The following is a 65,000-nucleotide window of genomic DNA, read 5'->3' on the forward strand; positions in this document are numbered from 1 at the left end:
AAAAAAGAGAGGAGGATAGATCCTACTTCCAGAATCAGAGCTCAACCCGCAGTAAACTCAGTTTCACACTAAAGCGTTAACGGCTGCCTTTCCTATTACCCGCTATATCAGAGGAGCCTGCATGTTGTATGTTGTTTACCTGTATGTTAAACCGGCTCTAGAACACCTACGTGTTGGCATGTTAAGGTTATACCAGTTGCTGTGTTACACTCAACATAGTCTGCGCATTACGTCGCCCGTTTTGAATATCCTACGTAAGCAACCTGGACACCAAGAGTTGTCTCGGTGCTGTCTCTCCAGCAATGATAACGTGGATCTAGATGCCGATTTATCGCGATACGTCCCGTATCACTGCGGGCGCCGTTATTTTTGTATTTTCTCTTAGTATTTCTTTACATATTATGTTTGTTTTTCGAAAGTAACCTTGAGGTCCTGAGTTCGCCTTCCTAAAATGTTTCCACTAAGATAAGAGTTGGTTTTCGTCTCAGTTGTGGGAAAAATCCGCGCTATCTCGTATGAAACTTCACGGACTAGACTCCCAAATCCACACAGCTCCACACATGGCACGGCCTATACACAATATCTACCACACAACATACACCAAGGAATTGATTCAATATCTCACACCAATTGACCGATAACACAAACCACTTTCCAACGATGTACAGCGACCCGTACACAACAACAGTTCCCAAAACACAAGCCTCACGCTCTAAGGGCTTATCCAAGCCTATCGCAACCCGTACTCGTAACAAACCCCCAACCTGCATCAGGCCGTAAGGAAAAGACATCACAAAACTATTAAGCAGTCCTCACATATTCACACACGGTCCTAGACACCCAAGCATGAAGCATGACACGGAAAACCTCACACGGAAATCCATCGCCAATCGCCGTAAGATCACCACTAACTAACCCAACATACACCTCATTTGGCTAATTTAGACCCCTTAACAATACCAATCCTGTCATCCTGCCAGAAACACATTCCTATTATGTGCGGGGGGGACAGTTATATGCTTGTACCGTCACCATACGCAGGCATTAGCCATTTTTATTTGGCGCTTATTTAAAAGTTTATTTTGTTGGACCTATTGGGCTAGTTTCTTACCCCTAATCGTGCGATAGGCAATTATCTGCGCTGAGACCTGCATAAGACCCACTCGGGGACACTCTATCCCCCACCATCGCACCATAGGGCCATCTTGGCACATTCAACATCTCCAAAAACACTGTATATCTTCGCCACATGGGAGTCGCGTACACTCATCTCTTTTCGCCAACAACCTACATCAAATCAGAAAGACTTCTCTACGGCTTCCAATACCCAACGTCGCTCCTACCCTATAGGTTTGATCTATGTGAGCCCCCGTACATAAGGAACCTACAAAACAGATATTCATACATCTGTGGTTAGCTCACTCACAGAGACATTCAGGCTCAATCCGCATGAGATTCGCGCAAGACATCTGAGTAACAATAGTTACGTGCGGTTCAGCAGTGGACGTGAGCAATTCGCAACGAGTCCGCAGAAGCTCTTGAACTATCGCAAGTAGCAGGAGCAGCCAAGCGTTTCAGAGGGGCATGGTTATAAATATACCTATCAAAATCTGTCCTTACTTCTTCTATTATCGTTGCTTTTGGTGCGAGTCCCTCCGGCGACGCGCCCCGACGATCGCCCCATGAGAACAGGTCGCTCCCCACGCTGACTCCACGCTTCAGCCATTGAACAGGTCCTCCCTGCCCGGCTCCCGAACGCTCCCCTATGAAACGCCAAGCTCGGCAGAGAATCAGAAGACAGATAAAACCAGGTGCGCCTTTGTTCCCGTCGGCTATGCACAGCGCTGCATCGCCGGAGTATTCGCTCGGCCTGGAGTCGGCACTATCTCTTTGTACTCCTGCGAACCGCGCCGAGGTTTCTCCCGTTGGGATCCTGTCAACGGATGCTGTGGAGGCCGGAGCGACGATCGGCAGAGAAGGTGAGGATGGCAGGAGGAGGGCGGCGGCGGCGGGTGGAGAGGTGGGGGAGGGAGGAGGGAGAGCAGAGGGATTGCAGGGTTAGAGAGAGAGAGAATGGGTATTATAGTCTTTCCCTGTGTGAAATTCATTGGGCTTTGTGTTTGGGGGCTCAGAGAACAAAAAATTTACTTTTGGGAGCAAAACACCCGTTGAAAAAGTCTTGGGGGTGGGAAGCTTGTTTTCATTCGTTTTGGGGGCTGGAAGCATTTTTCCCATGATTATATCATGTCAGATACAAATATTTAGTAATTATACCCTTATAACTGTAATGGATATATATGCGGCTATGAATATTCTTTTGCACAGCTGGAGGTATACATGTGAGAAGTTAGTTGCGATTTTACCCTTGTATAGAAAACTGACCGACGATTCTTTTAAAAAACATTGCCCCCAGAATCTTCCTCATCCCCGAAAAAATCATTTCCCAATACGCCTCATCAACAACGACCCTTGCTCTCTCCTCCTCCGCACGTGCGATCTAGCTTCCATCGAAGCGAATCCAACTCCGCCGCTTTCGTCTATCAAGTCATCGGACCAGTCTCCGGTTCGTGCGAACTAACAAACCATCACGTGCAGAGCAAACCAAATGTCAGGAGCAATGGCGGCGGCGGCGGAGACGGCGGCGAGTGATGGGCTGAAGAAGGGAATCGCCGAGTTCTACGACGAGTCATCGGGGCTCTGGGAGAATATCTGGGGTGACCACATGCACCATGGATACTACGATAAGGGCGTGTCTGCCGATATATCGGATCACCGATCGGCTCAGATTCGGATGGTTGAGGAGGCGCTCAGATTCGCCGGCGTGAATTCAGGTGGATTTTACGATTCTGCCCCTTGTTATCGTACCGTTGTCATTTTAGGAAAAGACAGGACTGCAGTAAATTCGCTTTTAGTATGCCCCCATCACTCGACAAGTTGAACTGTATTTTCTTTGTTTTTTCCCCTTTTAAGAGTTTTGACAGCGACGCTGGGTCCGGGGTTACTGCTATTTTTAAGAAATGATAGAGACATATTCTAAGGCACATCACCAACCACACTCCCTCTCTCTCTACAGTGCAGGGGCCTCACATGTGATTTTTTTAAAAAAATCACATGTGGGGCCCCCTGCACTGTAGAGAGAGAGAGGGAGTGTGGTTGGTGGTGTGCCTTAGAGTGTGCCTGTAGCGCCTCTCGCTATTTTTATGGGGTTTTTTGTCTAACGCGGTCCAGTCACATGTCACTATGTCAGGTCTTGATAATGATGGCAGTGAGCTAAATTACCCTATTGTTATTTTTAATAGGATAAATTTTTAAAATAGGTCTTTTTAAAAACTTATTTTTTAAAAGTGATTTTTTTAAAATATTTGTTATTTTCCATTTAGTTTTAGCCACCTGGTTGAAACTGGGTCGAAAATGGCATGAAAACATCAAAAACTTTATAAAATTTTAAATCACGTGAGGTTTAAGATCTCATTAGCGTTTGGGTTAGCGCTGATGAGGTCTTAGAATTCACGGGATTTAAATCCCGTGAAGCTTTTGATGTTTTTTCGCCACTTTCGATCCAGTTTCAGTCAGCGATTGAAACTGAGTCGAAAATGATAAATATTTTTAAAAGGGGGTCGTTTTTTTAAAAAAAGTTTTCAAAATGGTCTGTTTTAAAACTTATCCTTTTTAATATAATATGATGATATTTACAATATGAATTTTCCCCTGTTTCACTTACAATATGATGGTGCTAATGTCGACATTTGACGACAACCAGATTTGTACGCATTTCAATATTAATGCCATAATGCCACTAGTGAAAGGGGAAAAAAAAAGAGAAAAAAACCACATTATAAACAGTTAAAACAGGGTCCTACTAAAAATAACAAATATGATAATTTGGCTTTTTTATTTATATATAACTCAACTTGGTATTAAACTCAGGATTGTCGAAGCCATAATAGAACCAACTATCTTAATAATAGAGGGTATATGATTTTGAAAAAGGGTATAGTTATAATTATTGGAACGTAAATTCTCTGCTCTGATATTTCATCTACAATATGTTATAATTTATATTTTAATAGATATTTATTATAAAATAGAAATAAAATTATGTTAATTGAGTTAGACATAGTTGTGAGTACGTTGCATTTAATTCCTTTCATTCCCTTTTTAATATGGCCTAAGGCCCTTTTTGCCCCTTTTTTTTGAATCATTCTCCATTTGAGTGGAGAAAAAAACAATTTCCTTGCTTTTCTTTCAGCACTCATAGTAAATAAGAATCATGCTTAATTTAAAGTTCACGGTTAGGAAATTGTAGAAAATATATGAAACCCTAATTCCATAGATGAGATAATATGGGCTTATATAGGCCTTATAAGCATATCTTACAGGCCTCTTAACTATACTAATATGTCAATACTCCTCCTCATGATGGGCGAAAGATATCCACTAAGCCCATCTTGTCACATCATCTAATCATATCTACTGAGCTAAGTCCCTTAGTCAGACAATCTACTGTCTGGTCTTTAGTTGAAACATGACTTAACTCCAGTAGTTCACTGTCCAACTTCTCTTTGATGAAGAACCTATCGATCTCGATGTGTCTTCTCTTTGATGAAGAACCTATCGATCTCGATGTGTTTGGTTCTATCATGCTGCACTGGGTTATTGGCGATACTGATGGCTGACTTGTTATCACACCACAGTTTCATCTTTGCTCCTTAATCTAGCTTCAGCTCCATCAGCATACTCTTCAACCACAACAACTCCACAACTCCCAAGGCCATAGCTCTATACTCTGCTTCAGTTGTTGATCTCGCCACCACTGACTGCTTCTTGCTCTTCCACAAGACCAAGTTGTCTTCTACAAAGATACAGTATCCTGAGGTGGACCTCCTGTCATCAGCACAGCTAGCCCAATCCGAGTCACAGTAACCTTCAATGCTCATATGTTTATTTTTTCTGAATATCAGCCATTTTTCGGTGGCACTCTTCAAATACCTCAGAATCTGGTACACTGCGTCCATATGACTCTTCCTCGGATCATGCATATAGCGACTCACCACGCTCACTGCAAAAGAGATAACGGGACATGTGTGACTCAAATAGATCAACCTGCCCACCAGTCTCTGGTATCTGTCACGATCAACTGGTTCTCCAGCCTCAGCATCCAGCTTGAATTTCTGGTCGATCGGTGTAGTTGCAGGTTTATACCCTAACATCCTTGTCTCTTTGAGAAGATCCATTGCATACTTTCTCTGTGATAGGATAATCCCCTCCGCTCCTCGAGCTATCTCTATTCCAAGAAAGTATCGAAGTAAGCCAAGATCTTTCACCTCGAATTCCTTACCCAGTTTTACTTTGAGTTGGGCAATATCCTTCTCATCATCCCCTGTAATAATCATATCATTCACATATACTGCAAGCATAGTGATGTAGCCTTCAATTCGTTGAAAGAACACGGTATGATCGGCGTTAATCTGCTGGTACCCCATACCTAGCATAGCCCTCCTGAATCTATCGAACTAAGCACGGGGAGACTGTTTCAGCCCATAGAGAGACTTCTTTAATCTGCGGACATTGCCCACTGTCTGATCTGTGTCGAATCCTGGCGGAATTTCCATGTATAGCTCTTCCACCAGATCTCCATGAAGAAATACATTCTTCACATCTAATTGGTGTAGCTTCCATCCATCATTTACTGTCAGGGAGATCAAGGTCCGAACAGTGCTCATCTTCGTCACCGGTGCAAAAGTCTCATCATAGTCGATGCCATATGTCTGACTATATCCTTTTGTCACCAGACGAGCTTTGTAGCGCTCAACCTGTCTGTCTGGATTCTGCTTCACAGTGAAGACCCACTTGCATCTAACTGCTCTCTTTTCTTTTGGTAGTTTTACTAACTCCCAAGTGCGGTTCTTCTTAAGGGCCTCTAGCTCTTCGTGCATAGCATCTTTTCATTTTGGGTCCTTCTTTGCAACCTGCCAATTGTTAGGTATAGTAACAGAGTCCAGTGATGCAATGAATGCTCCACGTGCAGGATGGATGTTAGAATATGATACAAAGTGGGCAAGATCCTAACCATATCTATCGGGAAGATTTCCCGTATTACTGCGAGTAGTCCTCCGTACAGACATTGGTGTGGGAGGAGTAAGGAGAGAAATGATATCACCTTGAGAGGAATCTGGTGGTGGTGTAGGTATCTCAGGAGTCGGGGCAGGCGTTGGTAAGGAACTTGGCACCAGTGGCAGCGTAGGTACTGTTCCCGCAATTTGTTTCCCCTTCCTACTATAGGTAAGTAGCTCCCCCTGAGCCGTGAGCCTAACACCTCTTGTCTCATTCTCCTCTTCTTCTCTATTCTCCTGCTCCTTCTCAACCAATTCTCCTTCCCAAGGAATCGTTACAGAAATTGATTTCTCCACATTCAACGATCTCTCAACATTCTCCTCCTCTCGCCTCATACTTCCAGTATTAGGTGAGTTACCAACGGATGAAGTTACCTTCCGGGTGTAATATGGTTCTAGTTCTCGAAAGTGCATATCCATGCTCACAAACAACCTTTTCTCCACCGGGCTCCAGCAAACATATCCCTTCTGAGTAGCAGAATATTCCACAAAGATACATTTCACCGCTCTAGGGGCAAGCTTCCCGACGGATGGTCTGTTGTCCTTCACAAAGCACACACAACCAAACACCTTGAGTGGAAGAAGCCCACCATTATCTCCCTTCAACGTCTCACACGAAGACTTCCAATCTAGCACTCTCGAGGGCATTCTGTTGATTAGTGTTGTTGCAGTCAACACTGTTTGTCCCCATAATATTTCTGGAACATTCATGGAGATCATCATACTTCTAATAACCTCTAAAAGATGTCTGTTCTTCCTTTCCGCTACCCCCATTTTGAGCTGGTGTGTATGGACATGTAGTCTGGTGTTGTATTCCCCAAACGCTTTGTTAGTATATTTTGTCTCATTATCAGATCTCAATACCTTCACCACAGCCCCGTATTGAGTCTGAGCATACCTATGAAAGTTTTGAAAGCAACCAAATACTTCACTCTTATTTTTCATCAAGTATAACCAAGTAACTATGAGCGGACGTGGGCCCCCACCCACATGACATCTCCGCGTACGAAGCAGAGAACAAAACCGAGTCGGTTTTGTTTAACGCGTGAAGTACACCAGCCTATAAAAGGTACCTAGTTCTCTCCTAGGGTTTTGAGCAAAGGCAGGAGGTTGATTTGTTTGATTTGCGGCTTTGAGAGAAAATTGCAGCAGGAGAAAAACTTTGATTTTGCGGCTGCAGAATAAAAACGCAGGCAGCGGCTAGGGGATTTTGAGCAGTCCCTTTTAGGGTTTTGTGCATCCCTGTGAGAGAGTTTTGTGAGAGGTTTGAAAGATTGTGTGAGAGTTTAGATTGAGTGATTGTAAACCCTAGTTGTATTCTTTCCCTCTAATAGTAGATCTCCCCCCTCCTTGCCCCGTGAACGTAGACAATTTGCCGAACCACGTAAAAATTAATTGTACTGCTATTTATGTGATTTGTAATAGTTTTTAGGATCCCTCAACAGGTCAGTCCTAGAACTGATGAAAGGAAGAGCCGATATCTCACTTTGTTGAGATATTCGCTTCAGATTCTTGTTTCCTTGGTGAGACAGGAATTCTTATTGCGATCTGACTCTCTTGTTATGCTGTCGAAATACTGTCGAAATTTTTGATGCACGCAACAAGTGGTATTAGAACCCAGATTTTAGATCTATGGTGTTTTGGATTTGGTGGAGGAAGATTTTGTGTGAAGCTTGGTTCTTGGAGTTCTAGGCTTCGGTGGAGATAGCATTAGGAGTTGTCGTTGAAGATTTCGCTTTACTCGTGTGGATAGGAGATCTATTTAGAATCCGATCTAGGGTTCAGTTAGGTGGTTCCTAATTTCTATCAAATTTATTCTTTTTCTATAATTTGGAGTTAGTTTGCAATGGGAGAAGAAGGTGAAAGTAGCAAGACGATGGCGAGTACAATACAAGTTGGTTTTCAGAACACTAAGATTAGTGTGGTGAAGTATGACGGTAAAATCAACTTTGGTTTGTGGATGAGCGACGTACAGGATGCGCTTAATGCTCAGAATTTGGAAGAGACCATCATGGTCCATGAGAGACCACCTAAATATGATGAGATGGTATGAGAGAAGATGAATAGGAATGCTTGTGGGGTGATCAGGTCCTGTTTGAAACAGGAACTAAAATATGATATGATTGAGATGACGTCTGCAATGAAAATGTGAGAAATTCTCAATAACAAGTATCTCACAAAGAGTGTTGAGAACAAGTTACACTTGCTGCGAAGACTCTTCAGATTTCAGATGTCCAGAGGCACCTCGCTAGCGGCTCATGTGAACAACTATACTAAGTTGTTATCGGACTTGGCGAATGTTGATGAGAAGATATCGGATGAGTACAAGACGATTATTTTGTTGGGTTCCTTACCGGATGAGGAGTATGATACATTCGTGCTCACTTTGTTGAACGGGAGATCTTCTATCAGCTATAATGAAGTGACTAACGCATTGACCAATTATGATTTGAGGAGGAAGGACAAGGAGACTACCCGTGCTAGCACTTCAGGCGAGGCCTTGTCGACGAGAGGTAGAAGCCCATATCCGAAAGGTGGTAATAGAGGGAGGTCAAAGTCAAGAAGCCGTCATCAATTAGCAAAGAACCAATGTGCATTCTGCAAGGAGAAAGAGAATGGCAAGAAAAAGGGCCCAAAGGCCAATGAGGTGAATATTGCGAAAGGCGATGATTCCGATGATTCGTGCTTTTCTCTACTGATTACTCCGGAGGTGAACTATGTGGATGCATTAGATTGGATGCTTTTCCGACGCTACTTATCATGTGACCCCTAGACGAGACTGGTTTGCATCTTTTGAGAAAGTCGACGGGGGTGTTGTTATCATGGGAAATGATCAATCCTGTGGTGTTTGTGGGATAGGTACCGTGCGGATTAGGATGCACGATGGCGTAGTCCGTGAGTTAAAGGAGGTGAGATTTGTTCCTCAACTGAAGAAAAATCTTATCTCAGTTGGAGATTTGGAGGCGAAGGGATTCAAGGTTACTTTCGAAAACACTATAGTAAAGGTTACTAAGGGATCATTGGTGGTGATGAAGGGAGTCCGTAATCGGAATTTGTATTATCTGAAGGAAAGCACCGAGATTGGTCAGGTTGCTTCGGCTATTTCAAAAGCGGACATGAGCAGACTTTGGTACTATAGGTTGGGGCATACAGGTAAAAAATCACTGCAGGCATTGTGCAAGCAGGGGTTATTGAAAGGAGCCAAGAGTGGGAAGACTGAGTTCTGTGAGCACTGTGTTCTTGGCAAGAAGACAAAGGTGAAGTTCAGGACTATCATTCATCAGACGAGGGGCATCCCGGACTACGTGCACACAAACGTTTGGAGTCCCACCAAGACTGCATCACTTGGTGGTCGACATTGGTTTGCCACTTTTGTAGATGACTATTCTAGGTGATGTTGGGTGTACACTATGACGAAGAAGAGTAAAGTCCTAGATTTATTTGTGGAGTGGAAGAAGTGATTGGAACTGCAGACTGGGAGAAAGATCAAGACGTTACGATCCTACAACGGTGGTGAGTATACTTCTGATTCCTTTCAGCAGCTATGTCGAGACGAGGGCATAGAGAGACACTTCACAGTTAATCATATACCGCAGCAAATTGGGGTGGTAGAGAGGTTGAATCGGTCTTTACTGAAGAAGATCCGATGCTTATTATCGCAGAGTGGTTTGGAAAAGATCTTTTGGGCTGAGGCACTTACATATACGAGCCATCTCATTAATAGGATGTCTTCATCTACGATTGAGGGGAAGACCCCAATAGAGAAGTGGTCGGGAGAGCCAGCACACGACTATGACCAGCTCAAGGTATTCGGGTGTCCTGTATTTTATCATGTGAGAACAGATAAATTGGAACCTCGAGCTAGAAAGACCATATTTGTAGGATTCAAACGTGGTGTTAAGGGATACAAGCTTTGGGATCCAGTTGATAAGAAGATTATGCTGAGTAGGGACGTCACGTTTGATGAGCCTTCTATCTTGAAGCTTCCCAGCTCTCATCAGGTGGAGAGCGACCCGACGAAAGAGATATCGCAGGTGGTGGAGATCGATGCAGTTCTACATTATCCAGATGGTACAATATCCATTAGAGTGCCGACTGAGGTGACGCAAGGCGAGCACGATGGTGACACGGAGGATACGAGTACTAATGTGCAGGATCAGGAACCGACGGCTCAGGTTCAGGATTCGATTGCGGTTCGGAGACAGGAGAAACATACAGATGCCAGCACGGTATGCCGACACAGTTGCGTATGCACTTTCGGTGGAGAGTATCGATGAGTTGGTGCCTACTACATTCAAAGAGACCGAGCAGAGTTCAGAGGCTGATTCGTGGCAGGTGGCTATACAGGAGGAGATGAAATCTCTTCATAAGAACGATACATGGGAGCTTGTTGAGCTTCCAAATGGACAGAAGGTAATTGGTTGTAAGTGGGTATATACGAAGAAGGAGGGCATTGAGGGCATTCCATTAAGGTTCAAAGCTAGGTTGGTTGCGAAGGGCTATGCACAGGAGGAAGGTATTGACTATAATGAGGTTTTTTTCTCCGGTGGTGAAGCATTCTTTGATTCGGATTTTGCTAGCTTTGGTGGCACAGTATGGTTTGGAGTTAGATCAATTGGATGTGAATACGGCATTTCTTCATGGTGATTTTGATGAAGAAATATATATGACTCAGCCATTGGGATTCCGAGCTGCAGAGAAAGATAAATTTGTTTGCAGATTAAAGAAATCGCTATACGGTTTGAAGCAGTCTCCTCGACAGTGGTATAGACGATTCGATGGTTTTATGATTGGTCATTCGTACACTCGGAGCCAGTTTGATCCTTGCGTATATTTTCGTAAGTTAAAATGAGGTGCGTACATCTATTTGTTACTTTATATCGATGACATGTTGGTTGCCTCTACTTCCAGGTCGGCTATAAATAAGTTAAAAGTTCAGCTTTCAAATGAGTTTGAAATGAAGGACTTAGGTGAGGCCAAACGCATTTTGGGAATGGAGATCGACAGAGACAAGAAGAATGGCAGAATTTGTTTGACACAGGTGGCTTATTTGAAGAAAGTTCTACAACGATTCTATGTTAGCATGGATACGAAGCCAGTCGGTGTACCTTTGGGAGCGCATTTGAAGCTTTCAGCTGGTCTTTTACCAAAGTCAGTTAAAGATCGAGAGTTGATGTCGAAGACTCCATATACGAGTGCGGTTGGGAGTTTGATGTACGTGATGGTATGTACGAGACCAGATTTATCACAGGCGGTAAGCATGGTATCGAGATACATGCACGATCCATGAGTGGGTCATTGGGACGCCGTGAGATGGATTTTGAGGTACATTCGAGGTACACTCAATGTTGGTTTAGTTTATGAGCTAGACACTACAGGTGAGCAACTATGCATTGGTTATGTTGATTCGGATTATGTCGGGGATTTGGATAAGCGTCGGTCTACTACGGGGTATGTATTTACTTTGACCCGTGCGCCGGTGTGTTGGAGAAGCATCTTATAGTCGACGGTGGCTTTGTCTACGACGGAGGCAGAGTATATGGTGTTTACGGAGGCTGTGAAGGAGGCTATTTGGCTTCGAGGACTTTTGGAGGAACTTGGTATATCGCAGAGGTCCGTCACTATTCATTGTGATAGCATGAGTGCTATCTATTTGGTAAAGAATCAGGTTTTTCATGTGCGGACGAAGCACATTGACGTTCGTTATCACTTCGTTCGAGATGTTCTTGAAGATGGCGATGTGGAGATTGTGAAAGTCCACACGAAGGATAATCCGATGGATATGCTCACTAAGGTGGTTCCGAGCATCAAGTTTGATCATTGTCGAAACTTGTTACACATTCGTGATTGTTGAGGTCGTTGGCGACCATTTGGGTGAACTACGTTCGGCTTGATTCCTTGGGCAAGAGGATACGTAGGCAGTCTTTCAGATGCAGGCGGTTTTGGATTATTTGATGGGAGGTGAGATTGTTTTGACCCTCGTTCGGGTTCTCGACTTGTTATGGATTGAGTTCGTACTGGACACAACAAGTGGGACATTTGGTTGCTTTGGTGTCAGCTCAGTTTTGGGAAAACTTCACCGAAGTGGAGAATTATGAGCGGACGTGGGCCCCCACCCACGTGACATCTTCGCGTACGAAGCAGAGAACAAAACTGAGTCGGTTTTGTTTAACGCGTGAAGTACACCAGCCTATAAAAGGTACCTAGTTCTCTCCTAGGGTTTTGAGTCGGTTTTGTTTAACGCGTGAAGTACACCAGCCTATAAAAGGTACCTAGTTCTCTCCTAGGGTTTTGAGCAAAGGCAGGAGGTTGATTTGTTTGATTTGCGGCTTTGAGAGAAAATTGCAGCAGGAGAAAAACTTTGATTTTGCGGTTGCAGAAGAAAAGCGCAGGCAGCGGCTAGGGGATTTTGAGCAATCCATTTTAGGGTTTTGTGCATCCCTGTGAGAGAGTTTTGTGAGAGCTTTGAGAGATTGTGTGAGAGTTTAGATTGAGTGATTGTAAACCCTAGTTGTATTCTCTCCTTCTAATAGTAGATCTCCCCCCTCCTTGCCCCGTGGACGTAGGCAATTTGTCGAACCACGTAAAAATTGGTTGTACTTTTATTTGTGTGATTTGTAATAGCTTTTAGGATCCCTCGACATGTCAGTCCTAGAACTGATGAGAGGAAGAGCCGATATCTCACTTTGTTGAGATATTCGCTTCAGATTCTTGTTTCCTTGATAAGATGGGAATTCTTATTGCGATCTGACTCTCTTGTTGTGCTGTCGAAGTGCTGCCGAAATTTCCGCTGCGCGCTTCTTATTGCGATCTGACTCTCTTGTTGTGCTGTCGAAGTGCTGCCGAAATTTCCGCTGCGCGCAACAGTAATGTGAGAGAAACAATCAATAAAGGTAACAAAATACTTGTATCCATTCATAGAACTTGTGGAACAAGGCCCACAAACATCTGAATGTATCAGGTCAAATGCACGAGAACTCCTATGATCAGAACTTACATAAGAACTTCTAGTAAGCTTTCTAAACTCACATGCATCACACACAAGGTTCTGCTTATTTGCTTTCTCAAATAGAGATGGATACAACCTACTTAAAACACTAAAGGATGAGTGTCCCAAACGCTGGTGATGAAGCATCAACATATTCTCAACACTCATCTCAGATCCTACTCCTGCTCTCTCTACCATAGATACCAATGCTGAGTCCAGCCCTTCACGATCTAGGTACCACAGTTCACTACGTCATGTGCCAGTCCCAAGTCTCCACCCCGTCCCCTTCTCCTGGAAGATCACCTTAGGAATGTCAAAAGAAACAATGTATTTTAGTTGAAGTATGATAGCACTAATGGACAAAAGATTGACTAGAAAGGAAGGAGTATGCAAAACATTGGACAAAGTTACAGAACCTGTACAATTGACTATACCCTTACCAACCACTGGCTGAAAAGTACCATCAGCTGTTTGGATACTATCAGCTGATGCTAAGTGAGTATATGATGAGAACTCACTAGCATTATCTATTATATGTCGAGACACATCGGAGTCGACTATCCATTCTGATGATCTATCGGTAGACATAGAAGCAAGAGCATGTATGTCATCAGTACCTTTGATCGGATGAGCATAAGTAGCAGTGTTGTCTCTGGCGAAGAATGAAGTGGATGTCTCCTCAATCCCACTCCTCCTGTCTCCATCTCCTGCTACTCTCTGTTTCCTCCTGAGTATCTTCAGGAGAGCATGATCCTCATCAGTAAAGACCACCTCAGCTGCTTCCTCTCCCTCTGCGATCATCAGATTCGCCCGGTTGCCTGCTCCTCTTCCACCTCGTCGACCCCTACGGTCACGACCACGACCTCCGAACTGTCTACGTCCACCCGAATCTCCTTTCTTGGGTGGCTTGGTACAAGCATGCCTTAGATGACCCACTTCACCGCAGTTGTAGCATTGTCGAGTCACCCCCTTGAGTCCAGTGTTACCAGAGTTGGAGGCCGCCAGTGTTGACTTCACCACAGGAAGTCCACCTGTCCTCGCATGCAGTTTAATGCGAGTCTCCTCCTGGATCATGGCTGAGACTGCCTCCTCAAGTGTGGGAATTTTTGTCTGAGCTAGCAGTAACGCAATTCGCTGAGCAAATTCCGATGTCAGCCCCTTGAGAAACACCATAGTCCTCTCCTGTAAAAAAACCTCTCGCTCTTTACACTCTGGGTCCTTACAGCTCGCCCGATGTGAGAAGTGATCATAATCTAGTCATAGGCGCTTCAACTTTGTAGCATACTCCTGTACAGTTTTTTCTCCCTGGACTGTGGCGTCGATCTCTCCCTTGATCTGAAACACCCTCAGGTTATTCCCTACTCCATCATAGGTCCTCCTCAACTTCTCCCAGACATCCTTCACCTTCTCAATGCCATCCACTGTGGCGGCGACCGACTGGACCAATGAGTTGAGGAGCCAGATGTACACCAACATATGAGTGGATTTCTACTCATCTCTCCCTGCCGAGCCCTCAGCCGGCTCTGTCTTCTCTCCTATTAAATATCCCTCCAGGTTCCTCCCCGTAAGGGTGTATCTTACTCGCTGTGACCAGCTCAGGTAAGTAGTCCATCGAGCTTCAGATTGATGGGTGGAAGTTCTAACTTCGTCGGTGGTCTTGTCGCGCGCTCACCAGCTGACAACTTTATCAACTGCATCAAAGTTGAGACCTTCGCGGGGTTCAACTTCTTGATGATCTCCTCCATCGATCAGGCTCTAGATCAAGCACCTGTCCTCCTTCTCTTCTAACTCTTGTTGTGTGCAGTGAAAAATTTCGGCAGCACTTCTGCTGCACAACAAGAGTAAGATTTCAACTAAATTCTTGTTTCTCAAAGGAAACAAGAATCGACAATGATATATCTCAACATCGTGAGATATACACTCTTCCTCTCATCAGTTCTAGTACTGAAATATCGAGGGAATCGAACAAGCTCCTCTCATCAGTTCTATGACTGAGATGTTGAGGGTATCCAAGCTACAAATCATAGGGTTAGGGTTTGGCGGGTTGGGGGGCCGTGCGAGACATGGGGGCTGAAGGGCGGCTGTGAGGGGGGTGCGGAGCCGGGGGCGTCGTGGGGGGCGGGCAGCGAGGGGGCGTGCTTAGAGGGGGGGGGTTCTCGCGGGGTTTCGGGAGTCACCCGTTGGGCGACAGCCGAAAGGGGGGGCGCAGCCAGGGGAGGGGGGGCGGCGACTAGGGTTTGGGTGGAGGCTCTGATACCATGTAGAAAATATATGAAACCCTAATTCCATAGATGAGATAATATGGGCTTATATAGGCCCTACAAATACATCTTACAAATAAGTCCCTTAACTATACCAATATGTTAACAGAAATAAAGACTTGTTCATGTAGAAATGCAAGCATCTGTTTAGTAGACGGTAACAAAAATAAGGATAGTGAATATTATAAGGATATACTTTGCATGCAGTTGAGCATCCAAATCGAGGTATGCAAGAGAACTTTACGTCCAATTGCGATAATTTGGTTTGTTGGAGTACTGGACTTGAAACATTAGGCTCATGGATTCATCTATTTGGTGTAGGTAATTAAAAGATTACCTCCTTTACGTATAATCAAGTTTTCCTTTCAACATGGATGTCACATTTTTGTTATTGGAAACTAAGTTGGTCGTGGGGAGAAGCGAGGGGAAAGCGGATGCATTGGAATGCATAATTGAAACAAAGTTAAGTGTTACGAATTCTTTTTCAAAGGTCTGATCAAGGATTCAAGATACTTCAGACCAAACTCGAATTTCTCTGTGTATGTGCATTACGCGAGAGTTAAATAAATGCATTAAAATTGCCCTCTTGGATTCTCCATTGGATACTCCATCTTATATTAACTGTCATCGGTAATCTTTCAATAGCTATCTTCATTATTGTAAAAGTCAAATTATTTAATATATTTGGATTGTATACGAGTCATGCTTAATTTATTCATAACAATTAGAAAATCAAGATCCATTCGTGTAGACAGAAGAGCAAAGGAGTAGGCAATCTGAAGTGTACCTCTCCACCTTTTTTTCCTCTTTGTTATTGGTAAACAATTCATCTTGTAATTGTTGTTGTCCTACATTTTGTTCGATGATTTTGGATAGCGTGAACTTATATGAATTTAGTATTCCACTAATTGAAGGGAGTTTTTTATTTATTTTAATCTCGTTATCTTCCCCCTTTTCCCACAGGGGGCCAGCATTATAATTTTCAGAGGGACTGAGAGTCTAGAAGGTGTGAACATGATATATCTAACTGAATTCATATCTGATGTAACAAGTACGTAGATTAGAAATTGTAGGAGAATTAAAGAATTCATGTAGAAGAATTAATGTTTAAGTTGTGAATTTTCTCAGTAAGATCATTGTTCTTCAAGGATAGTGTCCGGGTTCGACGTGTGAACTTTCTCCACCTATAGTTACAGTTGCGCTATTAGTTAACTTAGATCAACTAATATAATATTTGTTTCGTTCTCCTGGCTAAAATTTCTGAGAATCAACGAATTGCGCTAATATTTAATGCCATCAAGCTTATTGCTTTCTCGATGCAGATGATTCCTCGGAGAAACCGAAGAAGATTGTTGATGTTGGATGCGGGATAGGTGGAAGCTCTAGGTATCTAGCAAAGAAATATGGCGCCGATTGCTGTGGCATCACTTTGAGCCCTGTCCAAGCTCAAAGAGCACAAGCACTTGCCGTTGCTGAGGGGCTAGCTGACAAAGTATCTAAAAATGAACTCCCTTTCTTCAGGCTAACACCTTATAGCTTCACTGACTTTGCACTTATATACCTTCACTTGTCTTTAGCAGCATATACCCTAAGATCATGTTTGTTTGTTGTTATAGTGAGCATACTATTTTAAAATAGTCTGGACCTACCTTCAGGAAAACTTAATACGGAAAATGTGGACTAAACTAAACCCACTGCGCCCCCACATTTATAATTCAGTTACTAATTATCTAGAGGGATCAAGATTTTTTAAGACAAATAGCCCGCGCATACCCCTTTTAACTTCCTCCTATTTTGTTTTCCGCTATTCTTTTTTTTGGCGAGACTTTTTTCTGCTGCAATAATAATTATTTTCTACGGCTTCTAATTCGGCAGCTTTTATTTCTTCAGTAGCTATTTGTTTTTGCGATATTCTTTCCGCAAGATAGCATTCATCATTGACAATGTCAGGAAATCATATTTGAGTTTGAATTATATTTCCTACCTAGATAGCCCAATCCAACCATTAGAAAACATTCCATTCATACTCATTGATATTTTGGTATGCAGCTCTCAACTATAATCAGATAAGCACATATGCATTGAAATTTAGAATATTTCAGCAGGTAGTTCATTCTTTCAAATTTTATGTTCATTATTGTGAAAGCTAAATATTTGGCAGTGCACGGTTCTTGTCTTCGAACTCCCATCTATAGATTACTACTATTACAGTGACATCTAGTCTATATTTTCAAATTTAAGTGACTACGTATAGTATACTTTCTACTACCTGAGCCTGCTAGTCTAGCTAGCATGTCTATTTTTGCTCAAGACCATGCCCACATTTTTTTTTTGGCAAATAGATGCATCGGAACAATATTAGTAGAATTAAGGCAAAAAGGCCATTTGAATTATAATATTAGTCTGTGTGGCATAATCTTCCTATAAACAAACACCAGTAATACTATTTTAAGTTAGTCTAAATGTTAGTCCATATGAAAATAAATATTGGATTGGACTAAAATTGTCCTAGGATTATACAGTCGCAACACTATAGTCCAGGGAATACAATATCTGCTAGCGCAGAAATAAAAAACAAATATGGCCTAAGTTGTTTAAAATTAGCACTTTAGAACCTTCTATTATGCAAACGTGAAAATTTTCACCCGAATGTTCTCAAATGACACTTAGAACCAATCGGCATTTGAGCGTCATATTAGAATATTCATGTGAAAATTTTCGCTTTTGCATAATTGAGGGTACGAAAATGCTAATTTTAAACAACTTAGGGTATACATATGCTGTGAAAAACAAGTGAAGGTATGTAAGTGCAAAGTCAGTGAAGCTATAAGGTATTTAAGTGCTATTTAGCCCCTTGATTTATTTGTTCAGTTCCTTTTGGGGATAGCATATCTGTTCTTTACAACATCAAGTCAGGACTTTGAGCCCTCCCCACTGTCACTTGTTGCAGTGAGAGAATTACTTCCTCAATGATCATTTCTCATTCGAGACAAATCATAACATATGCATTAGGCCGTCTAAACGAAATCTTCTATAAAAGGAAACCTATTCCTATAGGAAGTCAACAAAAGGAAAACTGACTGCGCATACAGAATATGCATATTATCATATTTAACAAAGACCATTTTCAGGTGTCCTTCCAAGTTGCAGATGCATTAAACCAACCCTTCGCAGATGGGGAATTTGATCTGATATGGTCCATGGAAAGCGGCGAGCATATGCCCGATAAGACGAAGGTAATTTGATAGTTGATATATGCATGAGCAAAGATATTAAAAGTTACTCATAAGATACTAGGTTATGCTCAATCATTTTCAATTTAAAGCATCTGTTGTTTAAAGTTTAAACTTAATTGTCGGCCATATACTGTCAAGAGTTCCCCCCTTTAATGCGTAAAAGTAGGTAATAATACATCAGGTGATTCTTAAACGACCAATATTTATCTGCAATTATACCAAACTGTTCCATGATATATACAAGACAAATTTCTGTATTCTAAACCAATACAGATTTCGATGGGCAATCATTTGACTAATGCGATTGTTGTTGGTTTCTTCAGTTTGTTAGCGAATTGGCACGCGTTGCCGCTCCTGGGGCTACGATAATAATAGTAACATGGTGCCACAGAGATCTCTCCCCTGACGAAGTCTCTCTGAAGCCGGAGGAGAAGAACCTCCTAAATAAAATATGTAGCGCATACTACCTCCCAGATTGGTGTTCAGCTGCTGATTATGTAAAAATTGCTCAATCCTTAAATCTCCAGGTAAATTTTAGTGGGTAGCACTGTCTTTTTATTTATATATTTCTAGAAACAAAACTAATGAGTAGAAACTTGTTTCGGTTATTCGTAGGATGTTATGACAGCTGACTGGTCAGAGAATGTAGCGCCTTTCTGGCCTGCGGTCATCAAATCTGCTTTAACCTGGCGAGGATTCACTTCTTTGATGCAATGTGGTGAGATGTTTTTTAAGTATAATAGCTGATAATATAGCTTTTGGTTATCACAAGGATGTCATAGTTAAATATTTGTTCTTTTTTTAGGATGGAAAACCATAAGAGGAGCATTTGCGATGCCTCGGATGATTGAGGGCTACAACAAGAACCTAATCAAGTTTGCAATCATTACATGTCGCAAACCAGAGTAGTAGCTTCATTATTCATCATTTGAAGTTGTCTGTGACTAGTTGGAACCATGAAAATGCTGTAATTCATCAGGGATTTTTTGGTACGCTTCAGCGAGCATTAGATGGTGAAGTTGTTTCGACTCTTTAGAAAGTTGCAGAGGAAGATTTTATATGTAGCGGGGAATCTGTAACCTGGCTTATGAATAATTTGACAGCAGCTTATGCGTGCTTTTCAATGAAGTGAACTAAAGAGCTTGACAAGTTAATATTAGCAAGAAACTAGTCACTATTTGCAGACGAGTAATCTGCGGTATCAAATCTAGTTGATAATACTTCTCGCGTATGGTAGATGATGTCATACCGTCACTGAATCCTCCGTATGCTTGAATACTCAGAATATTTGGATATTTTCCCTGCAGGATTCGAAGCTTGCAACTAAAAGCCATCTGAGCCTCTTACCTCGGACCTCGGTTGAACCATTTCTGAATTCTTAATTTGCGACTATGCTTACAGCAGAATTTCATACAGATTCATGGGTGAACTTAAACGTATTGTTGTCAATCGATTGTTGAGCTCCCAAGATCACCTATGATATGAGCTTGGTGTCATACAACCGAAACAGTAATCACTTTCTTACAGCACGTCCATACCACCATGCATTTATGTCACTTATCTTCGCTAACAGCATCTCAACCCAAGATCACCTACGAGCTTCGTGTCATACAACCAAAACAGTAATCATTTTCTCACAGTATGTCCATACCACTATCAGGTTTTGGACAGATGAACATGATAAAACATAACGCGCAAAAAAAATTGTGCATCGCCCGCCAGAAAAATACATCAAAGCCGCATAAAAACTTTATTAAACGAGCCAATTTCCCTAACTACTTCTTTGATTCGAACCACATGGTTGATGCGGCAACTACACAATTCTCGGTTACCAACCATAAACATACATCAAACCATGAAGTACCATCAAACAACTTCATATGAGTCCTGCATTCAAAACCCCAGGCACTATCCATATCAGTTCTACATTTTTTTAACAAGCCTTCACTAGATTCTGACATGTTGACATGGAGGTGCCAAAACCATACTCCAGAAACTATACAACAAATAGAAAATCACAGCAACACGAAAAAAAACAGCTCTCATTGTGGAATGACAACTAAACAAGAATAACTACTCTGAGAATTTCTGCTACAAAATATTTGGTACCTGTAGAGCAAGTTTTTGTTGCAGCTCCTTCACCTTTGAACTCAGTTCTACCTTTTGTTCCTTGTAGCTCTGAAGCAAGAACTCCTTTCCTTCTATCACCTCTTTCAGTTCCCCGACTTCTCTTTTCAACATATCAACCTTCTCTGCATCTCCTCTTCCCTTCTCAAGACCAACACAGTGCAGCTCAACATCTCCATTGTTGAGATATCCATTCACTCCCCCATTAACTGATTCAGGCTGCCAATTTCTGTTGTTGGTTCCAGTTCTTTCAGGGGAGGCAGCTTCTGCTACACAATGATCAGCAATGACCTTTCTTAGCCGTTGGATCTCTCTCTCCGAATCGAACAATTCACGGTTGGAACAATCAACCTGAGTTTGAAGATGTGCTGAATGGGTCATTTGGGCACTTAGAGAAGTCTGTAGGTCCAAGATCTGGGTTTGCATCTCCAGTATCATTTCATCCCGTCTCTTAAGCTGCTGCCGGAGCTTTTGTATTACCTCTCGCTTGCTGTAGATATCTGACCCCGACTCCGAGAAAGAAGGCGAGTCTGAACTGTTTGAACGGTGAAATGGCTTCCGAGGAAGTTCGAGACGGTCTGGTGATGATGCCCACATAACACCATTGCCATCTTTATGTGATTCTGCTGTCGGGATTTTTACGAGTGGAAGGGAATGATCTCCATCTTTAGACATTGGGCTTGAGGGTGAATGCTTGATGTTCGTTTCACCATTTAAGTTCCCTGTAATGAGATTAGCTTATAAGTAACATAAGAATTTCTCATATAGTGAGGAAAAGCAGACTCAAAATATTCTCACATTCTTTTTTTCTTGCACATTTATTTTTATTTTTATTGTTATTTATCGATTTATTTTATTTTCATTATTGCTTTTTCCTTTTTTTTTGTGTCGAGCATTAAAATGCCTACACCGCAATATTTTGCATAATTATAATAAAGAGTCTATGCCAGAATACATTCACAGAAGTGAAATATTAAGGCAATCAGCATGGTAAACCTAGAATCTGCTTGAACTAATGACTTGAGGACGTAATATTTCAGCTTAAGTATAACAAGAAATGTCACCCATTTTGCCAGAGAATTTGTAGACTGTGTTCTCAACAATTGAGATTTTGACTACTATGTGTGAGTTAGTAGCGCACTAGTGCTTATAAAAACATCAACTGAACAACTGATCCAAAGATTCTTATTTCTTCATTGTAGGGTTGAAAAAGAAATATACGATTGATTCTTATTTTAAGAATGGATTCTCTCACTTGGTAAGAATCCCTTACAATCGCTCTCTCTCGAGTATAGAGGAAGAGAAGATTAATTTGACCTCTCTTTTGTTTAACACGGGTTTTAGGTGACGAAAGGATGTCTCACTCGATACTCAAGTCGAGTTTGCTTCCCGTTGACAATCAGATCAAGATCGCTTCAACTCGAAAGAGGAATCAACCTCTGTTGATGGCTTCAATGGCTAGAACCGAGGTTCGGGTCTTCAAAGAACGTGAGTGCTAACCTTGGTTTCTTGCGCCTATGCTCACGATGGCTTTTTCGTAGTTGCTTGGGGCTATTTATAAGCCATTAGCACGTAACTAACGTGCTGAAATAGTGGGTAGATGGACGTAACGGCCTCCTGCAATTTAACCCACGTGGGCTGACTTGGTCCTCGTGACCGTTACAACCGAACTTTGTGTGGATGACGAGCCTCGCTGTGTGGCGAGGTTGTCAGATTAGACGAACCTCGATACGCAGCGAGGTTCGTCTAATAAGGCAAGCTTCACAATATGGCAATTTTCTCTTGACGAACTTTGTCTTCACTGATTTCGTCTGACAAGCTTCGTCTTCACTGGTGAACTTCGTCTTCAATAGCTGAGTCCAATTGCCTAGCAAGTCTTGTGAACTTCCTTTGACAAGCTTCGTCTTCACTAACAAACTTCGATGTTTGACGACCTTCAATCCTCGTTTCCAACGACGAGTTTCGAACTTCGTCCTTGACAATGAGCTTCAATGCTTCCAGTTGAGCTTCTGAATAACATTCATCTTCATTGACGAGACGAGGTGCCCTGATAATGACCCTCACCTATTTGCAATGAGGTGCGACCCTCGTTTCCCTTTTGGCATTTTTGAGTGCCCACATTCATCTACAATACTAAAAAGAGATGAATGCTTAAGCTAACTAAAGCTTGATTACAAGCTGTATTTTTCCTTTCCTAAAACCATTTTGACGAGATTCATAACCCATACAAACTGTAGTTTTGCCATCATCCATTAGATATAAGAAATCTAAGAATTTTCCCTTATAAGGTTTATTGCTTAAAAGTTCCCTTTTGACATGACTTGTTCTATCAGCAAATAATTGAGAATGATAAAGCACACAAATCCAAAGGCTACAAATTGGAGTAAGCAAATAAGAGTTGCCCATGAGGTTAGCAAAACATCAATTTCCTAGTTATGAAACTAAGCTTCATGAACATCAAAATGGCAATTATTGGAAAAAGTACAATGGAAAACAAACAATAGAACATAAATGTATAAATGGCTAAAGTGAATATTTACAGGTAAGTAGGAAAAAAGTCATGGAAAGTAAATTGAGTAAGGTTACCCACTGCCCAGACTCTAGACGTGGGTGCCAAAGTGTTGAGTGTCCTAAGCTGTCGACATGACAAATTTTAGAATGTAAAAATGTAGAATAGAAGGATCGTGCGATATATCCCTTTGTATGTGTGCATAATACTGGGTAAATACTTAGGGGAGCAACGGGCTTTCTGCAAAGCCTTCTTGTATCTAAAAAATGGGCACAAGCTTACTAAGACGCGCGCAAAAGGAACTGAACAACACATACGCCAAGCAAAGAAGAGAAACAAAAGGATCTTGACTTGAAATGTTTCGGTCAAATGGCCTAAAGGCAAAATATTTCAGCATATTTTACCAAACAATTTTAGTTGCAATGTTTTGATTGTAATAAATTACCAAAAAATCCCTCAAAATAGTTACACCTTAACTTTAGCTCTATCTGAGTCAGTTTTCATCAATCTCTGATTGAGCAAGAAAATGCAAACACATGGATCGTTACATCATTGGTTGGACACCATGAGGCATAAAGGATTGTGGATATTTAAGTTATGCATCAAAGTAAACAAATAATTCACGTAGCAAAACATAAGAAGTCAAAAGTCAGATAGTGGATTCGACATACAGTATCCCGGGGTTCCTCCTCCTCATTTCAACAATCAACGGTGAATTTTTTCTATTTGATTCACTTATCAACTCTTATGACATTATTTTAAGGAAAATAATATCTCAATATCCTACTGATCAGATCCGATCTGGCATAGATGAAGGTATTCAACATGATTCAATCTTGAGAACCATGCTTACTTAGTACTTACCAATGAGAAGTCTTTCGATTTTGTTATTCAATATTTGAAACTCGAGAGATCAAGCTTCAATCAGCAGAAACCATCTTGCACAATAGAAATGGTTGCATTAGCATGTGACACTTGTATTCTCACACATGTTTATGTTCCAATAATATTCTATCAACAACAGATAAAGACAATCAAATGTGATAAAGACAATCAAATGTTAGCTTAGGTTACTCGGACATGGGCGGCGCCCATGTCCGACACTCCACGGACACGCCATGGACACGTGTAGTTCAAAGCAAAATCTGTTTTCCCCATTACTTATACTCTAAACTAGTTGCTTTCATAATATCGAGTACAAACTCAATCTGTTTCTTAAACCGAAAACTGACACTCATTATTTAAATATTTAAAAAATACTCATTGTATTATCCTATGCGATCAAAACTAAACTTTATCCTTAGTTTTATTTAACTTGATTCTTAATTGGTATAGATAATAGAAAGAAACATACAAATGGTATACATATTTTAATTCAATATTTGATCTAATGTAAAATTTATACACACATATATATAGCCGTGTCCCCATATCCTACATTTTACAAATTTGTTGTGTCCCGTGTCCATATCCGAGTCCGTGTACATGTCCACACCCATGTCTGTGCTACCTAGATGTTAGCTAATAAAGCAGACTTCAAGAACTCCCAGGCCTTGTTGAATTCTTATGGGTGTAGGATTGCCTATGGCTTAATGCCTCATATCCGATCACCACAGGAAGCCAGCCTCTTGGCAGCGAACTACGTTATGGGATGCAATCATGCAAGTAACATACAATGAATAAGCTAGAGTTGGATGCAAATCTGCAATTGATGGAGTTAGAAACTTAATTGATTAAACATACTGGATTGGGTTCATCTTCCGAAAATTGAGTGGGGAGAGGAAATGTGAGGGAGATATAGGAGAGTGGATCATTAAGAGAGAGAAAAGCAGATAACTTCCATAAGTGAGATAAGAGAGACTCTGATTTAGCAGGCAAAAAGTAGAGATAAGAAAGACTTGTGAGCATCCACGCTTAAAGGGTCACATATGAACAGCTAAACAGTAGAGAGTCAAATGCGAGAGAATGGAGGCAGAGAGCTAATGTCTTTAAGTATCAGCAGACAAGGTGCTGATATTGAATAGATGGGAACAAAAATGAAAGGACTACCAATTTTACCCTTCTGAGAACTTAAAGAAACAAATGAAGATGGGCTTATTTCAATAGTAAATGAAAAAAATGAATACATTTTCATCTGGTAATTAGATACTTATCATAATATGTGATAAACTGATCACGTCAGGATTGAAGGAATCTTAGGACTTTCAGAAGACGCTCTGCAAGAATAATATATAATAATATACATAGCTTAATTTACATATTATGTGCAATAAGTTTAATGACATTTTGGACTCATAAGATAGCCTAACATCATTTAGACATTGCTAAACAGACAGGTAGGTTAACTCCTAAGAGATGGAGTGGTCTGATTATGTTCACCATTCATTACTATGGCTACAATTATGTGATAATAATATGCATTACATAATCTTCTGTAGGTATCCCATGATACCATCCTCCAAGTCCTCCTGCAAGAAACTTGTACATGCATATACCTTCAATTCTAACTTCTATGAGTTCCAACTTCCATGTTTGACCTGGCACCTTTACTGCAGTCATAAACGTCATGATAACATCTGAATTATACAAATGACACTTAGATATCTCCAATCATATTGAATACTATTTTCGTATCTATGGAAAATGTCCACCTCAACAATATAGGCCACCTGACTTTCATAGTATGATGCAAGTATGTAACGTCTTGCATCTTTTATCTACACTCCATCAAGTGCTTCTGGCAATCACACGGTGACCACAAAGATTCCTTTAATTTACTTATATCTAAATTTCTCTTTAAAAGTACAGCTTCCTATAGTATGCTAAATCAAATATTATTGATAAGCTTCATTAGATTATTTTATTCTTTATAAGACGATTTGAGTTAGCCACAGATATGAGTTTTGAACATGAAAACAGAAACCATCCTTAAATTGTTAACTGGCCTTTCACTTGAGAATTCAAATTTAAGGAAAATTTTCAAGTTTGAACATGAAAACAGAAACCATCCTTCACATTTCATCCTTAAAGGATGAAAAAGACTATATTTGTCAATTACACAAGAGTCCCAAATGACGTTGTTGGTTGTAATTGGTTTGTCTAATATAATATAAAAGACATCACATACCAACCAAGTAAATTCTCAAATATAATATGAAATAGATTAATACCTACCAATCACCTTGAAAATGTATTGAGTATGTTTCGCTTGAATATCAAAACCATAAAGACTAAGTAATTAAATATTCCAAGTCTTTAAACTGCAGAGAAAAGAAAATTCAGAGAATAATTTCATGTCAATCCCAAGGAGAGAATGACAGCGAGAGCAGGACCAAACAAATAACTAAATTCTGTAGAAGCAATTTCTGAAGCAAGAACCAAGACATGGATCCAAAACACTCTACCTGAGAGACAGTGGTAACACCCATCATCCTCTTCCTGAGTATAGCAATATGAATTTGAATGCAACTTGCAAGTTGCAGGTCTCCTCTGAGCTACACAGTTTCCATTTTCTGCATTGTGATAGCTGATAAGTTAGAAGATGCAGTTAAAAGAAGAACAGAATGGCTTAATAAACAGCAAATACTGAGACCTTTCAATGTATTATGGGCATTATTTGATCTTTTTGCATCAAAAGCCTGCTTCAGTCTGCACCCAATCCTAAATGACAAAGTACTTAACAATGCACCACCTGCAATAAGAACCCAATTTGGCCCTTCTCCTTGAACATGCTTCACTCTTTGAGCTCTCTGTATACTCCCATTTGCTTTTGGTTTCATCTTAAGATTAAGAAACGCGTTGCAGAAATTCTAGAGGTAAAATGAAACCTGGGAAACAGTCATGCAACATGCATGAGTAAGAAACCAACTATGCTAATAACGGAATTGATAAGCAATGAAATTTGTAGGACACTGCATGATCGATTATCCAGGTCAAGGATAATGAAAGCAGGAAAGCAGGATGATCATTTCTACTCTAAGAAACTGAAGTGTTTCTGTAAATTAAAATCAACAGGCATATTCAACATGTAGCTAATAGTTGCCAAGAGGAGACCTCAGCATAGAGTTGTTGATAAATTCAAGAAGAAGACCATGCAACTTAGGGAGGGACGGGCTACTAACTTCACTGGTAGTATATCACAGACATATTCAAAGTGTAGCTAACATTAGAATAACATAAATATGATCTATCCAATAGCCCCTGATAATGTATTAATGAGAAGCTCCGAGGAGCTGAAATTGCAAATAAATAAATATAAATAAAATATCAAGTGTTAACATAGTACCACAGCTAACAACATTTCACTCTTGCAGCGACATCGAACAAGAAGAAAAGACCTCACAGTGACAAGCAAACCATCGTTGAGAAAAGGGGGTGAGAACTATTCATTACAGAAGATTATTCATTGCAAAAGGTTATTGCATCAAAAAAATTCTCAATAGAGTCGTTGACGTATAATATTTAGTAACATGAAATTTCAGACAGGATATTGCCAACCGCTAGTTTTCTTGTTTACACATCAAGTTGCAGAGCAATCCTTTCAATTCAACCCAAATACCCAGTGCAAGATGCACTGAAGTAATCCATATGTAAGTAACAACTAAGATTATCTCAAAAAATTATTGCCAAGATCAACATATCTCAGTATTTCTCCATGAAAATTAGCATCTAAATCGAACAATTTCATCTAAAACCCTAGCAGCACTGATAAAATATATTAATCACGAAACCCTAGCATTCAATCAATCCCAATAAAAAAATCAATCGGATCCCTTACCTCTCAAAATGTTTGACAGATCGGGGCAAGTCTGCAGCCACGCTCCACATAAACCCTAGAAACACCAAAATCAAACGAAAAACAAAATCTAATGCATCAAACAATTATCCCAATTAAAAACCTAGAAATAAGAAACAAACTATAGAAACATGGAAAAACTCACGAAATATCGCCCTCATTCAACCGAAATCGGAGCTCGGACTCGGATCTCTCGCTATCAAAGAGATCATTCTCGAGAAAAAATCGCGATAAAATCTCTAGCTTCTCTTATAATCTTCACCCTTATTCTTCTTTATTTCTTCTCTCTTTTTTCTTTCACCGCCCTTTTCCTTTTTTTTTTTTTTTTTTTTTTTCCCTTTTTTTCCCCCCTTTTTTTCCTTTTTTTTTTTTTTTTCTGTTTTCCCTTTTTTTCCCCTCTTTTACTTTTTCTTTTTATTTTTGGTTTCGATGAGGAACCGGTGAATGGAGTAAGCGTTGGATTTGGCGGCTCCGAAGACGGGGATTTCGAACTCCAGAGGTTACTAAACGACCGACACGTGTCGGTGTCAGCCGCGCCCTTATATCTGTGGACCGTCTCCGGTGCCGTTCCGTTGTCCTTTCTTCAGGGTTTATTTGCTGGACCGACTGAGCAAGTAAAGGTCGGTGTTCTGGCGGAAGTGATTAGGTGAGGGTGAACTGTCAGCGTGCTGCTTAAGATGAGAACTGGTGGAATTAATAAGGGCTTTAAAGAGGCCGGGTACGGGTCTATATCGAGATCCTGATCCGATAAGAATTTGTTTTGTCCTTTCTCAAATAAACCACCACCTTTGTTTAAAGATGTTTCTCATTTGCGATATAATTTTAAAAAAAAATCTTTATTTGCAAATGATTCCCGTGCACGCCCACTTGGTCAACACAAATCACGCCCACTTGGTCAACACAAATCATTTAAACCTCTTCATTGCACCTATTGCAATCGGAAAGGTCATGTGTATAATTTTTGTTTTGACCGTGCTAGTGCACCATATGTGCCCAAACGGGTTCATAACCCTAGGGCTTTGAGCTTAAATGATAGAGGTCATGTCCCTAAATGATCCGGCACCAAGAATGTTTGGGTGCCAAAATAATTTTTCTTAAACCAAGAATTTTAGTGTTTTTTTTTTTTGGTTTTGAAAAATTATACTTTTAACTTTTGAACATGAAAACAATTTTTTTATTGATCAAATTCTTTTGTTGTCATGATTATTAGTTTTGATTTTGATGAGAGGTTTGTGTTTATATAACTATCCGGGTTTATTGGGTGTTTATTCCCAAATCATGTTTACCAGATGCTAGAATGATTATATGGGTTGGAACAAGCTTAAGAACTTTATATATTGTTGCCTCTCTTAAAATTCTTTTATCAAAGATTTTGTTTTGATTTGTTTCTTTGAATTCATTATACTTCACTTATATGATGATATTTATGTGTTTGTGCTTATGGATCATCTATGTGTGCCTTATAATGCATTCTATATGTGGTTTGATCAAGTTCTACAAAGAAAGTTCTATTTATTGATCAAACATTGTTTTTGAATATAAACTTTGATTTATGATTTCTTTTGGTTGATTCGTTTTTATTTGAAAACTTTTTGCATGATTCTCATGTTCCTCTTCTTTTGTTTTCATAAATCTATTCTTTTATATGGCTTTTATATTTTTTTGTGTTAATGAGATACTATTTTCATTTTGACATATTTATATGTGTTCTCATTGTCTTTTTGTATGTGAGTTGTGTTTAGCATGTTTCTTGCTTGCTCACATATGTATGCCTTAGCATTCATTGCATATATTCATTAAGGCATTTTGATAGGAGGAGCAATCCTTATATCTTTCTATGTGTTATACTCACCCATGCATATTGATAGGGGGAGCCTTCGCTCTCTTCATCCCTTTGTCCCATATTTGATGTTGTTAAAGGGGAGAAATATTGTGAGTATATTCTTTCTTGTTTATATGCATGTGAATTATAATTTATATATTTATTTTCTTTCATGCATATATCCATTTGTAAATTGTTTGTTATCATCAAAAAGGGGAAGATTGTTGGCCTTCTTGTTTTGATGATGTTTAACAAACAATTTACTCCTAATATTGTTTGTCTAGTATTTATGTTTTTGTATTTATTCTAGGCAAACAACGTGTTGGAGGATGGATGGAATCGAGCATTCACGATCATATCAAATGGAGGTTGGCGGAATTGTGGAATGAAGCCATACAATTCAAGTTGAAGATCCAAGTTTAAGCTTCATCTGCAAGTTTACCAAGTCAAGCTTATTGAAGATCAAGATAGCTTGGGTAATTTAGTTTAGATTTTATATTATGTGTGTTAGTACGTTAAGCTCAATATCATATACACACACATTTTATTGGTTTCCTTGTATATATATATATATATATATATATATAACACAAGTTTTAGTTTTCATGTTTATAAATATTCATTTTCTATTGTATTTGTGAAAATATTATTTTCTTAATTTATAGACTTAACAATAATCATATACATCTTTTATTAAGTCTACAAAATCATTTTGTAATGTTTCAAAACATGGTTAAGCTAAAATGTCAAAACTCATGTGTTCACATTTTTATGTTTTGGACTATTTTGTAAAATGATGATATTTTTCATTTGAAAAGTCCTTTTTAAAAACCAGTTTTTGTAGCATGTGTATTATCATGTCTACAATCATTTCCTAAAGTTTTACATTTTTCTGAATTTATTTGATATTTTTAAACATGGTTTTAAAATCAGAAAATCAACTTTCAAATTGTTCTGTTCATGTATCAGTTCGCGGTCGACCGCCACGGTCGACCGCACCTGAGTTTTTACCTGCGGAGTCAAACAAAAACTTTCGCGATCGACCGCCACGGTCGACCGTCAGCTCGAATTTTCCCATGGTCGACTGTCACGGTCGAGCGCCAAAGTCTCTGGAAAATTCTCAGCTTCGAAAGTGGCTCCCCCGCGACCGTCGTTCACTCCAACAGCTAGTGTTGGTACAGAATCAGATTTCTGATTCTTGGGTTTTTTGGTCTTTTCCTTTGGGGTTTTGGCTGAGATTTTGTGAGGCTATAAATACCCTCTTATACCTCAGTTTTCAGTAAGAATCCAAGAAATGTTTTAACAAAGTTTTAACAAGGGTTGAAGTGTTGTTTAAGTTTGTTTAAGAAGCTTTTAAGCATTTGAGAGTTTGAGTTTGTGAAATCAATTTCACAAGAGCTTGAGGAGATCATCTATTGGTGTTTGAGCATCCAACTCTTCTCCTTCCACTCTTGATTTATTGAGAAGTTTTCTAAACTCAATCTAGCTTTATATTTTATATTGTTTGATTATCATTTTATTAAGCTAGTGTTCATATTAAGTTTAGTTGATTTTATTTTCTCTTTGTTTTCACACACACAACCATTGAGCTTATTGTATTTACATTCATAGTATAATTGGGTTGTGAGATTGTGTAACTTAGAGAGTGAGCTTATAATTCGTTCTCATCCATTATAGAAAACAAACACTTTGTATTGTGCTTAATTGTGAGATTACTTTGTAATACACTTGTACACCGAGAGAAGTGTGTGGCGAGAGTCGGGGATTGTCCCAAGAGGAGTGGTTGTAATACACTTGTACACCGAGAGAAGTGTGTGGCGAGAGTCGGGGATTGTCCCAAGAGGAGTGGCGTTGACGAACCTAGGGAGAGGTTGTATCCGAGCACTTGAGGGAGACACGTCTAGTTCAACACTTGAGAGGGTGTAGAGTGGGATTACAAGAGTGTGTTAGTTGTAGAGTTTTCGGTAAACTAGAAAACCGTATTGTGAGGTGTAAATGTTGTTCGGGTAAACGTAAAAAACCCGGTTGTGATAGTGGAGATCTCCTCAAGGTAAGGAGCGGAGACGTAGGTCGTGAGGATCGAACTTCGTAATCATATCGTTTGTTTGTGATTGTATTTGCGCACTTATTTTTATATTCATATCTTATATCGCTTTTGTATATTACTTGTTGATTATATTGCCCACTATCTAGTTTAGATTGTTTACCCTTGTGTTAATTATATATCCTTGCATATATCTCATAGTATATCTCATTGCTAGGATATTGCTCTTTGTTCATATTGATTATTCTTGCTTGTAACATATTGTATATCTCTCTTGCAAGAATAATTTGCCATTAATTTTAATTGGCATAAAATCGGATTAGATTAGCATAAGACCCTAATCACCCCCCTAGGGTCTAACAGAATACTCAATTTTAAGGTTTAGGACTTGGGGGTCAATTTTAAGGTTTAGAATTTGGGGGTTTACGGTTGTAATTAGATTTTAGGGTTGTAATTGAGGTTTAGGGTTGTAATTGAGGTTTAGAGTTGTAATTGGGGTTTTATGTTGTAATTGATAATAGTTTTTAAATTTTTGTATTTAAATGATATACTTTTGTTTCACATAGGTTGAACAATATGATTTTTATTGCTTGCTCTTATGGTGGAACGATTAATTATGGAATGAATAATATGTCAATGTATGTCGGAGGGGTGACAATCCCGTTAATGATATCAGAATCATATAGTTACCTTGACTTGGTTAATGAATTGCATTGAGTTACGACAATTGGCCCACGAGAGTATCGACTAAAAATAATATGCAATTGGCCGATAACTTATGATAGAACGTCCGCGGTTGAGATCTCAAACGATCATTCAATGAGTATTTTGTTTAATTTGAGCAAGTCACAAACCAACCATAGAATTGTTTATTGAAACGGTGCCACATAGTACGAGCCAAATATTCAACCCTCCAGGAGAATTCTCACGCATGTTAGATTTGGGAGTTGAGTCTGAAGGCTTTCTTTCTTCTTCGAGTGAAATACAATGGACTCAATTTCAATATCACAGTGGTGCACCTTCATATGAAGAGGATGAAAGAAGTGACGCCTCTAATGGTGAAGATGAAGATAGTGCACCAATTGACAGCATGTAATTTGTGGGTGAAGATGATGAAGAGAATACGGATTGGCCAGATGAAGCTTATGTTAATAATAAATATGTTGAGTACGAAGAACCACCCCCCTCCCTCGGACAAGTTTGAGGATGATGAGTGGGTTCGTTCCTCCATAGTACATGATATGCACATTGGCGAAAGTTCATCCAATAGAGGAGATGATGAGGAGATCCCTGTTTGCGTCAAAAGTTGGTTTTGTCATGGAATTCATTATATCTTCAGTCGATTACAATAAACTCAAAAAGATATAGCCTTTTTATAAGACTTCTGTTACACAACAAAATAAAAATTACAACTCTTGGGAAACAAACACAGGATCGTTGTTTGGATCATCAGCACATCTGCAGTTTTCTGCAGAACATATCATTAGTAAATTGAGAATATCTTTCTCTGGACAAACGGTTTTTAAGAATAGTTTTTTGTTTTGGAAACTAGACTCACATAGCTATCATTTGACACTAATTTGGCTCAGTTTGGAGTTCATATGATATTTCAAATTTCCAGTCAAACATTTTATATGTGCAGCAGATTTTCTGCAGGATATATCATCAGTAAAATTAGCATATCTTTCTCTAGGAAAACTATCTATAGGTATGGTTTTCTGTTTTGAAAACTAGATTCACATATCTTTCAATTGGCATTAGTTTGGTTCAATTTGGATTTCATTTGTTATTTCAAATTTCTAGCTCAATAGTATATGTGCAGCAGATTTTCAGCAGAACGCGAGACAGTAAACGATGTCTCGGAAACAGTAACCGTCAGGCAGTTTTTGTTTTAACTGCCTTCCCACGTTTCAAACTCCGTTATTTTGGCAGTTATCCACATGATTCTTGCCCACGATGTTTCCCACGTTCTTGAACAGTTAATGGCCACGTGTAGGGTCAGTTACAAAGGCGGTTTTGACCATCTGAAAGCTGTCTCACGTGCGAGACAGTAAATCCTGTCTCGCACGGCGAGACAGTAAAGACTGTCTCGCACGGCCTCTTTAAAAATATTTAAAAAAAACTGGGAGGGGGATTAGTAGAGATGTTACTCGCCTGGGGTTGAAGGAAAAACTTGTTAGAAGCAACGTTGAAGGAGATCTCCACTCCAAAAGCCAAAAAAAAATCAACAAAAACCCAACTTGAAAGCCTCCAATCATCTCCAAGAATTCAAAATAGGGTTTATGGGGGTTTGGTGGCTGTTAGGGTTCTTAGATATGATAAAAGAATTTGACATTTTGGATGACTTCCTTTTGAGCTGTGTTTGGATTCCTTTCAGCATTTTTTGACGCCTACAATCCCTTTCAGAGTTGGTGAATTATTTGAGATTAAAGACCAATTGGTTGATTCTATTCGTGATTACTCAATCAAAAAGTTAGTCAAATTCAAGCAAATTAAAAGCAATCGCACAAGTTATGAGGCAATCTGCTTTATGAATACACCAAGATAAGGTCGGGCAGAGGGGAATGAATCTGATTACACATGTCCTTAGAAGTTATATGCATTTGCTGGAAAGAAACAAAATGGGTATTTTAGGATCATAAAATATTGTGGTGTTCACACATGTAACAATCCAATGTTCGAGAGAGACCACAGTGGTGCCTCCGCCTCTTACATAGCTCTATAACTTTCCCATCCGAACTCGGAATGAGGTGATCTAAGACTTGTTAGAAAGCTGCTGAAGAGACCTATAACTGTGGTATTTTACACTTTTCCAAATTCTAACTTTATCGGTGTGCAAAACATAAAAACTCATAACTGGTCATTATTCCCAGATTTTCACTTTTGGCCTTTGTGCATGATTTGTGTATTTGTACTCATATGAACTAAAGCCCGATGACATAATTGATAGAGTGTCACATGATAAGTGGATTGAAATATCATATATCAAAGCGTGGAATGCAAGGAGAATTGCGACGATAAAAATATTTGGTGATTGGGAGAAGTCTTACGCGACACTGTCTCAATATCTTGATGTGATCAAAAGAAGCAATTCTGGATCTGAATACAAACTCATAACCAAAGAGGTCACCGGGAGTTCATAAATTCACCTCTGTATTTTAGGTATTTGGTCCTTCGATCAAGGGATTTAAATTTTGTCGGCCGATCCTTAGCATTGATGGGACACACTTATACGGTAAATATAATGGTGTATTGCTTGTCGTTACAGGAGTAGATGTAGATGGGGGCTTATTTCCTTTGGCCTTCGCAGTTGTAGAGGTCGAGAATAGTGAAAATTGGGAGTGGTTTGGGCTTATTTCCTTTGGCCTTCGCAGTTGTAGAGGTCGAGAATAGTGAAAATTGGGAGTGGTTTTTTTCTTGCATCCAATTATATATTTTTAATGAATAGTGAAAATTGGGAGTGGTTTTTTTCTTGCATCCAATTATATATTTTTAATGTGTTGCCTCCTAGGAAAATTACTTTTATATCCGATAGGATGAAATAAATTCCAAGAGCATTCTACAGGAGATTTGGCTCTCATCACAATCACTGCTATTGCTTACGGCACATTAGAGCTAATTTTAAAAAGAGCTTTGGTCAAGTACATCTACAAAACCTTTTTTGGCAAGTGAGTGTTACACCCGAAACGTGTGTGTATGATCGGATACGGGATCAAATCAAGGCAACATCTCAAGCTGCACATGATTGGATTGAAAGTAGTTTGGGAAGCGATTACATCGACCGGTGGACACTAAGTAAAGATGGTGGGAATCCCTATTGCATGATGATAACTAATTATTCTGAAAGCTTTAACGGTGTACTTAAGGGGGCTCGAGCAATGCCCATACAAGCATTGGTTGCGACGACATTTTATAGACTAAATTAGTATTTTGTCAAGCGGCGAGAGGATGGAGCAAAGTGGGAGACGTTGTTCACCCCAAAAAATGAAGAGATTATAGGAGGTCGTGTCAAGCAGGCCAGATTGACTAAGATTGTTAGATTTGCTATAGATGAATGGGAGGTTACAGATAATCATGGTCATAATTACACCGTCAATTTACAAGGGACACAATGCGCATGCACATGTAACATACCAGAATTGTAAAAATTACCATGTTCACATGTTATAGCAGTTACGACCAAGCAATTTGGGGGTGAAAATACATCGTATTACACATACGCTTCTGAGTGGTATCAATCAAGCCACTATAGATTCATACAGTCAATGTTTTCATCCCATCGTAGATAGTCGTTACTAGCTACCCTATAACGGGCCGCATGTGTTACCTTCTGAATTTAAGAGACAAGCCGGACACCCGAGATCAACACGCATAAAATCTACAATGGATGGAGGTCGGGAAGGAGTTCTAAAAAAATAGGTGTGGATATTGTAGACAACCGGGCCACAAGAGATCTCATTGTCTCACCAATCTAAATAGATAGCAATTAATGGGTACAATTAATTTAATTTCTATTAATTATTCTACTTCATTTATATTCAAAATTTGAACTTTTATTTTACTTCATTATATTCTACTTCGTTTATACCATCATATGTGCAGATATGGAGGCGGCTTCATTGACGTATGAGGTCCTTTATGACCAACCTCGACATCGATCCGCGAAGATTGGCACTGGGGAGGTAATTAGATTGATAGTTATAAATTACATTTTCAATCATATTAATTATTCTAAGTTATTAATTGTTACTGAATATTTGCACTGTTAATTATATGCAGGCCCCAAGCATTACTATCGTTGATCATACTCGTGCACATTCGAGCTAGGAGTTGACCGATCCACATGTCCAATATTATGTCCATCAAACATGCTTCTTTGAGTACTCACAAATTAAATGAGTGAGACTTGATTGGGCTCTCTTGACGGCATTGGTTAAACGATGGAGGCCTGAGACAAAAACATTCCACCTGCGCCAAGGAGAGTAAACGATTACATTGCAGGATGTTGGGGTTTTGCTTGGACTCAAAGCGGATGCAGATGCTGTCATAGGTAGCGACAACTTCGACTGGTCAGGGAAGTGTGAAGCATTGCTGGGTCAAGTTCCTCACATGAGGGGTGGAAGGATCAAGCTTGAATGGGTCAGGGAAGTGTGAAGCATTGCTGGGTCAAGTTCCTCACATGAGGGGTGGAAGGATCAAGCTTGAATGGTTGAGAAACAATTACATGAATGTTCCGATCGATGCGACCGAGGAGATCGTCAAGATGTATGCCCATGCATACATACTTTACATGATCGGTACTATTCTTTTCCCAGATTCCACGAAGGATTCGGTGCACGTGAGGTGATTGCCACTCTTGGAGTATCTTGTGGATTATGGGGGATTGTTATGGGGGAGTGTTGTGTTAGCGTATCTGTATAGGGAGATGACCAAAGTGGCTTTTGTTCAAAACAAAGAATTCAAGGGTTGTCTCACTCTGCTACAGATATGATCTTGGGAGAGATTGCATTTGGGTTGCCCAGATTTGAGGTAGGCACGTGCTCTCGATGGCCATATTGCATTAGGCTGCAGGTAGTACTAAGTTATTTTGGAAAATATATGATTACATGTAATTTTATACATTTATTTTAATTTATACTAACTCATTGTATATAAACTAGATGGAATGTATCCAGATCTTGGCATACCTCACCAAAGGGCCATGAAAACTTCTATAGGAACGAGCTCGATCAAATAGAGGACGAACATGTATTAAATCATAATATCTAAAATTTTTTAATTATTACATCATTTATTACTAAAATCCGCTTTACTTTATCTTTTTATAGGTCAAGTGGACGCCATATGAACTAGTTTTAGAGTCACTACCAGATATATGCAAAGAAGAGCCGGATGTATGGCGTGCTCGCGTCCCGATCATATGTTTTGAGATTGTCGAGATGCACGTGCCCGACCGCGTGCTTCGACAATTTGGGCTACAACAACATATCCCGGACCCTGTGAAAATAATAGAGAGAAATCCCAGAAAAAGTGCACATCGGCAAGATTAGGAACATATTCACGATGCTTACATCGGGAGGTGGGATTGGAGGGAAGAACAATTGGTGATGGAGAGGGCTAACGCACCTGACCTAAGTATGTATTTACGATGGTATTGGGGGATTACTCGCCGGTGGATATTTCAGGAGATCCCTAAGGAGTATATACTGAGAGGCCCGGTTGAGAGAGAGTTGGTAAGTGTGTATAAACAAAATATGCAGTTGTCATGGGGAAGGTTTATTTTATTATCATCCAAATCATAATAATTTTCTTGGGGTTTTTATCTTATAGGTACAAGAGCTCGAAGAACTTTCTACTATGGCGCATGATGCAATCCGAACGACTACCAAGCTAGGGCCGAGGAATATGTTCATTCGCATGATCAAAAAGATTCGGTCCGCTCTTCAGAGGACGCGTAATGCAAGACGTGATGGACGTGAGGAGCGACCAATTGAGTACAGTCGTCGACGGTTCCGATGACACAAGGAGGCATGCTCAAGCGGTGCACATGATGAAGCTGGCGGCTCACAGCAGGCCCAAGCCGGATGTTCACAGTCAGTTCGAGTCGATGAGGATGTCATGCACTCCTAAATTCACACACAACCGGATGAGGAACTCATCCGAGCTCACGTCGAAGGTCAACGTGAGAGGGAGAGGGAGAGGAAAGGGAGTTGTATCCGATGAAACTGAATATTATGTATCTGATTGAGTATTGATAGAATGTTTGTGTTTGAAACTAAATATTATGTATTCGATTGAGTATTGATTATTAGTATGTGAATTGCATGGTATGTATCTGATTGATTATGAATTTTTATTTAAGATTATTGATTGATATATGTTATTGTGATTGTGATTGCATTGTGGATTGATTGTGGATTGATATGTAATAGCAGGAGTTTGAATTTCTAGCTAAAAGTAGGTGTAAGTAGAGTCTGCCCATTTTGTGCACGTACACGAAACGGTTGGGGTTCCCAACCCCGACCATTTTGTCGTAGGAAAATTCTCCTCTGTTAAATGGTCGAGGTTTCCAACCCCAACCGTTTTTAGCTTCATTCGGTGCCTGGGCTGAGCTCTTTGCCATATGGTCGGGTTTGGGAACCCCGACCATTTTAAAATACTACTTTCGAAATGATTGGGGTTTCTAATCCCGACTTATTAGATAGGGCCCTAAATTAGTCGGGGTTGGCAACCCCGACTATTTTAGCTTGTACATAGCTAAATAGTCGGATTTAGCAACCCCAACTATTTAGAGTCGTTATTAAAAAAACCAACCCATTTCGTGGCCACGCTACTGACGTGGTCACGAAATGGGTCGGTTTTGAGAAATAAAATGGGAGTGGGTCGATTTTTTTTAATAAAAAAATTAAATGAGATTATTTTGAAAATTTGTTCGAGTGAAAATTCTATCAAAACACCCCTTGAAAAGTGGTGATCTCCATCATTTACGGACGGTCAGAAAGTTAGTTTGAAAATTGAGGCTATTATATCAATAGTGTCAACCATCCACATCTATATGGGTCGTTCCAATAAGATTGTTGATTGTTGCATTTTTGGCAACTCCACACGCCTTAACTAGACACAGCTAAATCAGGATACCACAAGGCGTCATTCGCGTCACCAGTTGATAAAGCAGCAAATGATGGCGTAGACAAGTTGTGAGAAGCATTGGATGCATGAGAAGGAAAAAACTAAGGGCATGAAGGTGCTGAGTGACCTGGAGAGAAGCAAAGTCAGAAAACAACTTGTTGTGGACAATATCTCAAAATTCCATTAGTAGATGAGCCTTTTGACGAAAGCATAGAATAAGAAGTAATATGTGCATTTATAATATCAAAACATGGAGAGGTGATGTTACCATTTGGTTGATTCATGTCACCTTTGTTTGGAGCTCGATGTTCGTGATTGTTGTTGGGAAATTGATAGCCAAAACTGCCCTAAGCCCTATTATTGTGTCCTCTTTATCCACGACCTTGTCCACGGCCACCTCATCACTGACTACGATTACTTTTACCATATGAAGCTATGGTAGGTCCATGGCCAGCATTGGCTGAAGATGCTCATGATGATTAGATGTATCTGTGCCTCCTATAGTTAATGTCCCAGTGGCAAGGGCTTGGTGCAAGGAAACTTCAGAAATTTTTCGTTTTAGGTGATGAAGTCGTTGTATGTGCAAAATCAATTTTGATCGAAGACTGTCAAATATGATCGAATCACCAAAGTAACTAACTATAGTGACCAAAGCTACATAATCACTATTCAACCTAAAAAGTATATATGCACAAGATCCTGATCACTCAATTTGGAGGTGATGGCTGCAAGTGGATCTACTATTACCTTGATGTCTTGTAGTTAAGTCTTCATAGATTGCATATCTGTCTTCTTCATGGCGATTAACATTCTTTCAAGTTCCATAGCAAGAGAAAGATTGTTAGTGAGGACGCGGTTCTGAAGATGTTCCCAAATCTGATAGGAGTGTGCAAGTTTATGAACGTCGACCATAATTTCCCAAGATAGTAGCAAATAGCCATGAGCGGAGAATTTGATCGACATGAAGCCAAGCAACATATTGTGGGTTAAACTGTTGGTTTGTTGTAGTGCCAAGATACATAGGTGGCGAAGGAACGATTAATCAACAAAGTTCAACAAGCTATGAGAGATAAGCAACACTAGGAACTGGGTTTTTCCACATCAAATAATTTTCTATGGACAATTTAATAATGACTAGATTCATCGTGTTTGGAGTAGTAAGATCAAAGAGAACATAATTAGGAGAATTCACGGATGCTCTTGTATTTATTGCACTAACGTTAAGCCCTCACAAAGGATTAAGGTCATGCAAACCATGGCAATCTGAACGATGCCAAACAAGGGTGAGGAGGGAACAATAGAGATAGATACTGGTCATGAGGGTGGAGCAATAAACTATGAAGGATGAGGGAGGGTGGTGTATGCGGTTCACACAACGGAGAGGTGATGGTAGTAGCGATTGAGGAAGAAGGCGGTATTATTGTGGTTGTTGTTGAGGTGGTTGACATACCATGAGAGAAGGGTGGTGTCACAGTTGTATTCGAGGTGGTCGACATGTTTATGACATAGGCTTTCTGAGAGGTTGAGTCAAGTTGGTTGAAGGCCATCAGTGATTGTTAAGCTGGACTGGTTGGTCTCAGGCGCCAAGGTTTCGGTCCGAAAGGTTGCCGATAAAATAACAAAGAACGAGCGAGGAGAGAGATCAGAAAGCTATGATTCGACCCGAGATCAACAAGTGATATCTAAAGAACGGTCGATCATAAGGCCGGCTAGGGTTTCAGAGAAAGCTCTGATACCATGAAGATGTTTGAGGCCAATGGACCAATCAGCCCTTGTTGATGCCCTACATTTGATACTTATAGTTACATAAAATTTACACAGTAACCTCTCATAATACAATTATTTTAGATTCAACCCTCTCATTCTCTATTAGTTCTAATCGAGGTGGACAGTGATCCTAAACTAGTTAAGGGCTAAAATTCAAGCTAACAAGATCAGGTTTAGTTGTGGTTGAGTTTTAACAAAAATAAATTTAAGTCCACTAACTAATCCACGATCTAAAAAAAAAGAAGTACACTAACTTTGCCAGTGAAAAAGTTTATACCTCTTGCTCAAATGAAAACAAACTTAGAGCAACTAAGATCAGTTAGAAATTTAATATTCTGGATCATAAATTCCTCATGGAGTATGTTTAGGTTCAGAATATTAGACGCAAGATTTGTGTTCTGTCTCTAAAAATAAGAATGGGTTTTTTAATAAGTTTTTTAGTGATCATTTTATGGTTTTATAATCAGAGTTAAAATCAATAATGCGTCGGATCCTGCAAAAATTGGACCCGAAAAAGGACCATATTGGATCCGACCGTTTCCAAGAATTAGTCAAAGGAACGCACATTGGGCCTGCATTGGGACAGGATAGAGTGAGTAGGAATCTTTTTTAGGACCACTAATAACCGATTAATTCCTATTAGTTATGAATGTAGTTCTCTCTCCCAAACCGTGGGATTGGTTGGAGGGGAGTAAAAGGATGTTGTATTTTGTAGGACACGGGCTTCAGCATTGGGGCTTTGTTTGTATTCATCATGTTGTCCACAGCTAAGGGGTTGTTTTGTTTGTGGATCAATCTTAATTCATATAATGGATTTTTAAAAAGCACATAATTAAGATTGTGTTTATTTATGATAGATATTAAAGAAAATTTGGATAAGGTTTATAATTCGATCAAATTTAGTTGGTTGTACATCAATTTTGTTGAGGATGCGTGACTAAAATCACAAAATCAGGTGAAATCAGTATAATTTAAGGTAATCGTATTTGATGCATCTATCCTATATGTCAACCCATATTTGTGGTATGAAAAGTGACAAATAAATAATATATTTGATAATAATCCAGAATTTTAAGTTTTTGAGTCCTATTTTTTGGTGCAAAACTAACCAAATGCAGAAAAACAGATAGCCCCTAAGAACACACTATTTCTTCATTTCAAATAGGCTAAAAAGAGAGGAAGTACTTTCTCAAGGAGGAGCATTTAAATAACTTTTTATTTTGTAAAATCTTATTTGGATCATAGAAAGTAAAAAAACAGAGAAAACTGAGTAAATGAGATGACACTTACTTTCTTCTTGTTCTATTTAGTTATCATGAGAAGTAATAGTAGAAGGTGGACAAGTAAAACTATAATAATACATGAAAAACCTAAAATATATTTTCTCTCTCATTTATCTTCACTTTCAATTCACTTCGTCCAATTTTTGAAGAAAGTGAAAGGGGCTAAAATATTAATGTGGCACCATTCACTTTTTACTCACTTTTCAAATGCTAAACATGAAAAAAATTAGAAAGTGGAGCCACTTTTTAATTTTGAGTTCACTTCCATTTATTTTTCGAATACCAAACATGTCTGTTTTCGTCGAAAGTTATTTTCATTATTGAATCCATTAAAACTTCAGTCGCTTACAACGAATTACAATAAAAAATAAGAAAATTATAACTTTTTAGAAAATAAAATAAAAATCGTTTATCGACTTCTGCTTTTGTGGGGACTTTACCTGTGTCGGGAGTGCGTTAGCTCGTGGACCACCGATTCACAAATTCTGATTGAATTGTGAAGGCTTTGGATATTCTTCATTCGTTTAGAATAAAGATAAAACCAGTGAATATCTTATCAAAGTAAGATGAATACTCTTCTCAAGATCAAGTCAAAGCTTAAATCTTAAGGAATCGCTAAAAAGCTCAAGGTTTCTGTTCTACCTGCTCTCTGTCCTCTGTCCGCGTCAGTAATGGTCCTAGGGGGGTATTTATAGCCTTTAGGACTAATAACTGAAATCAGAAGTTAAAAAGAAGTCACGTCGTAGAACTTATATTTCCGAGATAGTTATAACTGTATCGGAAGCATGATCAGCTTCCTATTTCTGAGACAGTTACAACTGTCTCGGAAACTTGGCCCTCTTCTGGTCATTTCGTAACTGCTTTAAAAACGTTTTAAGGCCATGATTCTTGCAGTTGTGAGCGTGATTCTAGTTTGTAATTGCTCTCCCATGTTCAAACATGATCTTTGGCCGTTATGGGGCCACGTGGCATGCACAAATCTCAAGAAAACTTCCATTCTCCCTCGTTAGCTTCCGAGACAGTTGTGAGTGTCTCGGAAGTGGTGGACTTCCTTCATGCTTCCGAGACAGTTGTAAATGTCTCGGAAGTGGTGGACTTATTTCATGCTTCCGAGACAGTTGTAAGTGTCTCGGAAGTGTGTTGGCTTCTTCGTTGTTTCCGAGACAGTTGTAACTATCTCGGAAACTATGTTTTTCCTTTATACTTCTCATGCATGTTTTATGTCTTGAAACTCATATGATGTGCTTCTTGATACACCCCTTAGTTGATCTTTAACTTTGGATGATCCCCTGTAACTAAGATGATGATATTTATCACCTTCTCCCCGTCTTGTATGTGATGATCTATAGGTAATTTTTAACGCCTACAGATACCCCCTCTAAAGTATTTCAGACTCAATTTTTTATAGAAGAGTCTGGAATACTTTGGACACGATACACTTCTACTTCAAATCATCGACTTCTTCATATTTTAGTCTATTCAGTTTTTTATCAAATAGTTAAAATTTTCTAGTGCTGCGTTTATCATCCGACTGTTGTCAAAATCTTAAATTGAAACTGGTGTGTCGATTTCTGAATTAGCTCGTGGGTTGAATCGACGATGAACTATTCATCTTGTTCTGAATTATGAACTCCAGGGATCATTCTTCAACTTGGCAAAGCTATTGATGTTTTGATTGGCGTTGACCTTCATTGCAATAGAAACATAGTTTATACTCATATGTTAATTGGAGTCTACACACTTTAGGCTCTTAAGGCGTTGGAGCATGAAGAATCAGTTTATACTCGTGTACTCTTTGGAGTTTTTGGGAATCAGTTTAACCTCGTATACCCGTTAGGAGGTTCAAGGAGACGTGGTTTATACTTGTATACTCATCGGAGTGTTCAAATATACTGAAAATGGATCGAGAATGCTTCACGAATGCGATCAAAAACATGTGAGGTATGACCTTCTTCCAAGATAGTTGTAACTGTCTCGGAAGCATGTAGTGTTGATCTTGTTAGACCCTAAGGTCGCTATGAAAGAACCCTAGAGGGGGGTGAATAGGGTTTATGCTAATCTAATCCGATTTAAATACTAATTAAAACTTACTAATAAATATCCTAGCAAGTAACACGATAACTATGCAAGGATATGAAACAAACACAAGGGGAAACAAGTTAAACTAGATAGTGGATAAAATAAACAATGAGCAATTGACAAAGGCAATATGAAAAATAAGCACGAATATAAAAGTGCGCCAATGCAATCACAAACAAAACAATATGTTCACGAGGCTCGGTTCCCACGACCTACGTCCCCGCTCCTCACCTCGAGGAGATCTCCACTATCACGACACACCCGGTTTGGAAGCCGAAACTTCTCTACACACTCGGTTATCAAGTCAACCGACAACTCTCACAAATCCTCATAATGTACATACACAAGCTACAACCTCAAGTGTTGGTCCTCACGTATTGCCTCCCTCAAGTGCTCGGAATTATCACCTCTCACTAGGCCACCGACGTCACTCCTCTCGGTATCGACTACGTCCTCACCACACACTCCTCTCGTTGTACAAGTGTATTACAAAGTGATTTCACAATAAACACGAATTTAGCTATGGATGTTCTCTACAATTGATGAGAACTCATTTAAGCCCACTCTCACTAAATCACACACCACTACCAACAATATATTGTGTGAAATATTATAAGCTCAACAAGGTGTGTGGTAAAAACAAGTAAATTAATTAATATAGCTAAGATGTAAATATGAACAATTAATCAATGAGCTATATAAAAGGAGTTTAAAAAACTTCTCAATAAGCAAGAAGATCTGTAGAAGGATGATGAGGATATGATCCTCAATGGAAGATGAAAAGATCTCTTCTTGTAGTGAAACTCCTCTTTTGAATCAAACCAGCAAACAAGGCTTAAAACACCTTTTAAACACTTCTTAAAACTTTGTAAACTTGTTTTAAACAAAACTCTTGATTAATAAGGAGTTGAATGCATAGGGGTATTTATAACAACTCCAAACAGCAACAAAAACACATGCAAAAAGACCAAAAAAACCAAACAACAAAGCTGCTGGAAACTAGTCGTTACTATTTAACGGCTAGTTAGGCGGTCGACCGCAGAGACAGGTCCGTTCGACCGCGAGCAGTTGAGCAACAAAGAAAACAGACTGGATAAGTGACGGTCGACCGCAGCATCAATAGCGATCGACCGCGAGCTGTTAAGAAACATGGCTGAGTCTCTGGAAAAATGGTGGTCGACCGTAGCGCCACTGGCGGTCGACTGTGAACTGATAAAAACACATATGCAAATACTGGATGTAGTGTGGTCGACCGTAGAGACACACGCGATCGACCGTGAGCTGTTAAAAGCAGTTTTCCAGGTTTGCAAAAAGAGGTTTGTGTTGACATATATAAAGAATCAAATGAGCTCCAAAAAATATGAAATTTGGAGAAACGATTATAAACATGTAGATAAACATTTTGAAAAAGGAATTTTCCAAGATGCATTACTATTTTAGAGAAATCACTGTTTCCTATAAAAACGTTAAAAATACATGTTTTGATAAAAACACAAAGATATATATGAATGTGCGTGTGTTGAGCTTAATATAATACTACACACAACGTATCAAACCTTTTACCAAAAAGATCTAATGGACAGATAGATAGCACAAGCTTTAATATTAGCTGACCTGTGAAGTGAAACCAAACATGCTAAAAAAATTGTTAGTCGTAAATTGTTTGTAAGATCATCAATCAAAACAAAAGGGCCAACAATCTCCCCCTTTTTGATGATGACAAACAATTTACATATAGATATGAAAATCAACCTAGAATCATAAACTACACAGGCAACATAGCAACATACATTCTTTCTCCCCCTTTGGCAACATCAAAAAGGATAAGAGGAATAGGAGAGCAAAAAAGCTCCCCCTATCTTTATGCCTGGGAGAGAAAGTAAACAAGAATAATGGGATAGCTCCCCATGCACATAGTCATGACACAAAAGTACTCATAGTCATGACAAGTGGAGCAAAGCTCCCCCTGTCAACAATATCCACAGAACAAGCCACAATATGAAAACAGTACTACTCAAACCAAACTGGAATAAATCTGAACAGAGTATCACACACAATAAAAGACATAAGTTTTTCCAAAACATAATAAAACCTACGAAGGATAATAAAACACAGTCACTCGTCACCACTGTGTGAGTTACCACCGTCAGAATCTACTTCTTCTGAGCCAAGGTTATCATCTGATCCTTCAGCAGAGTCAGAAGCAGAGCTAGATCCACCATCAGAGCTAGGAACAGGAGCTGGAATCCCTAAAGAAAGACGCTGAAGTCTGAGGATCTCCTTGATGTCCCTCCGGAGACTAGACATCGAGGTCTCCAATGATCCAATCGACGTATAACCTCGCTGCCAGGAATAGGGGCTGTGCGAGTGCGAGGTCGAGGCCTGGAACTGGATGAAGGAGGCCCAGAGGAGGATGCAATTTCAGGAGGAACAGGGGTAGATTTAGGAGCAGGAAGTTCAGTAGAGGGATGAGGTGTATCTAAACGCATCCTAGAGATAGAGGTATGATAAAAGAATTCTTTATTGGCTTCCATCTTAGGTTCACTAGAGAGATTAACACGGAAGAGACGAAAGATAAGAGTAAGGAGTGGGCCAAAAGGAAGGAACTTAGAATGAGTGCTGAGCATGTTTTCTGAGAATACTTTTCCCCAATTGACTCTAATATGAGCAAAGATAGCATACACTGCATTTACTTTGTCGGGAGCGAAGTGATCAAAACTCCCAGTTTTAGGAATTAAGTTTTGTACAATGATGCGAGCAATGATTTTAGCAGAAGGAGTCAATGAGTTGTCGCTCATGGGGTAGGAGCAACCAGGACGAAATATTTTCTCATCAACAAAGGGGTGGTCACGATTGATTTGCATGAGATCGATATCACTTGTGGGGATCCCAAGGATATCCGCAAGATCATCAGGAGAGAACTCAATAGGGGTGTTTTTAACAAACGTACGAAGACATTTGTTACCATTAGCATCCACAAAACCCGTACAGTTTGCATAGAAGAGGTAAACTAAATATGGGTATGTTGGCTCTAAGAATCTATTATTTAAAAGTCTGTGGAGACCAACCTTCCCAAGAAGATCAGGAATGTGATAGCGTTCTACTTCATCATAATTAATAGTTCTACCCAAAAGAATTCTCAATTTGCATATTTCTCTATACTTAGGTATGAGATGAAGATTCTTAAGATAATCTTCATAATGAATAGGAACAGGAGGGGATGTATTGTTAGACTTAGATCTTTTTCTAGGAGGCATGATGGAAAGATCTAGATGCAACCCTAGAAAACAGAAAAATACAGGAGAAGGAGAGAAAAAATACTCAGCTAGAGATGAGAGCCGCGGGCGACCGCAAGATGGACTGCGGTTGACCGAAGAAGGGTTTCAATTTGGGAACGATGAAGTGAAAGGAGATGAGGGGTCGGTTCTAAAAAGGTGAAAGCAAGGGTTAAGATCAGCTCTGATTAGATCCAACGGTGGAGAGAAAGCGGGTTCAAGAGAGAAAAACAACCCAAACCCGAAAATCCAATAAACAAAACAGTCCAGAAAATTTTATATTATTTCTTCACAGTCGACCGCGTAGGGTTCTACGGTCGACCGTGAAAATAGCAGAAAGTATAAAGGAAATAAGCTCTTCGCGGTCGACCGCATGGGGTTCGGTGGTCGACCGTGAAAACAACAGATCGAAATACTTAGGTAGTGAAGAGTTTGCGGTCGACCGCCGTGACACACGCGGTCGACCGCTGGGCAATACCAGCATTTATCACAAAAAAAATAATTTCAAATATTTGTTGTGTACATATATATATAAATAAATTAGGCAAATATGAATCCCATACAGAGTTTCCATAAAGTATTCAATTTTGACAAATTTTATTTGAAATCAATCATTGACATGAAATCAAAGAATAAAAACAAAATGAAATTAATCAAATGTCAAATTTGTTTTGGCAACCAACTATTGTTGATGCCAGAAGACTTAGGGACATGACCCCTATCATGTAAATCCAAGACCCTAGGGTTATGAACCCGTTTGGGTGTATTTTGTGCACCGATACGGTCAAAGCAAAAATCGTAAACATGACCCATGCGATTGCAATTTGTGCAATGTAGGGGTTTGAATGGTTTGCGTTGACCGAAATGATATGCACATCGTTCATTTGCAAAAATAAACTTTTCTTTAAAATTGTTTTGCAAATGAGAATTTCTTTTCAAATTAAAACAAAACTTGGTCAAATGACCAAAAAGACCACAATATTTACACCTATACACATGAGCATGTTTATGATTATCACTATGTGTGTGTACATGTGTATGAGAAGAAGAAGCTTGATGGGATGCACAAACATGATTTGGCATGTTACGCTTTTGTGCATTATAACAAAATTTAGCAGTATGGCCTCTACGGCCGCAAATTGAACAATTGTAAATTTTGTTATACTTGTGTGCATAATGAATAGGTTTCTTGGAAATATTTTTGTGGGACTTTGCACACAAGTCCATAAGCTTGTTGTTATTAACAATGCAAGTTTTTAATGTTGAATCTAAGGTAGATATTCTATTTCTAACTTGATTCAACTCATCATTATTCACATAATCATTATTGTTAGAAGTGGAACATGCATGATCAATTTTGAAAGAAGTAAACTCTTTTCTAATGTTCTCAACTTCTTATATAGCATCACATTTAGCGTGAAACAAACTAGCATTTTCCAATCTTAATTTCTCATTGCATTCTTTTAGATTAATATTTTCACTTGCAATGAAATCAAACTTAGTAGCCAAAGTTTTATGTGAGGATTTTATTTCAACATGCTTGCTTTTTAACTCGATATAGCTACGTTTCAATTTCTTATGGTCATGCAATAATTTTTCAAATTCATATGCAAGCTCATCAAAAGATATAGCTACGTTTCAATTTCTTATGGTCATGCAATAATTTTTCAAATTCATATGCAAGCTCATCAAAAGAAACATCATCATCATTGTCGAGCTCGCTCATGCAATAATTTTTCAAATTCATATGCAAGCTCATCAAAAGAAACATCATCATCATTGTCGAGCTCGCGTACCTCACTAGGGTTATCTCCTAGTGGTTCCATACATGAGATGAGACACCTTTAGACTTTGAGGAAGGATTTTCCAACTCTTGTCGGATGGCCTCCAAATCACCTTGATGAGCTTCTATTAAATTCCAAATCTCGTAAGCACTATCAAAAGAATCAAGTAAGTTAGCAAAAGATAGGCCAAGGGCTTTGATTAAGAATTCTAGCAAAGACTTGCTCAAAGCAAAGGATCTTTTATCATCATTATTCCACTTGGATTTCTCCGTAGTGGGAACTCTATAAGCACAATTAATAACTTTCCAAATATCAATGTCATTAGATCTAGCAAATAGCTTAAACCTAATACACCATTGTTCATAAGGAAAGCTATCTAATCTAGGAGCAATGTTTGTAGCATAACCGAGACTAGGTGCATTAAACATGTCCATGATATATTAAACGAGAAAACAAATAAGATAACACAAGATTAGCAAGATAAATAACTTGGATCTTTAACTCAAGGCGATTAGTCCTTAAATCAAAGAGCACCAAGCTCTGATACCAAATGTTAGACCCTAAGGTCGCTATGAAAGAACCCTAGAGGGGGGGTGAATAGGGTTTATGCTAATCTAATCCGATTTAAATGCCAATTAAAACTTACTAATAAATATCCTAGCAAGTAACAAGATAACTATGCAAGGATATGAAACAAACACAAGGGGAAATAAGTTAAACTAGATAGTGGATAAAATAAACAATGAGCAATTGACAAAGGCAATATGAAAAATAAGCACGAATATAAAAGTGCGCCAATGCAATCACAAACAAAATAATATGTTCACGAGGTTCGGTACCCACGACCTACGTGCCTGCTCCTCACCTCGAGGAGATCTCTACTATCACGACACACCCGGTTTGGAAGCTGGAAGTTCTCTACACACTCGGTTATCAAGTCAACCGATAACTCTCATAAATCCTCACAATGTACATACACAAGCTACAGCCTCAAGTGTTGGTCCTCACGTATCGCCTCCCTCAAGTGCTCGGAATTATCACCTCTCACTAGGCCACTGACGCCACTCCTCTCGGTATCGACTACGTCCTCACCACACACTCCTCTCGTTGTACAAGTGTATTACAAAGTGATTTCACAATGAACACGAATTTAACATAAATGTTCTCTACAATTAATGAGAACTCAATTAAGCTTACTCTTACTAAATCACACACCACTACCAACAATATATTGTGTGAAATATTATAAGCTCAACAAGATGTGTGGTAAAAACAAGTAAATTAATTAATATAGCTAAGATGTAAATATGAACAATTAATCAATGAGCTATATAAAAGGAGTTTAAAAAACTTCTCAATAAGCAAGAAGATCTGTAGAAGGATGATGAGGATATGATCCTCAATGGAAGATGAAAAGATCTCTTCTTGTAGTGAAACTCCTCTTTTGAATCAAACCAGCAAACAAGGCTTAAAACACCTTTTAAACACTTCTTAAAACTTTGTAAACTTGTTTTAAACAAAACTCTTGATTAATAAGGAGTTGAATGCATAGGGGTATTTATAACAACTCCAAACAGCAACAAAAACACATGCAAAAAGACCAAAAAAACCAAACAACAAAGCTGCTGGAAACTAGTCGTTACTATTTAACGGCTAGTTAGGCGGTCGACCGCAGAGACAGGTCCGTTCGACCGCGAGCAGTTGAGCAACAAAGAAAACAGACTGGATAAGTGACGGTCGACCGCAGCATCAATAGCGATCGACCGCGAGCTGTTAAGAAACATGGCTGAGTCTCTGGAAAAATGGTGGTCGATCGTAGCGCCACTGGCGGTCGACTGTGAACTGATAAAAACACATATGCAAATATTGGATGTAGTGCAGTCGACCGTAGAGACACACGCGATCGACCGTGAGCTGTTAAAAGCAGTTTTCCAGGTTTGCAAAAAGAGGTTTTTGTTGACATATATAAAGAATCAAATGAGCTCCAAAAAATATGAAATTTGGAGAAACGATTATAAACATGTAGATAAACATTTTGAAAAAGGAATTTTCCAAGATACATTACTATTTTAGAGAAATCATTGTTTCCTGTAAAAACGTTAAAAATACATGTTTTGATAAAAACACAAAGATATATATGAATGTGCGTGTGTTGAGCTTAATATAATACTACACACAACGTATCAAACCTTTTACCAAAAAGATCCGATGGACAGATAGATAGCACAAGCTTCAATATCAGCTGACCTGTGAAGTGAAACCAAACATGCTAAAAAGATTGTTAGTCATAAATTGTTTGTAAGATCATCAATCAAAACAAAAGGGCCAACAGATCTTTCTTCCGAGACAGTTTAAACTATCTCCACAGTGTTAGGATTGTTCCTTCTTCCGAGACAGTCGTGACTGTCTCGGAAGTGGGCATCCGAGGGGTTTCCAGTGGGTTATAAAACCCGATCTTTAGGGTTTTTTTAACTCATTCTTCCGCTTCCTCTAAGTTCAAAACCTCTTCAAATTTCCTCTTAAATTGATCTTTAACCCGTTCACATTCCTTTTCGTTTAGCTTTAGTTGGATTTGGTCAAAAGGGATTCTAGGGTTTTAGCATTTCCCTTGGATTCGAGCCATCTTCTTCTTTTGGGTTCTTCCTTCTCTTTGATTTCAAGTAAAAACCGTAGTCGTGGTTGCATTTTGGGTTATTTTCCATGATTTGTAGGTTTCAAATACAAAACCCTAACTTTTATTATGGGATTTCTTGATAAAAATCAGATTTTTATCATGTCGCCGAAGAGATCTCGCATCCCGAGGACTAGATCCACCTCTCTTGCTGCCGATAAGGTCGACCCCGCTGTTGCTTCATACGGGGGTACGTTTTCCCACTTTTGGTTGATTTCAATTTAGCATTTGGTGAATTCTACATGTAGGTCCTCGTTTGCCATCCTTTGAGAGGCATTCGGGAAGAGCCGGTATCCTCCTTTGAGAGGATCGACGCTAAAAGATGTTGTTTTGCTTGGATAAGACACATCTAAAAGCAATAGGGACGATTTTATATTGTTCTGCATTAAAGGTTGTATATATCGCCATAGTGTTCACACGCGGAGATGTACATTATCTTTCAAGCATGTACCAATTGAAATCATTTCGCCTACTTGTAAGGTGGTGACTCCTCATCGTGGGTTCACGAGACGAGTTCTACCCCTTATATGGCTTTAGGACGTCCTTTTCAAATGGATTCCAACTATTTATCTTCTTTTTCAGTCCATTTTCCTTCTGAGATTTTCGCGGATGGAGAAGTCACTGGTCAGAGTAGTGCAACACACTCTCGTTATGAGGGGATTCCTTTAATTGAAGGGGCACCTCAATTTTCTACGGACTGTCCAGAAGACGTCCATGGACTTGTGTAAAAAAAAGACTGTCGTACCTTACGTCGGTTGATTTCAGACGCTCCTATGACACTGGACCATGCTTCGACACAACCATTGAAGAAGCCACAGTATCTCTTCGGGGATTCGGTGAAGGATCCCAGAGCCGTCTCTTGTCCGCCTGCACAGTGGCTGAATGAGTGTGGTTCCGACTTTTGGTATTTACCCTCAATTCCTCGCCACCATTCTCTTTAACGGTTTAGGAATTTAGCTGTAAATCGTCAGATGTCTTGGAAGTTGACCGAGGACCACGAGCGTGTCCATTGTGGTTTTCTTGGGAAGGATGCAACGACTCTAGGGTCGAGTAACAAAAACTCCGTACGAGGACTTCATCCAGGTGTTCTGGGCCAAGACAACATCCCTTAGAATGAAATATCGACTAAGGCTAACACTGTGAAGAGTCGCCTGATGAGATTAGGCAGAGAACTCCCTATCAAGAAGTTCAGATGCTATGGCTGGGTCCATTATACTGGAGATAAGTGGTGAACAAGACTGACCAGCTACTTATTGACACATTGGGAGCATGAGCTGAATGAAAGTGGATTATACATCCCCATTAGAGCTAGTATGTATGGTCTACAAATTAACGTTGACCACTTCTTTGCTCTGTTCGAGATTTATAATCCGAACACTAACACCTTCCTGACTAAGAATGGAGAATTGGGACTCCCTCTCCATGAGATGATGAAGGTTTCCGGATTACCCATGGGTAACGTGCCTTATCAGGAATTCTTTCCAACAGTTGGTCAACTAAATAGGATAAAAGAACATGCTAAGATAATTTACGACACCTTATGGGAATTAACCTGTCACTATTATACCACGCTGGCAACAATGGAGACCAAGGCCAAGAAGAAGTCTCCACAGCTTAGCTTGAAACAGTTTGCTGACTACCTGTTCAAGATTCTTGAGAATCTTTCTGACAGAGTAGTGTATGGGTTGCCTTCTTTATCCACATCAGAAATTAATGTATTATTGGAGAAAACGAATGCTCAAACGTATACTTCGTACTCGGAAGATGGATTTCCCCTCGGCACCAGATTCAGATCATTTCTATGGCAAGCCGGTACACCAATTGAACCGACAACTCTCTTAGCCGGGTATCTAGCTATTTGGTTAAAGAAGTGTGTGGTACCTCACCAACCTTCTGATGTAATGCCCGTTGAGGTTTTATATCCAGTAGTTCAACTAGCAACAGGTTGTAAGTTGTCTCTTCTTTCAGCTATGATAGCTGATATTCACAGTGGACTTCGTCATCTAGCCACCACATTTACACAAGAGGGAATGCAGCCTTCTACAGATATTTCAATTCCAAAAATGAAACTGTCATACATTTATTTAATGACTTGGTTAGTTCTTCACCGACCGGATCTGATGTGGGCTCCAGAAAATGTTAATCCAAACCTCCCCTTACTACAAATCTTAGAGGAATCCAAGTGCGTAGTGAAATCCTGGCATGAGGTGTCCCAGCAATTCAGAAATCATAAGTGTTGGGAATTCTTCCCGTATTTTCCCTAATTTTCCGGTGCCTACAATGACACTTTATTGGATATAGAAAGGCCGATGCAGGACAAGTCTGTATTAGATGTCGGATGTTTCAGGTGGTTGATGAATATCCATCCTGATTACCTGGTTTTTAGAGTGAAGGATGTCTATAGTATTAAGCTATATTCACCTTGCAGATTCGCTCGCCAATTTGGGTATGATCAGCTTTATATTAGGAATCCAAACAGGTGTCTCCGAGTTTGCGAGGGTTTGATCGACGGAGCAAGAGCTTGGTTTTGGAGCATAGTTGGATGTACAAATGCTTAGTTTGACCTTCCATTGTCAACGCCTCCTCTATTGATGATCTTCCTATATTGTAGATGGCTAATAGTTACTAGCACTCCGACTAGAAAAAAGAAAATATCTGAATTAGAAGCGGAGGCTGCATCTCAGCGTGCTACAGAGTTTGTTCGCAAAACTGTGCTTTCGCGAAAAGGAAAAGAGACTGCTGAATCTTCAATGAAAGGTAAGCAACCAATTCATTCGGACGACAGCGAAGAAGAATTTCAAACCGACAAAACGGAAACCTCTGAGGAAGAAGGTAAAGCTGATATTAGGTCCGAAAATGAGACTAGGAGTGCCGCACTTAACACTGGAGACAAAGAGAGAGAAGCTAGTCTCCCCTCCTCTTTCTTCGAAAGAGGGTATGTAGACCCTTCTATTGCTCGTAGGACTCATTATGCTGATCCGCCTCAACCACCAAACGCTCCAAAAAGAAGAAGGGAAAGGGTCGTTATGACATATCCCAATCGAATGATAGTGAAAGTCCTTAGCGGAGAGAAAGAAGAAGAATATATAATACCCCTTGGATGATACTGTTAGAGCTATAATTTTTCAAATGGAGAGCAAATTTAATAAGTATTTTAGGCATATTCCTCATATTTTTGGTTTGGGGTTCTTATTGATCCATGTTTGAAGGATATTGGCCTTCAAAGTTTGTTAGAATTATTGTATGGTGGACAGATTATAGACTTAGATGATGGATCCATCCTTACTGCTACTTCTTATCATTTAGCTATTAAAAATTATTTTCAAATATTATATGATGAGTATGCAGCTAGACATGGTATAGCTGCACAACAGTCTGCAGCTTCAACGCCTTCGAGCTCAAGCCGAGGTAAAAGTGTAAGTTTTGATAGGCATGCAATGGTAGCTGAGCTAACTGGTGGGTTTGGACTTGGATCATCGTTGGAGGTTTCTGAAATAGATGAATATTTATCAGCTCCTTTAGTTAAATATCAAGGAAATGCTTTAGATATTTTGCAATGGTGGAGAGTATATGAATCAGTTTCATATCATATACTTTCCACCATGGTTCGTGACTTACTAACAGTACAGGTTTCGACGGTAGCTTCGGAATCTGCCTTCATTACAGCAGGACGTTTGATTAACGACCATTGGACATGCTTAGATACGTATATTGTACAAGCGGTAATGTGCTTACAAGATTGGTGGAGGTACGAGAAGCAAACGCAAGGCATCGATCGGATGGCTGGAATTGAAGATAAATTTGAAGAACTGGGACTAGCAGATAGATATAAAGATTAAACAATATTCATCAAATTATAATTTTTATTTCTTAGCTTTAAATATGTAATGAATTATTTTTAGAAACAGTTGCAAATGATAGCATTGATAATGATATAGGTGAGTAGGTGCCAACCTAGTTGGGATGTACTCATCTATTGTGATGCGACGAATTCCGAAATAAATTTATACTTGTAAAAAATTTACTGATTATTAATAAAAAAATATTTTTATCATCTTTTATTTTTTATAATTTTTTGTATTTATAATTTATGTCATTTCAAGTTATTATAATATGATTGTTTTTATTTTTATTTTCTGTAATTTTTTTATTTTTTATATATATTTTAAATTTTAAAGAGATTTAATTTTAGCGGTCTATGAACATCTTGAGCTATTTTAAGTCTAAAAACAATTTACTTTTAAAAGAAAAAAATGGATTGATTTACAATAAGCCAATATGTTTTAATAAGTAACTTCATACGCATTGCCATGAAATTTCTTTTACGTAGTTTCCTCCATTCTCGTCCTCCTTCCATTACAAAATAATTAAATTTACTAAATAAATATAATGGATTTCTCTAAAAGAATACAATGGATTTGTAAGTTAATTGCGTATAACTTAATAATTCATATAATAATTAAGTGGAGAAGTTAAGAAAAATATTGGAAAGAATGAATCCTTTAATAGTTAGATAGGGCGTTAAAACTGAAATAAATCAAGAACAAATGAGCAGTTATAATAATTTGGAGGATAAAATTAAAAAATGCTGGTAGTTTGCGGATTTATATATAAAACCCATTTTTTAGGGAAAGCTAGATACCTAATATACTGAGGACTCTTTTTGTCAAGCCACTACACTGTCATTAGAGGCGGTTCGGTTCAAACCGAAAAAACCGACCGACCCGACCCGAACCGACCCGAAAAAAGCGGTTTTATGAGTAAGACGGTTCGGGTCGGGTTGATAATTTTTCAAACCGACCCGATCCGAACCAACCGAATATATTCCCTTGCCTCAAACCCTACCCGTTTACCCAAAGACAAAGCAAGCCCGTTACTAAAAAATTATAACGTCAGAGTCTAGTATTTAATCCAAAAGGACAAGTTACTTCACTTAAAAACAGTATACATACATGAGGAAGAATAATAAATTGAAGTGAAGTTAAAAAATAAATACATGCTGGCATAGGGTAATAAGAATATATAAAAGATAAATTGAAGTGAAGTTATACTTGATGAAGTTAGAACCAAACAAACCGAACAAACCGAACCAAACCGCACCGAACCGATTTGCAATGGTTCGGTTCGGTTTTGAATTATAGGTGGTTCGGTTCGGTTGTTCAAATTTTGGTAAAAACCGATCCGAACCGAACCGTGCTCACCCCTAATTAGAGGAGCTGAATGCTAAAAAGTAGACAACATGGATTGAGATAATTTTTTGGTCCTTTCTAATTTAAAGACCCTTTAGGTGCCATTTGGCAACGGATTAAGTGAGGGGTTAAGAAACTTAATCTTTTTTTAACTAATCAAACACAAAGGTAGGGGTGTGCAACAGTCGGTTCGGTTCGGTTTTTACCAAAATTTGAACAACCGAACTGAACCGTCTATAATTCAAAACCGAACCGAACTGTTACAAGTCGGTTCGGTTCGGTTTGTTCGGTTCTAACTTCATCAAACTTCTTATCAAACAACAAACTGTGTTAAAGAAAAAAAAAGATATCAACAAAGTAGGTGATTATGAAGCATTAAACACTGATATAATGATATTATTTTCAACCCATAATGATTCATAAAATGAGTTTAGGGTTTGAGTCTTTGACTCTTTGGGGACGAGTCGGGTAGGGTTTAAGATCAGAATGGGTAATATTGCACTATATTCGGTTGGTTCGGGTTGGTTCGAGTTAAAAAGTTTTCAAACCGACTCGAACCGTCCTACTCATAAACCGATTTTTTCGGGTCGGCTCGGTCGGTTTTTTCGGTTTGGACCGAACCATGCTCAGCCCTACACAAAGGATCTATATAAGGGTTAAAGTGAGTGAGCCCTTTATAATTTGGCAAACATAAAAAATACACAAACTTTAAGCTAATCACTCTAGAGAGATTAAAATAAGTTGACCCCTCAAAATGAGGGGTTTACTAATACTCCTATTTAGAAGAATTAAGAGTTAACACTTCAATTTATAAAGAAAATAGTCAAAACCCCCCTTATTCCTAAACACTAAAACTAATCACCATAACTAAAATAAAACTTATTTAACGGGTTGATAATTTAGTCCTTCGGGCTATCGAATGGGCTAACTATATTAATCTTTCTCTTTAATCTCTCTTCCTTCATCTTTTCCGTACGCATTTTGAGCCCGCCTGGGCTTTTTTGCAAAAAACCAAAGCCAACAGGCAGCAGCGATTAATACAAGTGCTCCTGACCCTATCTTTCTCTCTCTCTCTCTCTCTCTCTCTCTCTCCCAAAAAAACCCCAATCCCTCCTCCATCAAGCCCCAAAATCGGAGCTCCCCCAAATCCGATTTCTCCGACGACTTCACCAACTCCGCCTCCCTCCCAAATCCGCCACCTCCGACGGCGTCACCAACTCCTCCATACTTCGCCGACTTCGCCGACTTCCCCTTCGATCTCCGTCGATCTCCCTCGATCTCCCTCGGGCTCTCTAAGTGATCTCCCCCAACTTCGCCAACTACCCCCTCCTCCGTCAACTTCCCCTCTACTCCGCCGACTTCGATCTAACGGACTCCGTCAAGGGACCATGAACGGTAACGGAAAGGGGTACGCCTCGTTAGAAATCGATAATGGAGAGAATCTCGATAATTTGAGCTCGATTTCTGCTGTAATGGTGCTCAAAACTCTATTCTTTCTACTTGTCTGGTACCTTTTCAGTACTCTTATGACGTTGTCTATTTCTTTTCAATTTATGCAAGTATATATATGACTCCATATTCTCTTTTACTGTTGCTCCAAATCTAACTACGACTTCACTTTGCTCCAGATATTGAGCAACAGGGTCATTGTGGAGGGATCAGAGAAGCACAGCTCTCTCAATGAGGGATCCATTCTCTGGATTACTGAAACCAGGTTGCCACTAGGAAGAATTGATGAAATATTTGGACCTGTGAAGAATCCCTTCTATGTTGTCGAAACCAGGTTGCCACTAGGAAGAATTGATGAAATATTTGGACCTGTGAAGAATCCCTTCTATGTTGTCTGGTACAACTCTGATGAAGAAGTTCCTCAAGGAATTAGCATTGGTGTTGCCATCTCTTTTGTTGTGGATTTTGCCAACCATATTCTAAATGAAAAATACCTCTATGAGAATGGGTATGATGCATCAGGTATCGATGATGAGGAGGCTGCTGACGAAGTGGAATTCTCTGATGATGAAAAGGAAGCTGAGTACAAGAGATCTCTCCGTCAAAGTAAGCGAGATGCAAACTATGGGAAACAGGGGACTGGGTTTGGCAAGAAAGCTAATTATAAGGGTTTAGTTGTAAAGAGAGGTCGACAATGTGTAATATTTATGCTTCTTATATTTAGGACTTTAGTTGTGTAAATTTGAAGCAGTTGTGTCCCGAATTTGAAGCAATCTTTGTGTAAATCTTGGTTGGCACTCTATTATAAATGAAAACTTGTCTTCCATTCTGAGTTGCGATTTGTAGAGCATGTTTATATTGAGAATATTCCATTAGTGCCTTTGAATCTATGGTTGCAATTGATGTTTCTCCACTACATTTGTTGATGCTTGTGTCTTGAGGCGTAGTACGTTGCGATGTGAATATTCTTCTTCAAAAGGGAAAAAGTTGTCAGTAACTTCCAATGAATTTGATACCATCTCAGCAGTTTGGAGATCAAACTTACAATCTCCAAAACTTACAGCTGGAGCGCTCCTCGGTAACTTTCAGTGGTTTGGTGGATTGTCATCTACGTCGGCTCTCGTTGGGATCACGAGACAAGCTGGATTTAGTCATGTGCCCTTTGGATTTAGTCTCGCTGTAAGTTTGGTGATGGAGCACAAGCCCTCTGCTTGGGTTGTTGGCTTTGATATGAACCTGTTTGCTGCTGCGTACGCTGTCAGTATTCACTCTTCACACGTATCATGGAATGTCTTTTTTTTGTTTCAGGGGATTGTGACATCAAGCCTTGCATATTATGTACAAGGGATAGTGATACAAGAGATTTTTTTGTTTCAGGGGATTGTGACATCAAGCCTTGCATATTATGTACAAGGGATAGTGATACAAGAGAGGGCCAGTTTTTGCCTCGGCTTTTAGTCCACTGATGATGATCATAGTCGCAATCATGGGTTCCTTACATTCTACATAACCACAAGGCAATCTGCTGATTTAGCTGAAAATAATCAAACAAATAACGCACAAATGAAGAGGAATGCTCATAAGCAAACACAATAGGTGCATACATAACAAGAAAATTCACTGTCTATGTTTCAACAAATAATGGATATACACAACATATCAACAACAAATTGAAATAGATTGCAACTCTCAAACTCACATATAATGAAATCTGTTGCAAAACAACACAGTTACAACAATGTTTCGAGTTCATGCATCAATGTTTCGGTTACAACATGAAGAGCTAGTAATACACATCGTAGCACAAAGTTGCGAACTGCTTAAGAGCAGATAGCAGCTCGATTTGAAGCTGTCAGAGAGGATGAGTACACATGGCAGCTTGGTCGTTTGAAGCATAAAGATCTCCTGTTAGCAGCCATGCCATAGGCCTATATAAAACATGAGCAGCATTATAGATTAAGCAGCATTATAGACAATACATTAATGAATGATATGCAGATATTTTTTAAGTTCTTTAAACTGATGACTCATTACCCTCTTAAGTAGTAACCTCTTGTGAGCAGCCGTCTTGAAGAATAAATATTGAACCAAAAGAGACTCTTAAAACTAGAAAAGGTTGTTCATGTCATTTGGCGGGTCTTGTTCTGAAGATGAACATTCTTCGTGGTTAAAGCTTTATGCGTAGAAGTAACTGAAAAAGATTTGTAGTCCACAAAAACTAATATAAAAAATGAAGACACATTAAACTTGATACCTTTCAAAAACAGATCCTTGAATATTTGCAATATCTGTGAACTGAAGCATAGACGCTTGATTTTTTGCACTAAACCTCTCACATATATCATGATCCTGCAATTGAAAAATAATCATAAGAAGCAAAAAAGGTGAAGAAAAGATACTTGTCAATTGCTCATTAGACAATCATAATATTTGAAAACGTCAATTACAACATACAATAATCTCTCCACTTTCTTGGCAATCAAGCAAGGATGAAACATAGAGATCATGAAATAAGTACTTGTTCTTCACAACTATTTTAAAGAACAAGGGAAGAGATATTTGCTACAAAATTCTTCCATACTAGATGGTGACAGACACAGGAAAAAGTTACACAGGAGGGAAGAGATATTTGCTACAAAATTCTTCCATACTAGATGGTGACAGACACAGGAAAAAGTTACACAGGAGAAATATCGGTGCTGCAGATATATTAGGTCCCCAATTCCTATAAGTTATTTCAAATTAATCCCTAAACTCACCTAAATGCGAAAGCAAACACCAGGAGAAATATCGGTGCTGCAGATTTACACTGCAAAACAGCATGAGACCAAAGATTATGAAGATGCACAACATATATCATTCATATATAACCCAAAAGAACGAACCATTGTCGCAAATGTAACTGATATGAAAACAAGGGACTCATTGCTCAGGTTTACATCCAAGGCAGTAGCCAATCCCGTAGGCACAACTGTACAGAACAAAACCCCACAATAAGTCCTTATTTTTATACTTTTCCAATTCAAAGATCAAATATTTCTAAAAATAGACACCTCTAAAGAAGTAATCCCTCCATGTCATGGTCGGGCCGCTTCTATCTTTAAACAGAGTCTGGAAAAAAATGGTGTTGGATATCACAGCTTGCATCCCAAAATGAACTGTGTTCATCATCAAAGGAACCGAAAATTTTCACAGATGGTCCCCTAACAATGTCTTATTATACCTAAAACCCAAAAGCAACTATAGCTTTAGGAAAAGGGACCAAAACATTCCAAAATTGGTAAAGAATGGGGATAGATTACCACAAGCTTACAACGTCAACAGAGTACTGAAAAGGTACCAGGCAAGTAGAAAGAATAGAGTTTTGAGCACCATTACAGCAGAAATCGAACTCAAATTATCGAGATTCTCTCCATTATCGATTTCTAACGAGGCGTACCCCTTTCCGTTAACATTCATGGTCCCTTGACAGAGTCCGTTAGATCGAAGTCGGCGGAGTAGGGGGAAGTCGACGGAGGAGGGGGTAGTTGGCGAAGTTGGGGGAGATCACTTAGAGAGCTCGAGGGAGATCGAGGGAGCTCGACGGAGATCGAAGAGGAAGTCGGCGAAGTATGGAGGAGTTGGTGACGCCGTCGGAGATGGCGGATTTGGGAGGGAGGCGGAGTTGGTGAAGTCGTCGGAGAAATCAGATTTGGGGGAGCTCTGATTTTGGGGCTTGATGGAGGAGGGATTGGGGTTTTTTTGGGAGAGAGAGAGAGAGAGAGAGAGAGAAAGATAGGGTCCCATTCTCATCCACTCATTCAATTGGGAGAGAGAGAGAGAGAGAGAGAGAAAGATGGGAGCACCTGTTTTCACCTGATTTTGGGGCTTGGTGAGGTGTCTCATTCTCATCCACTCATTCAATTGGGGGACCACATTCAACCCATGTGAATGTGGTCCCCCCATTTGAATGAGTGGAGGATAATATGTCACCTCACTACCAAGCACAAATTTTGTGCTTGGTAACCGGGAAGACATACTCAATGATTCGCTCTCTCTCTCTCTCTCTCTATACGTAACTATATATCAGTATAGTATATACGTATATAGTATAGGTGATATAGTATATAGTAGTGATATCATATAGTATGATATAATATATATATAATATACTCATATGAAGTATCAGTTCATATATAAGCTTCAGTTGAATGTCGCACCAAACTGTCTAGCCACGTCATATTCATTAGATGAAAAAACCTTTTCAATACCGAATCAAGGATCCTCAAGTATATGATCTACAAACGTTTGAGTGGCCTTTTTGTTATTCACTTAGTTGATACAAGTTATTGCTCTCGTCCTCTCGTCTCGTCTCGTCTCTCTCGTGCTCTTCTGCTATAATCATCATAATCATATCATAGTATCATAGAGCTAAGTATCATACTATAGTCATCATATCATACTAGTATATATACTAGTATATATTCAAGCCAAAATAGGAAGAGCAACAATACTTAGAAAAACAATCGACTGGAAGTCAGGGCTATAAAGATCAGCAAGGAATGAGGTAAATTATGTAATGTAGCAAAATTCATGGATCTAGCCACGCAATACAATTGACGCGCTCGTCCTTGCCTAAAGTTCTTCTGCTCTGCCATATCTTCTTCCTCTTTGCCACAAAACTGGTTGGAAATCCAACTCCCAAACACAGGAGTTCATGTGTGGCAGCACGGGAAATGCATTTGGTCAATCAACACTTGGTTCTCTTTTCAGAAATTGAATACACCGGCATTTGTTCTGTTTACACAATGCATCTTCGGTGTTATTCATACTTCTCATCGTACAGGCCTACTTGACAGAGCGCTCGGAAACATAAAAAGTCTCTTAATGATGGGGGCAGTAAGCCATGAAAACCATCATTTCTCACACTCCCAATACATGATTCTCATTGTTTCTCATCTACTTGATTGCCAGTGTCCATGGGTTTTGGTTTGGGTTTGGGTGGTCAAAAATGATATCGTTCAGCACAATGACAAAAAATAGAAGAAGGACACATAAGCGTTGTTTAGCATTCAGGCTAATGGAAATCATTTAGCTTCACTGACAATTATTGCCGGTTTGCTCACTTACATTGCTCTTATTTATTGCACATCATAGTTTTTAATGATCTCATCAGCCATAAAAATTACAAATATCACATGGCTACCAGACTTTGGGAGTCAAGGAGATTGCGCTTCTGGCCTTCTAAGAGGAGATTAATGGCTACTCTCACACAGCACACATCCACCACACACACTCACCAACAAACACACACGCACCATATAAGTGCACATATGGCAGGCAAGTTTGGTACCAGCGGACACCAAGTTTTTTGTGCTTGGATAATAATGTGGTTCATCGTCTCATCCACAGGCGTTCCAAATAGGCAAGCCATATTCACCATTGGTTGCGAAACATGGAGTGTGACATGAGACACTTCACCAACCAAACAGAAATTTTGTGCTTCAGTAGCCAAGTTTATATATAATATATATATATATATAGTCACTGGAGAGAGAGAGAAAAGGAGTATGCTTGTAGCAATTAGCCAATAAATTTTTGTGCGGGGCTTAGTAGTGAGGTGTCATAGATTCAATGCCACTGCACTTTTAATTCATCTACCACTCCCAAAAGGCCCAATGTGAATGTGGGTGCCCGCATTTTCAATAAGTGGCAAAGGCACATATGTCACCATTCAAACTACTCAAGCGACACAAAAACTTGTAGCTTGCATCAGCCATGCGGCATCACCATATCTCTCCTCCTCTCTCATCTCTATATCATATATATATTATATGATGTATTCATATATATATATATACTATAATATATATATATATCATATTATTTGCATACTCATGAGATGAGTAGACTTGATATCGCAAGCAAGTTTTCGCTTTCATCATCAGTTCTTACTCTATGGATCCGGTGGACCTACAGATTCTGCGACGCACACACGAC

At 39.3% G+C, this 65,000-nt stretch overlaps 4 protein-coding genes across 8 annotated transcripts; 2 read left to right on the plus strand and 2 right to left on the minus strand.

Moving 5' to 3' along the window:
* Window positions 2,340-19,781, plus strand: LOC109837030 (probable tocopherol O-methyltransferase, chloroplastic). Its single transcript, XM_020405110.1, has 6 exons — window positions 2,340-2,831; window positions 16,685-16,854; window positions 18,494-18,598; window positions 18,922-19,125; window positions 19,214-19,316; window positions 19,404-19,781. Exons 1-6 carry the CDS (start codon window positions 2,606-2,608, stop codon window positions 19,505-19,507), a joined length of 912 nt encoding a protein of 303 aa, XP_020260699.1. The 5' UTR covers window positions 2,340-2,605; the 3' UTR covers window positions 19,508-19,781.
* Window positions 20,465-28,353, minus strand: LOC109837031. The gene is made up of 5 exons (XM_020405111.1): window positions 28,175-28,353; window positions 28,012-28,066; window positions 26,827-27,061; window positions 26,639-26,746; window positions 20,465-21,447 (listed from the first exon to the last, which is right to left on the minus strand). Exons 3-5 carry the CDS (start codon window positions 27,011-27,013, stop codon window positions 20,690-20,692), a joined length of 1,053 nt encoding a protein of 350 aa, XP_020260700.1. The 5' UTR covers window positions 27,014-27,061; window positions 28,012-28,066; window positions 28,175-28,353; the 3' UTR covers window positions 20,465-20,689.
* LOC109837032 (H/ACA ribonucleoprotein complex non-core subunit NAF1-like) lies at window positions 58,577-59,853 on the plus strand. 3 transcript variants are annotated; one of them, XR_002246152.1, is made up of 3 exons: window positions 58,621-59,079; window positions 59,201-59,286; window positions 59,356-59,853. XR_002246152.1 is itself a non-coding variant. In XM_020405112.1 (3 exons), exons 1-3 carry the CDS (start codon window positions 58,961-58,963, stop codon window positions 59,759-59,761), a joined length of 573 nt encoding a protein of 190 aa, XP_020260701.1. In that variant the 5' UTR covers window positions 58,627-58,960; the 3' UTR covers window positions 59,762-59,853. The 3 variants fall into 3 exon arrangements, 1 of the variants encoding a protein (XP_020260701.1); XM_020405112.1 differs by having other exon boundaries at window positions 58,627-59,041; XR_002246151.1 differs by lacking the exon at window positions 59,356-59,853 and having other exon boundaries at window positions 58,577-59,079; window positions 59,201-59,341.
* Window positions 60,602-62,781, minus strand: LOC109837033 (probable sugar phosphate/phosphate translocator At1g06470). Of its 3 annotated transcripts, none has more exons than XR_002246154.1 (7): window positions 62,335-62,781; window positions 62,075-62,244; window positions 61,907-61,992; window positions 61,781-61,830; window positions 61,276-61,370; window positions 61,056-61,165; window positions 60,602-60,949 (listed from the first exon to the last, which is right to left on the minus strand). XR_002246154.1 is itself a non-coding variant. In XM_020405114.1 (6 exons), the coding sequence occupies exons 2-6, from the start codon at window positions 62,190-62,192 to the stop codon at window positions 60,930-60,932; spliced, it is 369 nt and encodes a 122-aa protein (XP_020260703.1). In that variant the 5' UTR covers window positions 62,193-62,244; window positions 62,324-62,780; the 3' UTR covers window positions 60,602-60,929. The 3 variants fall into 3 exon arrangements, 1 of the variants encoding a protein (XP_020260703.1); XR_002246153.1 differs by having other exon boundaries at window positions 62,324-62,781; XM_020405114.1 differs by lacking the exon at window positions 61,056-61,165 and having other exon boundaries at window positions 62,324-62,780.

This window comes from Asparagus officinalis, chromosome 4 (genome assembly GCF_001876935.1).
Source record: "Asparagus officinalis chromosome 4, Aspof.V1, whole genome shotgun sequence".
NCBI lineage: Eukaryota > Viridiplantae > Streptophyta > Magnoliopsida > Asparagales > Asparagaceae > Asparagus > Asparagus officinalis.

Bases quoted from the DNA above. Each gene is read 5' to 3' on its own strand.
- LOC109837032 (XM_020405112.1), top strand. From the start codon at position 58,961: ATGAACGGTAACGGAAAGGGGTACGCCTCGTTAGAAATCGATAATGGA. The intron at 59,042-59,200 runs GTAATGGTGCTC...ACTTTGCTCCAG, and splicing joins ATTTGAGCTCGATTTCTGCT to ATATTGAGCAACAGGGTCAT. The intron at 59,287-59,355 runs GTTGCCACTAGG...TGTCGAAACCAG, and splicing joins CTCTGGATTACTGAAACCAG to GTTGCCACTAGGAAGAATTG.
- LOC109837030 (XM_020405110.1), top strand. From the start codon at position 2,606: ATGTCAGGAGCAATGGCGGCGGCGGCGGAGACGGCGGCGAGTGATGGG. The intron at 16,855-18,493 runs GTATCTAAAAAT...GACCATTTTCAG, and splicing joins CTGAGGGGCTAGCTGACAAA to GTGTCCTTCCAAGTTGCAGA. The intron at 19,317-19,403 runs GTGAGATGTTTT...TTCTTTTTTTAG, and splicing joins CACTTCTTTGATGCAATGTG to GATGGAAAACCATAAGAGGA.
- LOC109837031 (XM_020405111.1), bottom strand. From the start codon at position 27,013: ATGAAACCAAAAGCAAATGGGAGTATACAGAGAGCTCAAAGAGTGAAG. The intron at 26,747-26,826 runs GTCTCAGTATTT...ATCACAATGCAG, and splicing joins TGCCCATAATACATTGAAAG to AAAATGGAAACTGTGTAGCT. The intron at 21,448-26,638 runs GTAGAGTGTTTT...ATCTCATTACAG, and splicing joins GTGTTACCACTGTCTCTCAG to GGAACTTAAATGGTGAAACG.
- LOC109837033 (XM_020405114.1), bottom strand. From the start codon at position 62,192: ATGATGAACACAGTTCATTTTGGGATGCAAGCTGTGATATCCAACACC. The intron at 61,993-62,074 runs GTGTCTATTTTT...TGTTCTGTACAG, and splicing joins GAGGGATTACTTCTTTAGAG to TTGTGCCTACGGGATTGGCT. The intron at 61,831-61,906 runs GTTCGTTCTTTT...GCTGTTTTGCAG, and splicing joins CAGTTACATTTGCGACAATG to TGTAAATCTGCAGCACCGAT.